Source organism: Anastrepha ludens, chromosome 4, assembly GCF_028408465.1.
Source record: "Anastrepha ludens isolate Willacy chromosome 4, idAnaLude1.1, whole genome shotgun sequence".
NCBI lineage: Eukaryota > Metazoa > Arthropoda > Insecta > Diptera > Tephritidae > Anastrepha > Anastrepha ludens.
Genome location: NC_071500.1, coordinates 128,355,813 through 128,427,901, shown reverse-complemented (window position 1 = coordinate 128,427,901; position 72,089 = coordinate 128,355,813).

Here is a 72,089-nt window from a genome sequence, read left to right as displayed (position 1 = left end):
TTGATTCAATAAAATCGATGAACTAATACAAAAGTTACAAATATTCTAGTAAATATATCCATTTAATACTTAAGTACCCTACTGGTAATATGTGTTAGTATTCGCATGTCAGTTAGTCACATGTAGATTTTGGAAGGGTTATTAGATACAAAAAATTGTTAGTGTCGTTATCTCAAACACAGATACATTTCAAGCAAGTTCATATGTTTAAGGCAGGTAGTGTTTTCTATGTATAACTAGGGAACCTTTTTGTATAGGTAGGCTTGCATTTTTAGCTGAATTATACTTACCTAGGTATAAATAATAGTACATGTGCCTCGTTCCTTCATAATTTCTGCAAGGATCGCCGGATACTGTTCACTTTATAATTACAGTTTATAATCCGTCATTTACTTAAAAATATAATATGAATAAAAGGGCGTGAGAGTTTGAGTGTAAAAATGATCCAGATATGTTCTGTTTCATCTGCGGGGAATTTATCGTTAAAAGGATGCGACGTGTGTTTTCAAATCCTTTGAAATTTGCATACCATAAGTGTTATGGAATTGAGCCTAGAAACAATGAAAAACCATGGATACCGAATACTGTGTGCACCACATGTCGAGTCGAATTGATATTTTCGGAAATCGGAACCAAAAGGTACATCGTAAAAATTAGGAGTTTTCTCTCTTTTAATGCATATCTGACTAATTTCTTAAACTATCTATTTAGGCGACATATGAAATTTATTACACCAATGGAGTGGACGGAACCAACTTGCCATTCAACGGACTGCTATATTTGTACTACAAAAGTATTTGGGGTTGGAAAGTCAAGAAAAGTAACCTATGCGAGCGTATCTACAGTGTCATTACCAGAAGCCAATACCATTACGGAAGCTACATTGCCAGAATCAAATTTAACTTTAGTTCCGGCTCCAGTTTCATTTGTCAAGGCTTTGGACAAAGAAGACGAAGCTTTTCATTATTTGAAAACAATCTTTCCACAGATTTCAGAAGCAAAAATAAAGGAAGGGATTTTTGTGGGGCCGTAAATAAGGAAAATAATGGCCAATACCCATTTCAAAGAACTATTGTCACCAGTGGAGGCAGCGGCGTGGGACTCTTTTGAAAAGGTCGTTACTTCTTTTTTAGGCAAACACAAAAGTCCTAACTTCGAGCTGATAGTGAACGATTTAATCAAAAACTATGCGGAAATGGGTAAATAAAAAACACATATAAGACCGTTTTCTCAGTTAACTTTAAAACTAAACAAAAAATTTGAAAGCAGAATATATAGCCCTTAATCTGAATTTATTGCCCTGCTCCGAACAAACAAGAACGACCAAAATTTGTTCTGAATTGGAAGATTAATCCAGCCTAAGAAAGTTATATGCTAATGTGTCACTTATGTATATTATTTATCTAATTCCCTTTTTAATTTTCTTTCAGGAGTAGATATGTCTTTAAAAATTCATTTTCTGCACTCCCATTTAAATTTTTTCCCGCAAAATCTTGGCAACGAAAGTGACAAGCATGGCGAAAGGTTTCACCAGCAAATGAAAATGATTGAAAGTCGGTATCAAGGATTCTGGGATGTCGCTATGATGGGTGACTACTGTTGGTTTCTCATAAGAGAAACCGATCCTTATATAAATAAACGTCAAAACAAGGCACATTACTTTTTCAATTATAAAATAAGATCATAGAGTTAAGACAGAATCATATGTACATATGCTATTATTTGTAGGGAACTTAAGTTTTACTATATGGATATATTTACTTGAATGCTTGTAACTTTTGTATTAGTTCATCGATTTTGTTGAATCAAAGTTTATTTTTTTTGTAATAAAACAGAGCTTAGAGTGAAAACATAAAATATACGAAAAAATAAAAAGTTTTAAAGATCCTTTCTCTCAAAGAACAAATTTTTTTATATTTTTACAAAAAAAATTTAAAAAATCCGTTATGATAGTTCGTTATCTTTGAATCTGCAAGGCCTAGCAAAAAGTGTTTTACACACAGTTTATAGCAAATTTTATTACCTTTTAAAAGCTTTAAACGGCTTTGGAATCCCTCAATTCGTTTTCGAGATATATATGATTAAGTGGGCCGAATTTTTTTTTTTTTTAAATAACGGTAATTCGTAAATATCTCGAAAACGTTACCATAGAATAAAAAATAACCTTGATTTTCGGAATCAGACGGTGATTTTACATAGGAATTTCATAACGGCGTCTCTGGTGCATTTTGGCTGTAAACCAGTGTTTTTAAATGAGCATTCGCTGGTATTGTTCGTTTTTATATAGGACTTTTTATATGCAATTCATGAAATATTTTCTTGTTTCTTGCCTAAACATTTGTAATGCTCGTCGGACATTAAGACATGTAAGTGTATAATATGTGTGTATGCATTTTTAAAGGCATGCCCAAATGAATGTAGTATGAATATGTTAAGTCCTATATGTATCATACTTATAGAGAAATTTATGTGAGAATTGGTGATGGCGTTAGTGCGATTATGATTTGTGGTGGATGATGAGGTTATTAAGAGATGAAAATCATGGGGATGTGTGCTATTTTATGTAAATGTAAATGAGCATACACTTTTCATAAAAACGAATTACGCCGGGATGAGATTATATGCTGGACTGGGAATTAAGTCTCATGAACAAAACAAACACGGGAAAGTATGAAATGTCTCAAATGAAATGAAATTGAATCCACTCGTTGACTGATTTTCTCAGATCAAAAATCCATGGACGATCATTCATCAGATGCCGCTTAAGGCCAAATGACAATAGCCCATTGCGTAAATAATACAAAGGTACAGCCAACATCAGACCATTAACAAGCTCTCAGCGATTTTGAAGCAATCAACTGATTTGCTGCCGTAGCGTATGACCAGGGTTGGTACCACTAAATTGCACTACCACTGACTATTCACTGATAGTTAAAATGTAAAATCCATTATCACTGAAAATTTAGTAAATAGTGAAAAAAATTAACTATCAATAAACTTTTAGTGATAGTGAAAAAAAAATTGCATTTTCACTAAACCTTTAGTGATAGTTAATGTTTTTTTTTCAATCACTAAATTTTCAGGGAAACATGATCTTTACTAAATACATTTAAATTTATATTTTATGTCCGATAATAGTTATCATCTAGTTTGTTGACAAAAAATGCTTCATGATATATAGGCGGTGTAATTAAACGCCGTTTAAGTCAATCTGCGAAAATAAATCATTTATAACCATTTATTTGGCACTCTCGAAATTATAGTAGTCAAAAACTGGAAAGGTTTGAAAAATATTTTCGTTTGCAATCATGACTCATATAGTATGACAGGGGTTTGTTTATGAAAATTGTTAAGACTATGTTGGTGATGTACGAAAAAAATCAACTCAGCCATTGACTTCGTTGCCATCTGATTGGACGGCAGTGTGGATGCATGTGAAATGAGCAGGCACTGTTCTGCTACCGATACCCATGTTACTTGGTAGCCGAAGTTATTCTAACAGTTTTTATTCGGTTTACTAAACTTTTCAATTTATCCTTGCAATTGATATCTAAATGGTTCGAATTTAGAACAGTTCTTGTTGTTCAAGAGATACTTCATCGTTCTTCTTTTTCTTGATTAGCGTGATAATCGCTTACGCGTTTTTACCGAGGTTAATAAAGCGCACCAGTGGTTTCTTTCTCATGTTAATCAGTGCCAGTTAGACACACCACATGAAGCCAATTTCTTCCTCACCTGGTGTTTCCAACGCAGAGGAGGCTTTCCTCTTCCTCTGCTACCACCAGCTAATACCGCATCGAATACTTTCAGAGCCGGAGCGTTTGTATCCATTCGATCGACATGACCCAGTCAACGAAGCCGCTGGAACTTTATTCGCTACGTTATCGTAAATATCGCCATCTCCAGGTCCGAAAATCTTCCCCAGAATCTTTCTCTTAAACACTCCAAAGGATACCTCATTGGATATTGTCATCGTCCAAGCTTCTGCGCCATATGTTAGGACGGGCATGATGAGAGCTTGGTGGAGTGTTAGTTTTGTTTGATACTTCAACGTAAATGAGAGATTTTCCAAATTCGATCGTTCGAGCTCACATCCGATTGTAACATTAGAATGATGAGGTAAATTCAACTTCTATTAGCACTTGATTATACTTACTATGTGAGTTATTTCTGTCGCGATAACAAAATCGTGCCTCCCGACTTCAAAGTTTGGGTGGAAGAGGATTCCAAACAAATTCAGAAATGAAATCAATCCCACCAAGGTAGCCATCTTTCCAGTGCTTGGAATGTGTATATGGTTCCAGGACCTAATATTGACTTGAACAACAATATTTATTCAACTAGATCACCATCCATATGCCTTTGTGTGGCAAAGAATTCGCATAAAATTAAACAAGAATAGCAGCGTTTGGAAAAAAATACAATTGCAAGCATTTTTGCCATACCATTCTCAGCCCTACAATAATTCTACATATTATATTTATATGCATCGTTAGACAATGCCACCCCATACCATCTGACAAGAAAAGAAAAGTTTGCCGTATGCAACTTCGAAAAAAAAAAAACTTTTTTTTGACGTGATAACGTCTTATAATTCGATGTAGCCGGCTGCACGCACCAAAAAATGCGTAATTCTCTTGCTCATGCGTCGTTACCTTGCTTGAACTGCAAGCGAAAGCGCGGATCGAACGACGACGAGGCACATTCGGCCCGCGCGTTCGGCAACGTTCGACATCTGACTCTCTCCTACTTGAGTGAGCATATATATCTACATATGTAAATGCGCATTTGTATATAAATTCACATATTTGTGTTTGCATATGCCTTCTTCCTGTGTGCATGGTAATGTACCATTTCTCTGTTGAGAATAGGACGATGATAGGAAAAGTAGGAAATGAAAGGGAGTGTTTCGAGTGTAATGTGTCTTGAAAAAGTCAAATCGATGATGGTACCTCTTAATGTTGTTGACTTATTAACGTCTGATGCACAATCGAAATTGAACATATCTTTTATGAATTTGATAAATGTTTCGTAATTTTTCACGTTTGTGTAAATGAAACTTGATCAATTCCATTACGATTCCATTTACCTCCTTCCCTATATCCATACAAAATATCTATCAAACAAATAAAATTAAAATTTTGTTTTGAGAAATGCAACCATTCCATCAGTATTTTCTTATGACGTTGTCACGTTAAACTATCGTCAGTAAACCGACTTTGCAGACAATCTCTTTTTTTGGCTGAACGTACATATCGTCTTTTTCATTTCTCATCATATCTTCGGCATTTACACTCGGATATTAAAGTGTGATGTATGCATGCGTTTTTGTATCAAGGAGGTAATTTTGTTTACTACAAAGTCCGTTGACCACAAGTAATTCGTAGTAGTACTTACTCACCAGATCTCAGTTCCTACCACCCTAACGTACAATCCTATTTCTTCTCGATTGGCGACTTTGACCAAGTTCAAAAAAGTGCACCCGTCGTTTTTTTCATGCTAACCCACACAAGTGAAGCCAAGTCCTTCTCCCCCTGATCTTTCCAGTGCAAATGAGGCTTTATTCTTCGTTCCAGATTTGGAGCATTTGTTCCCATTCGAACGACATGACCATCGTAGCCGCAGGATCTTATTCGCTACACTCTGAAATCAAAGCTCGCCAAAAAACCTTAAACTTTTGCTTAGGAAGCTTTCGACTCGAAGGCAATTTTAATGGCAAATTTTGCCGACCATAGCTGTTCTCTTTTTACATTTTCCCTTGTATCGTGCGCATTTCCAGTTGAATTTTAATGTGTGCAATTTTGATGTTTTTGTCTCAAGGAGAAAATTGTTTTCCTTCGTTGTATATTGTTTAGATCTCCAATAAACGGCTCTGTCAAATGTCTCAGAAAATGGAAGGAAGAGCTCTCTCTATGAAGATAAAATTTATAGAACTAAGTTCAGAGGTCTTTGTTAAACAAAATATTCCTGCATTTAGAGTATTCGTACCGTCGTCAAATTCGTCAAAGCTTTCCGATGTCGTTTTTTCAGTGACTAGTTCGTGGCATACATTTTTAACTTTTCGCTTCATTTACTTTGCGCTTATTCTCGCCTTTGGCTTTTGTGTTTCATTTTCACATTAGACACACTTGTTATAACGTTTATATAAAAAATCAGAAATAAGCATAGTAATGGCGCCGGGACCTCCAGATGGAACAAAGAATCGCTTTTCTTCATTAGCAGACTTTCTGGATAACCCCACAAGAAGAAAAAGAAACCTAACCCAAAACATTTTTCCCGAACTCCCTAAAAAGTGCCCCACAGCTCTAAAATTTAAATTTAGTATATTGATATCTTTCTATCTAAAAATAGTTTACCTCTTTCTTAACGGCTAAGCTCTTATGCTATTGCCACAAAAATCTCTCACCCACAGATAATATCGCTTCAGTAAATATAAATAATAAAAAACACACTTAAACATTTTTTTCCCACAAATTCTTCTACATCGTTAATACAAATTAATCCTACCGAAAAACAAAACTTTACTAATCAAAGCGTAATACCCACTTCTAGAAGCGATTCTAACGCTGCTCCTACTATATATGTATATACATAATTGGCGCGTACACCCTTTTTGGGTGTTTGGCCGAGATCCTCCTCCTATTTGTGGTGTGCGTCTTGATGTTCTTCCACAAATGGAGGGACCTACAGTTTCAAGTCGACCCCGAACGGCAAATATTTTTTTTATGAGGAGCTTTTTCATGAGAGAAATACACCCGGAGGTTTGCCATTGCCTGCCGAGGGGCGACCGCTATTAAAAAAATGTTTTTTTCTCTACTACTCCTACTAAAAATTTTTCCTCCCCACAACAAAGTTCAACTTCAGATACCAACACTTTGGCATTCCAATCATCAATATCCATTTTTACTCAAAACTTACTAAAAAATAACGACTACTATTTAAAAAAAAAGGCGCCAGTACTAGAAAAGATTTTTCAACAGATAATTGCTTCGAAGAATTATAAATCTTTCAACATTTTTCGTTTCTATAAAGGCACCTTTATAAAAGACTGAGAATTTTCCTTTTTTTTCATGAACCTGAATATTCTACAATGGAAAAGAAGAGGTTTTTATAACAATTTCTCCGAACTGTAATTCCACCCAAGCATTACTTCTATCCAAGAAACCCATTGCTGCCACAATGCTACCCCAGCCTACCTAAACAATTACTCCTCCTACTTCGTAAATGGTGGATGGTGTAAAACAAAATCGTTTATTTTAATTTGTAAACAAGTAATTTAAAAAAACAAAATTGATGATTAATATTGTGCCACCTTGTACAATATCAAGGGACCTACATATGCTTCTCTGCCGCTTCCGAACAACAAACGGGTTTTTGTGAGACACATTTTCATGGCAGAAATACATTCAGGAAAAACTTTTTGAAGTGCTACTGCCTTTTGAAAGTATCCTCCCTAGGTTGGTGTTTCATAGCCAAATTGGGTATCGAAACTACGCCGTATCGAAGGGTAGTCACGCACAGATCCATTTGGCTGTGGCGGCCGCCAAAAATTTATATTGGTTACTCGCGCATATTACATACTGAAATGTTAACTGTTTGCTAAAGATCACTAGGCACTTTTAATAAAGAGGCTTATTTAGCTATACAGATACTAAAAACTGTTTCTTCAAATCACGGCAACCTTAAGAGTGTTGAACTACTTACTGATCTTCAAATAGATCTTCAAGATATTGAAATAAAAAGCAAAACTCGCCCAGCTAAAATGTCTGACTTTTTAAGTCATTTTGAATATCTTGTATACAAAATTTAAATTTTTAATTCTTTAAAAAAAATTTGAGGAAAATCCTGACTTTGTCTAATATGTATGTATAAACAATATTTTTTACAAATTTTCATTAACTCTTTTTCTACTTTTTTCATAAGCGGACAAATTTGTCAGTCCCTTAGGTGTCCGCTTAGTATATATGTATGTATGTAGAGCAAGTTCGATTCGAAGTATGATAAGTTTAAAGCAAAACCCACTTCGAGGGAAAATTTATTTTCCACCAATCGCCTTGACAGGCTTATACCATTTACACCATTGCAAGTATTTTACCTTTTCAAAGTAAAATAAATGGCTTGAGGGCTGGAGATTTGAATCGAATGAAAGGTAATCGCTGAAAAAACGACCATTTTAATAGTAATTTTTGGAGGGAAATGCTTTAATGGGAAACATCGAAGTATATCTTCATTTCGTATACATAAATGGACACTATATCGAAAAGTAAAACATCTTTTTCTTGATCAGAGTGCTTCTTATATAAATTTTCACTTACGCTATATACCTTACCCTTAACAAAGCGGGCGCCCGGATTCCAGTATTGAGTGGAGTCGACGTAGTATATTTAGATGAAGAGAAAGTTAAAACAAGTAAAATAGTAAAACTGCAACTTTTTATTTATCACCTTCGTAAGCTTAACTGTGCACATACATATATTTATTCAATCTTTAAAGGTAAGTGGACATTAATAGGAAACTCAATTCTATTGTAATTTTTATTGTAAGAGATAAAAGCAAAAATGTATTGAATTTCAACATCAGAAATTTGCTTTAACACAGCCACTATTTTACTTAATCTGCCATTAAGGACTATAACGATTTTTACCTAATCAAGCAAACAATTATTGTGAAAGTTTGAAAGTGAAACAAAACGTCAAACGAATCTAGTAGTACGTGTATTGAAGCCCTTTGGTGTGGAATATTTCAACTGAAGCTGCTTACGCAAAAATGTATTGTATAACCAATAAATTGGAAATAATTGTCGTGTTTTTTGTATTTTTGTTATTAATGAAAATGATGGGAGGCAATTATGAACACAAAATGAATTATCATTGCTGCAAGTGAGGACTGAAATTTGCTGCGAAAGCAAGTATGTATATACGAGAGTGTTCAAAAAGTATCACGAAATTAAGTGCGCGGATGCATTCCGAATGCTGACTGTATCATACGGAGAAGCTACTTCGTACCAAAGTAACGTTTGTCGGTGGCACAAAATGTTCTCAGAAGGCCGAGAAGATGCGAACGACGAAAAGCGTGCCGGACGCCCGAGCACTTCAACAACAGACGAAAAAATTGATGAAGTGAAGAAAATGGTATTGGCCAATCGTACCCAAACTGCTCAATTTCAACCAAAAGCAGCATCGCATGAACATTGCTAATGAGATGTTGAACTCTGTCCGCGACGACCCAAATTTGCTCCAAAGGGTCATAACTGGAAGCTGCCGCACGAACCAAGACCGAAAAAAGCGCGCCAAGTTCGGTCGAATGTAAAAGTTTTGCGTACCGTTTTCTTCGACTGCAGGGGCGCTGTGCATCATGAATTCTTGCCACACGGTAATTTGCGCGATTGCGCGCAGCAATCCGCCAGAAACGCCCGGATGTGTGGAAGAACAAAAATTGGCTCTTGCATCACGATAACGCCCCTGCTCACACATCGTTGCTTGTGCGCGACTTTTTGGCCAAAAACAACATACTTATGATGCCACAGCCACCGTATTCCCCAGATCTGGCCCCCCTGTGACTTTTTCTTGTTCCCGAAACTGAAGAGGCCCATGAAAGGACGACGTTACGCTACGATTGACGATAGAAAAATACGGCGTTGTTGTTGTTTTAGCAGTAATAGAAGCCCCGTCTGGGGTATATCACCGGTCGTCTTCGTTTGGCTCATCGAAAGGTAGGCCCAGGAAACATAGTGTTTCGTCGGATTGGGTCCAGAGGGAGAGGGGTGTTAGATGAGTAGGTTTTAGAGGGCATGTGAAAAGGTGGTTAGTGTCGTTCGGGGAATCTTCACATGCCGGACATATATTTGGTATATCGGGGTCAATTCTGGATAAGTAGGAGTTTAACCTGCTACAGTATCCAGAACGTAGTTATGCCAGTGTTACGAGTGCCTCACGGGGAAGCTGGAGCTCTTCGTTTGCGATGGGTGGTGATTGGTCTCCGATTACGGCATTCGCTGGACGGGAGCTTAAAAAGGTGGTCACGGTCTCCCAGTGAATGTCGTTTATTGACTGTCTAAATACTGTCGGGTCCAGTAGATTTATGTCAGTTTTGTCCTGGATCTCGTCGGCATAGTTTAAAAGGTGTCTCCTGATGTGCCTAGGAGGCGGATCTGGCTCAAGCAGGTGTCTGCTAGGGTGAAACCTACGATAGCACCCCAGCACGAGCTGCTTGCTGAGCAGTTTATTGTGCTCCATTACAGGGAGGTGTTGAATATGGGACATCAGGAGGCAACCGGTCGCTGTCCGAATGGCAGTATTTTGGCATGTCTGTAGTTTTATCCACTGCGTGTCACTAGTTCCAGGCGACCAGACAGGCGCAGCATAGTCGATAGCAACAGTTCTTTGACTTTGCCCCAAGTGCTGCCGGCAAGCGACTTGAGGACCTTGTTGCGATTTCGGACCTTAGTGGCAATTGCGGTTGTATGCGCTGAGCAAACTGTCAAAGGTCACATCTAAAATTTTGAGATTTTTTACCGTCGTTTCGTCACAATGAAAAAGCGAGAAAGGTCGGTGAGGTAGCTGTTCACTTTGGAGCACAGACCCCCTTGCGGTACACCTTGCTTAAACTTCCTCTGCTTTGACATTTGGTCTCGAAAAATCACTGACGAGTGACGACCGCTCAGGTAGTTTGCGGACACCTCTTCAGCCCTGGCGGGAGTGTCGACTGATAAATATCATCTAGTAACGTGTAATGGCTGACTGTGTCGAAAGCTTTCTTCAGGTTCAACGCTACTAGCAGTCCTCTCGCAGGGGCGGTTTTGGTTAAGCCTGCGGTTTATCCGGGCGTTTATGGCGGTGAGTGCAGTGGTGGTGAAGAGTGGGAGTAGGAGGGCTTCAAGTGTCTTCACTACTGGGGAAAGGAGAGTTATCGGACAATAAGATTCCCTTTGTTTGGCGGGTTCCCGGTTTCAGTAGTGGGACCACTCTCCCTGCTTTGCACTTGTCAGGGATGATGAGAGTGGCAAAGGGCAAATTGAAAACCTTTGTGAGAAATTCTACTCACAATGGTCGCAGGTGCTTCAACAACAGCGCGTTCAACCTGTCAGGGCCAATGGCTTTTGAGGATTTTGATTTATTGATGCCCCCCTGAACCTCATCACAGGAGAAAGCAAGTGGCGCACTGTCGTTCGCTAGTTTGTGCAGCCTTCTGGAGGCACGACGCTTAGTCCTGTCGACCGGAGGATGCAGTATAAAGAGTCGGCTGAAATAGCTCGCGCATCTCTTCGGGTCCGAGTTGTGAGGTTGCAGGTCTTCAGGTGCTCAACCCATTTAGTCCTCTTATGTTGATCTACCAGTTGCCGGATCTTCAAATTGAGATCCCTTATACGGGGATCCCCGGGATCGACCTGGCGTAGGTGGTTACTTCGCCAAGCTGGCTGCTTCGGCTGGGAAATTAGGACGAATGTCTTTGAGCCTTCCAGCAGAGATGAAACGCAGCAGCTGTGAGCATCTTGCGGAATGCGCGTTCGCCTGCGCGCACATCGTGCGAGATGTGAAGAGCGGCGAAGGTATCTTCAGTGTAATACACGAAGCCAGCTCAATTAGCTTTTTTAAAGTTAAAATAGGACCGGTGATTCGCGGAAACGAAGTCGGCAGGTCTCTCAATCGAGACGATAATGGGGAAGTTGTCTGATGCAAGCGATATCATAGGTCGTCACGTTATGCTATTTATCATCGCATTGAAGGAGGAGCTGAACAAAAAAATGATTTTTTGAAGTGCTTCGAAGATTGTAAAAAAACTTTGGCACAAGTGCATAATATCTCATGGGGATTAATTTGAAGGGGCAAAATATATAGTAATGAATAAATAAATAATTTTTGAAAAAACATAAAATCCGCGATACTTTTTGAACACACTTCGTACATATCCATGTTCAAGCAAAGGCGCCTCAATTGGAAATTAAAAAATTCACACAACCATATCTAGAAATTTGTTCATATATGTATATGTGTCTTCAAAACCACTAATTTTTATGTAAAGCACGTTTGGTGAATAAAAAATTATTCAAATATCCCCTATAATTTGTACTATTGTACAGCGAAACCTACTGCGTGCATCGTTAACTGCCACAGAGCAATTGAGTCAGCAAAAATTTGCGTCATTTATTTCCACAGTTTTTTTATGGCTGTTATCACTTTAAGCTGCAAAATGCACAGACGCTGGTCAGACGCGTTGCTGCACTTCATCATTGATATAGGGTCTTAGCTGTGGACGTGGGGTATAGAAGCTAGCGGTGAATACAATTCTACTTCAAACAATTTAAATTGCAGAAAAAGTATCGAAAACGATTATCCATTTGATGTTAGCTATAATTGAACGGACATACATACAGACATCCATAGATATTTATGCACTGTCGGAAGCAGATTTTTTATATAGAGGATTTGTTTTTGATTTTGAGTATTTTTTCCAGTTAATAAAAAAAATTATTTTTACGCAAGTAAAGTTTTAAAGTTGATTCCAATTACATTGAGCAACAGCTTTTTTGGGGCCGCAATAATTGCAACTCTGTATGACAGACCTAGACCCCTATAGTATAACTGAAAATCGTTTGCTCCCTTTTTAGGAAGTCCTAATAAAATAGCATATTGAAGGTCGCTAGTGGGTTAAGATGTTCTAGAAAATGTTTTGCCATAACTCATACAAAATCTTTGCACAAATAATATTTAAGTTCACAGGAAATAAAAATATGCAACAACTTTCCTTTTTCTCACTTTTTGATACATTTTTACGACAACAAAAGGTGTTAATGTCTGAATTGCACGCTTATATTTTACTTTTTCAACAAAATGAGTCTGATCCATACTATACAAAGATTACACAGGCCGACAAAATTTAACCAACATTCAGACCCAGAAACCAGACTATATATTTCCGAAGGTTTATGATGCGCTGAATCCAAATCTGGCCTCAGAACTGCTCTATCAGCTCTGGTTTTCGAGATATCCTAACCTAAAAGTGCAAAAAACCCCATTTTTGCCCATATTTGAGGTTATGTAGCCTTGCAGATGTTTTCTTTCACCAAAATTAAAGGATGGAATCTTTAAATACAATCCTTCTTTTTTCAAATGGCGTTTTGTTTGCTCAAATATCATTTTTTTTCGCAGAGATATCGCATTTTGAAATTTTCATGTTTCGAAATTTTCCTACACCTGAAAATCGATTAAGATAACATAGACATGATATATTCGATTACTAATTTTCTTGAATTGAGTCTTATTTTTCTTAAAATTTTGTCTCACACCATAAGTGTGCTGACTCACCACATCCCTACACTATCTAACCTTTGGGTACCGAGTCACACACAGCCCTAACCCCTAGAAACCACCCCTATCATACCGCGAGCAGGCTAACCCACATAACCGCAAGCAGGCTTTCCCACAAACTCCAAATTTACATACTATTAATCCATATATTTCAGGCCCTCAAACCCAAGAAAATTAGTAAGCGACTATATCATGTCTATGTTATCTTAATCGATTTTCAGGTGTAGGAAAATTTCGAAACATGAAAATTTCAAAATGCGATATCTCTGCGAAAAAAAATGATATTTGAGCAAACAAAACGCCATTTGAAAAAAGAAGGATTGTACTTAAAGATGCCATCCTTTAATTTTGGTGAAAGAAAACATCTGCAAGGCTACATAACCTCAAATATGGGCAAAAATGGTGTTTTTTGCACTTTTAGGTTAGGATATCTCGAAAACCAGAGCTGAAAGAGCAGTTCTGAGGCCAGATTTGGATTCAGCGCATCATAAACCTTCGGAAATATATAGTCTGGTTTCTGGGTCTGAATGTTGGTTAAATTTTGTCGGCCTAGTTCCATTAAACACGAAAGATACGATTATCGTAAAAACTCAAACTAATAAATTAATTTTAGTTATCAATCCGAATTTTGCATGGACAGAGAAGCAGATATTAGTTTAAATTATTTCGGATAGTTTTCCTTGTAGACTAGTGTTATTTACACTTCGGTTACTTACACAATTGGAGCTACATACATAAATACATATATATATGAACAATATAGCTGTATGAAATAAAGCATAATATTTTGTTTTTGCATATTTCAACGGGATATGTTCTTTTAATTTCTAAGGACTTACAAATTCTTTATACAAAGATTTTATCATATGCACCTTAACAATATATTCCAATATGTATTTTAATTCTTTTTTTCATTTATTCTAGAAACACTCAAGCAAAATATTGCAAATTTAAAATGGCCATAGAAAAGAAATTTCACTAAAGAATTCAAAGTGATTTTGAGGTTAGAATCAGCCAGAGTTTACAATAATATTACGAGTATAATAATTTTATAAAATGTCTGTAAATATTCTCCGAAAGCTCAGTAACAATTTTTCTACTGCTTTTTCTCTCAATTATAAGCGAAGCGGCACTTTCCGAACAACTTTTCCATATGTAATTCTTCATGTAAATTGAGAAATATGAATCCTTTCGAGAAGTCTACATGTTTTTTTCACGCTAAGTCAATCTTGAATCATCAGAAACAATATTGGAGGTCCTTTACCGGGTTCATATTGAACGCTGGCACAGCCCCTTTTAAACTGCAAAGCTCATCGATACACAGTTGGAAATGAAGGACCAGTTCCTTAAGCCATTTTTTTTTAATTTCTGTTGCTGATAAACCTTCCATAACAAAGAATTTTATTACTGTACGTTATTCGGGTTTCATCAATATAAGCAAAAAATGCACTGACGAGTTAAGGGTGGTTAAATTTCAAGGGCCGATGTTGAATGTGAACCACACCTAAACGTCAACGACGCCGTTGGACTTCTTTCTTTGGGGTTATTTGAAAGAAAAGGTGTACGTCGATAAGCCAGCAACAATTCAACAGCTGAAGGATGAGAAAATTTGGCACATTAACGGCCTAGAACCTCAATTATGTCTCAGCGTCATCGAAAATTTGGCCCATCCGGCCCTTGAAACTTAAAGACCCTATTCAAATGGCTTGAATGCTTGAAAGAACGAATTTACACATAAACATATGGCAACCTCCGCTTAAATTCATTCGCGTCTGCAAGTAAGCAGCAGGGTAAATAGTTGGGAGAAGACTCAAAGAATTGCCCATAGGGGAATCACACAGTAACTCCGTTAAGGGGTTACATGGGTTTCGTGGGTTCAAAAAATCGATTTTTTTTGGCTTATTCATTTCTACAACATCGCAAGAATATTATCCTAAATTTTGAAGTCGATCCGAATAATAGTTTCGGATATACAGCCTTCATAATGTGTGCGCTCCAAGTCACTTTTATTGTTACTCAAAACTTTAAACCCGTTTTTCTCGGAATCGTGTTTTCAAAGTCGGTAGTCAAATGTTCTCGAAAACTACTCAACCGATCTTGATGAAATTTTACACAGGTGTTCAAGATACAACTTACTCGTGCTTGAACGAAGGATTTTGTTTTTTTTTTTTTTCAATTACAACTATTTAAAAAAAACAAAATGTCAAGCAAATTTGACCGAAATTTTAATTTTTTTGGAAAAATGTCTGCCAAAATTCCAATTTTTATTTTCTTTTTCTTTCCTTCGTTCAAGCACGAGTTTATGGTCTTAACTAAAGAACTTATTTTTGTTTTTTCATTTTTAATGATCCCGTCAGGAGTTATGCTGACAACGCGGACGCACCTTTTTTTCGAGGGGTCACCGGAAATGACGTCACAATGGAGGAGTTTTAAGTTTTTTTTTTGAAAATTTCAGAAATTATTCTTTAAATATGTATCTATAAGACAGAAGAAAGTTTGAATTAAATAAATAATTTTTTACATAGAAAAATAAATATTGAAAATAGGCGGTTTTTTACCCGACGAAACCCATGTAACCCCTAAAGCCAAGTTAAGACCTTTTACCTACAATAGTGAAAATTGCATAACATGTGTAAAGTCATCAATGTATCAAGAATTAGTAGGATTTATGGCAGGTCACTATAACTTAAATTACTATCTCTCAAAAATTCAGATTGGGAATTAAACAGAGTGTAGAGGATGATGAAACCATAGAGCATATCTTGCGCAACTGTATTGCCTTGGCAATGACAAGATTGCACATCTTTCAACGAGATTAAATGGATCCGAATGAAATCAAGAATGTTCCTATTACAGATAGCCTAAAACTTGTGCGGAAGGCGGAAAGTTCACTAAAAGAATTTTCGAAACAAAGTTTTGTGTGCGTTTATAAAAAAGATAAGGTAATAAAATGGTGTATAAATTTCAATTTCTCTACTGATACCTTAAACGGTCTGTAGGATTCTATGTCGGCCTTATGTAATCAGTGCATTGTCTGATGGTAGAGGATAAAAGATAGATAATGTTGGCATGCCCTTTGTCTTTTCCTTCCATAAGCCCATCTCTGCATCATGGTGAGAAGATTCAGAAAATGTGTCCAACATCAGACCATTAACCTCAGCTCTCAGCGATTTTGAGGAAATCAACTGATTTGTTTACGCAACCGGAATTATGATAGCGTTTTACTTTCGACAAAACTGAGTATGTGTTGGTGATTTAAAAAAGGCATCAATACATCCATCTGAGCAACGAAGTTAAAGATTGTATACTTAAGTTTTAAAAAATTTATATATATGTCTTTATTTAGAACAACTTAACAACTACTTTACACGAAGACTGTAAAAAGAATCAGAATAGAATGAATTAAGACTAATGTTACATTATTATTTATAGCCTAATTTTGTCTACATATGTTGCATATTAGCACGGTTAATAATTCTTTGGAATTGTTTACCGTTTATTTGGCAAGTGCCGGAAATGCAAATTCGGCAAAAAGATAAATTTATGTTCAATAAAAAATATAAATTGCAATATTGCACTTTGAATTAGGCAAATCTTTGGAATTGCTTAATTCCAGACGGCACGTGGCGGAAATGAATAAGAGATTATGTATGTATTAAGGGGTTTAACTATGGCACAACGACACTTTGGAAGAGCTTAACAATACTTGTGAAATGAGCAGGTACAATTCTGCAACCGAATCCCCGAAGTGACAGCTGAAGTGACTATCACAATTTTTCTTCGAATGCCTAGGTCTTGCCATCCTTGGGTTTTACTGGACCATTTCAATTAATAACACATTTAAGTAGGTTTAGAACTAATTGTTTTTCACATGCAAGGGTTTATAAGTGGTATACTATATGTGATTTGAAAACCGTCGTGAACACCTACTTCAGATATTAGCAAAACAATTTGGCAGTATTGTAGCGGTAAAGCATGTAATAATATAATATTATAGACATTTTGAAATTATTAGAAGATGAAGAGATAGGAGAAATAATTACAGAGACTTTTAAATGATTTATATATGGAAACCGAGCCGCAGCCTGGAACCTCTAAAAAAGCAGAACATTGATAATCTCAAAGTCAGCAGTTAGTGAATTAGGCTTATGGAGGACATCACATAAAAAGCCGCTGAAGACTCAACTTACAAGTTGTGTGGAAAGGAGTATAATAAAATTTTATAATCGTATAAATAAAGAAAAAATATATGAAAAAAATAATTTAATTTATTGTTCTTTTGCTTTCGGGTTCAGAAAAACACCTCAAGTTATAATAAAAACTCTGCATATGAATAATACAAAATTGTTGTTAAAAATCGTTATAAGAGATCTCTAAAGACATTTTTTATCAAATCCATAAAGAATAGAGTTATTGCGTTTTAGAGTAGAGTATTTGCGTTTATTTTCAAAATGGTGATTTGTTTTATGGTATTAAAAAAATAAATAAAATTGCATCCGATAAAATTGCTACAGATAGTGGAAATTTCTGAACATATATCGGGATTTTCTTAAGAGCTTAAGAACTTAAAATGTTAATACAAAATAGAAATATTGGTGGAAAGATTTTTTTATTATAATCTGGAAGAAAATTTCATGGCATTTGTTGTTTGAATATGTTATCCGTCATGCCCTCCGCGGCTGCAAGTTACATGGTCCATTCAATTATTTTAACTTTTGACTACTTTTTCCAACAACGCAACGCAAAAGACAATTCTTGCACAAGCTGTATTTTAAAGGTACAAAAGTCAAGATGTTTACGAAAAATGTTCCACGTAGTCATAGAACGAAGGCCAAGAAGTTGAAAACGACGACAGATTGACATTTCGCCGTCTTCTTCGAATAAATTTTTTTAAAATAAATTTCCACAATTTGGAATGTTCTTCTGGTGTTAAACGATTCATGATGACGTGCTAAATCTTATTAAACAGAAATGTCAACGCACTTTGCCATTCTCAGCTGCACATAGGGTTGCCAGATATATATTGGCCTGAGCCTGGACATATGAACAATATATCTGGACAAAGTTAATTGAAATCGCTTGATTTATCTGCACAAAAATTTTCATTTATTCTGCTTTAAATATATTGCGTACAACAGTTAGTTTCTTTTTTGATACGACTTTTTTCTGTAACATATAAAGCAAAAGAGAGATACATACATACGTTCGGTAAGGTACGACAAATAAAAAATAAATAAAAACATACAAGCATTTCAAAGCTTTAGTAAACCATTTTTAAAAATATTTTTCCAGTTCTCGATTTTTTAAAATAAGTGGTTTTTATATTTATTTTAAATATACAGGATTTTCAAAAGTTCCTTGTGTTTCTGCTTTCAGCTTCTCTCACAAATTAAACATTAACAGAAGTTTAAATAATTTCAAATAAGCCCGTCTAAGAAACGGATAAAGTTTTTTCGACCTTCTTAAAGGATAAGACATTTGAAGAATTAAATATTAATTATACCAAGAGTAGATGAGAGTACCAAGCTTACTATAATTCCGCATATCTTTGATATTGTTACTGACAGCTTGCACCATGTTTTTACCACTTGGGGTATTTAATAAATCAATAAACGAGCTACAGTCGTTATCAAAATTAAGCCTTAATACAAGTTCTGCTTTTATGAGATCTAAATGCATACGATTTCTTTCCTTCGTATAAAGGCTATTGAATAAGCTAAATACCTTCTCGCAATAAGCATTACTTACTGATATCGAAAAGACAAAAGACACTACTTTTTTTAAATTTTTCATCTCGCCGTTTGATATTTTGAAAAAAAATTACAATATTTTGTCATTTGATAGGGTTTTTGGTAATTGATCATACACTGTACGCAAGCAACGAAATTCTGAATAGATATCATCCATGTTGATATTGTCATTATAATCATAGTGTGATTCCAAATATTTCACAGCACTCTTTAAAAAATTTTAAACTTCGGCTTTAAAATCTTTATGGCAATCTTGTTCTGGAAGATTTTTTAAAATAGATCTAGCTCTGTTTCTACTTTTCAAACTGTCTAATAATTTTCGCATTACACGGTCAACGTCAACTATAGTGCATTAATCACTTTCCAACATTAATACTGCTGTCTGAAACGCTTGGATTCCATTGTGAACAAAAAATAAATAAGCCTCTGAAATGCTATCTACAAAACATTCTTCATTTTCTTGGATTATGTCATCCACCACTTGTCCGCTGGTAACAAAATCCCATAATTCCTTTCGAGTGTTTTGTTCTCCTTTTAATAAAAAATACCTTTTTACCGGCCAGTTATAAATTAACCGTTCTAAAGCGGTGACAATGAAAACCAACGAGTGGGCACATGGCGTAATAGGCTTTTATATTCAAGGTTCGCGAACTCGAAACAAGTTTATTGGAAGTAATAGCTGAGGAACTAAATTCATTAGAAATCTTTATTACTATGTTTTCAATATCGACAGATAAAGAATTAATAGCGTGCTTTAAACAATTATTAATTACATGACAGTTGCAGTTTGCTTTTAAAACATTATTATTGAGCTGTAACGGTTTTGATAAACGGAATTGTGCACACCGTAATTGACTGCCGCGTTATCTGCACTAAACGACGAAACCTGTCTCAGATGCTGATTATTGGATTCTTTGATCCGTTTAATATTTCCAAAAATATCTTTAGATGAACCATTAAAATCTTCATAGAAATATAGTAGTATTTTACGAGTCCCAACGTTAGGATTAAAGTACTGAACTCTGTATGCATAAACCTTTTGGTTTCCAATGCTGGCTAAATCATTACCGATCGAAAAGTAATAACTGTTTTGGATATCGGCCACTATTTGAGCGTATGGGGCTAAAGCGTTTCGTGCAATTGCCTCAGCTTTTGTGTGACCACATGAAATATTCCCTGCTATTCTACTATAAAAAAAAAATACTTTGGCAAAGTTTAAAAAGACAATCCATGCTATTATAACTTAAACCAAGAATAACGCTGTGAAATACCGATATGAGTTCAGCTTGTGATGTTGATACTGTGTCTGTACTTTCTTTGCCCTTCACAATATATTTATCCAGGCAGCCAGCCTTCTTTTGAGATATCTGAATTAGCTGATAGAATTTAACGCCGGAAAATATCACTTGTTAATTCACTGGCAAATTTTTATAAAGTTTTTTGCCTCAATGTGCATACACAGCAAAAACAAAAAGGTCTACTTTATATTTTCTAATTTTTTTCCTTAGAAAAAGGTGCAAATTTGTATGATTTTTCATGTCAAAAACAAGTTCCAAAAATGTTAAATTTAATTTTTTTGACGAAAAAAGATGTGTTGCTAGCATTTTAAAACCAAATACATATTTTTTGTTTTTTCTGTATATTGATTTCGTCTGGACATGATTTAAAAAATCTGGAATCTGGACATGAAGGGAAATATCTGGACAATCTGGACAATCCAGCCAAGTCCAGATCATCTGCAACCCTAGCTGCACAACTATAGTTATTGGTATCAATATTTCTCATGTAGCTAAAAAACAGTCGATATATTGTAAATATTGAGAATAGATTTACATATATGTTATGACAGGAATTTAGAAAATAATCTCGAGCTAGAAAATATTTTTATTGTACCGCATTTGGTCAAAATGGTCCGCGTCCCCCAAAACAATCTCCCTCTTCTCATAGGTGATGCGCCCTTGTATGCAAGTACTCATATAAACGTATATATTTATAGCAGCAACAATGCACTAAAGTAGCTGTAAATTGCAACTTGAAAGCTATTGCGGCGAAAAGTGTGGCAGCTGGGCAGATCCGCTTTGATCCGATGTAATGCGATGGAATGCAATGGACTGTTGGCCTGTGGCAATATGGTGCATTGAACTTTATACTCGACCACAACCAACACATACACCTACGTATGTACATAAATACATACCCACCTAAAGGTAATGACAAATAAGAGTGTTGCAAGCTTATTTCGTATGAAGAAAATTACAGTACATGCCACTTGGGCTTGGAATTTTGCTGACACCAATAACAAAAAGAAATCTGCAACATCAATTTCTACTGCAGATTCACACTAACACACATTTGCACATTTACAATAAATGTGTATATTATCTAGCCGTCCATAATGCGATTATACGTCTGCAGAGCAACAAATAAATATTTCAATGGAAATGGCGTCGAAATGGCATATCCACCCAGTACAGCGCCAACTTAGCCCAACGGATGGATATTTCATTTATGAGCCAACAACAAGAAGAACGGAAATGTATCAGCACTCGATATTGCAGCCGCTAATCTCTTTTGCTTGTGTGTGAATGTGTATGAGATTTCGATTTGTGGCAAGGCTTTGCAGCTGCGCAGCGATTGAAGAGATTCAGCTGGCAGCAACAAACAGACTACAAAACAAAAACATCCGTAAAAAAAAGAGACAAATGTGGCCTATAGTTGCATTAGCAAAGTCAAAGTGCCTTTTTACTATTCAAATATAAATATACGTCGTACAATGTGAAAATATTCGCCCACATCTATTTCCCACGACAAATAAAAAAACGCAATAAAAGTGTAATAAAAATTAAAGTAATTTACATATTCACTCGTACATACAAGTATGGGCATATAAATAATAACTCCTTCAGCTGACAGCAGATATTGGAATGTTTGAATGCTGAACCCTTAACGCTGCAGTCTGTAAAACTTGAATGAACCTTTTCACTTATAAATTAAATATAAGAAATAGAACTATGCAAAGATGTTGTGTACACAAAAGTTCCCTTTCCTTTTAAAAAATGTAACTTAACTATCTAAGTGATTTTGGTAGATTTTAAAAATATAGACCAAGTAGTTTTTTTTCTAAATAATTTATTTTTGCTCGGGTGTACTGACCCCCTTCTGGCCTCCTACCATGCTATTCACACTTTGCCATGGTCGAGTAATTCCTGGCCATTCCTATATTTGTATATTTACAGGGCATTTCTTAATTATTGCACAGATTCTCTACGTAATGAATGATCGAAATTTTGTATTGTGGAGGAAAACTCCCTACACCAAATAAAAAATTTAACTTAATATTTAAAATAATTATACCAAACTTAATTATTTATATCAAAAATCAATGGGTTATAAAACTGCATACTCGATTTTTTTTTTAATTCTGATTAAAAAGTATGAAATTGTGATGAAAATGTGTTGAATTTTTTTTTTAAATTTTTAGTTAGTATAAAGTTAGCCAACAGTCTTTCAGGCTTCCTAACCACTGCAGCATATTTCAAGCTGTTATCTATGCTGCAACCAAAGCAGCTGAATTAGTGTTGGAATTTGCTCCCCGCGATACTCTCACAAACATCTTCATCGATAGTCAAGCTGATGTTAAAGCGAGGAACTAACTCTGTAAGCACAGTCTATAGGCACTTTACACTTTTTATTTAAAATTAATGAAAATGTAGTTCCAACTCGTTTCACACCCCCTCTATTATCCAGACTTGGCTCCCCTCCCTCTTTTATAAATAAAGAAACAACAAAATTTGTCGAGATGATTTTTTTTATTTCATCATATTTTTTAGTCAATGGGATTTATGCATGAAACACAATATCCATTAAGGACCACCCACGACTCATTTGACAATACGGAATGTGCGTATTAAAATTTTCCAAGACTTTTGGCAAATTTCAATCATAATTTTGTTTTTCAGCACTGAACTCGTTTCAGGTTTATTGGCATTACCCATATTTCTGACTTGACCCGAGAGAAAGAATCCCAATGGTGTCGAAATGCAAGACCTCAGCGGCAATTTGGCCTCGTGCTTCATGAGATAATTCATCCTCGGAGCCTTATTCGCACAAGGGTGCCGAGAATTCCAACAGCAAAAAAAAGATGCTTATTCTATTTAAAAATTGTCAAAAAAATCTTTGCATAACTGATGAAAACAACAAAAAATTTGGGTTTTTTGGCAAATGGTATGGAATGTGAAAGGGGTAAGAAATTATTTAGCTGATTTAATTAGTTTCGGAATATCATATTCCAATGGAATTTTTCCCCACTCTTCTCTAATGAATCTTATTAATTCAGTTTTACTAGTTGGCGATCTTTTTCCTACTTTTATTTTTAAATGAACCCACAAATTTTCGATTGGGTTAATGTCGGTACTGTCGGCGGGAGTATCAATAACTTTGGTGTAGTTGTAGAGTACCTAACCAGGACCTGCATTAATAAGATTTATGTTTGGGATCATTATCTTGATAGTATTTGTATTTCAATTTGTTCGAGCTTTCCGGGTCAACAAAGCCGAATTTATAATACTGGAAGTCAATTCGTTTTTTAAAATATCAAGATATACTTAATTGGTCATTATTTCGTCCAAAATTTTGATTTCATCCACTCCCGTTGTTGATATACAACCCCAAACCACTACTAACAGTTTTCCAATCATTACGGTAGGAATAATATTTTTGTTTTGTAGTGCTGTGAGAGGGTTAGGCCTAACTCTCTGGGGTCCATCAAGGTAGTAGAGCATCATTTTCGTCTCATCTGAGAAAATAACGTCATCCCAGTACTCTGTGGGAAGTGATATGTTCTCGGTGGCAAATCGCAATCTTTTATCAACGTTTTGTGCTGATAACAGGGGTTTTTTCCTAGCCACTCTTGAAGAATTTTTGTGTGTTTTGCAACACTTTTCGAACAATTTCATGAGGAACTCTTAATCCGTATCTTTTTCCGCTTGACGAGCTAATCCTCTTGCACTGCTTTGCGGGCTATTATAAATAGTTTTAATAATTTTACGTTAAATTCGCGCCACTTTTTTTGGTCTGCCTGTAGACCCTTTCAACTCGAGTCTTTCTTCATTTTCAGCACGGTTTTTTATATTATATACAGTTCTAATTTCGAGGGAAAACCTGTCGGCGCTTTCTTTGCAGTGATTGAAATACACTAATTGAATAATATTTTTTGGAACTCGTTTTCCTGGCATTTTTTTTTATTCAAATCTGAGATCACTTGAAGCACTGAAGACAATCACTTTATAACTAAATAATTTCTTACCCCTTTCACATTCCATATATATATATATATATATATATGGCTCAAAATCACCAAGGTGCAGAATTGGCTTTGCTAGCAATTTAATGTCTTAAATCTTGACTTATTTGAGAAAAAAAATTAATAAATTACTTCAACTAACCTGTTTTGTGTGTACATCAAACAATATAACTAATTAATAAAGCAAATTTTAAATAAAATCAATATACATGCATGGATAATCATTTCGGGAACGCGTCCTAATGTACAATCTTCAGCAACAAGTCCAAAATTTAATATAAAAATTTGAGGTAAGTTACCCATTTCATTACTTAATACATCGTATTTTTTATACAAAATTTAGTTTTAGAAAGGATACTAAAAGATTATTTATTTTTAACTATAAAAATGTCCAATATAGTTTGTCCGATACCGCACAAGTCATTTCAGTGAACGTATCGATAATAGATCAAAAATAATTTTAAGTGAATGCAGCCATTCGGTGTCTAACGTCAGTCGAGGAAGAAAACAAAAACAAAGCGGGCTGTCAGAGTATTTATCGTGAAATAAAATAAATCTAAATGGTAAGTACCTTTCAATTCATTATTCGTAGAGCGCACATCAATAGTCCGTCAATTCGTGAACGAAATTATTACATTTAATTATTGATGAAATTCTTTTTTACGACACGAAATAACAAAGTAAACTCACATATTTTCCTATTGGCAAACCCAGATCGCATTTAAGATGGCCGCCGTCTAATCAAAGCGCGCGCTTATTTGAAATCGTCATTTCGTGAACGGTCATTTCGGGAACGTTCCCGGACATGATGACACGTTCCCGAAATGACTGTTGCGTTCTCGGAATGATGATTATTATTTCTAAGGGCGAATAATTTTCAATTTTTTAATAAATTTATTTTAAATTTTTTTTTCTTTATAATAACAGCATAATGGAAACTCCTGATAAAGAAAAAAATAAAAAAAAAATCTCAAAAAGGCTTAAAAAGGATAGTGCAGCGCAAGTAACTAAAGATAAAAAGTGAATGCTAGAAGAAGAAAGTTTTTGGATAAGATGACTGAAGAGCAGAAAGAAATTAAACGGTCTAAGGAGAGAGAATATTATAGAAAAAAAGGCGAGGCTGGTCATGGTAAAGGCCCAATGGATGGTGTAGGAGGATACCTAAAAAGAACAGCTGACAGACATGTCTTGATGGGTAATGATGTTAGAACAGCCTCAGAATTCGCCGATTTGTTCAAAAATGCTGCTATCGAAGTAAAAGTAATCCCAGAAGACAACGTGATTGAGGAGAAAAACCGCGTTCCAAAGTCTCTGGATGGTATTCCAGGTATAATGGATATCACAAAAGTGTACTGGCAAAAACGACTAGACGTTTTAATACAATTATATCGATACGAACATTTTCATAAAGAGCTAAAACTATCGAAGCTTTCTAGCCTTTGTAATATGAGTGCAGTTGAACCTGAAGAATTTTTATGCCTGCAATTGATTTCATTATTGCTTATTCAATATAGATACGTAATATACCCATGTTTTTAAACAAAGCTCAAATTCTGCGCTTTGTTTGGTTTTTGCGGATTTTATGAAACTTAGGAAAACGTTCCCGAAATGATGGTTTTCTACAAGATATTTACTACTAAGCAATATTACTAAAAAAATAAAGAATTCTGTGCGCTGCCCTGTAAAGGTTTAAAAATATACAAATTAAGCAACAGTATAAACTAATAGTCATCATTACAGCTTGCAATTTTTTTTGTCATAAAACCGGTTTTGAAATTCGCAACTTTGGTGATTTTGAGGCATATATAATTAGCGCGTACACCCTTTTTGGGTGCTTGGCCGAGCTCCTCCTTCTCCTATTTGTGGTGTGCGTCTTGATGTTGTACCACAAATGGAGGGCAAAACGGCAGATATTTTTATGAGGAGCTTTTTCATGACAGAAATACCCTCGGAGATTTGCCATTGCCGACCGAGGGGCGACCGCTATTAGAAAAATGGTTTTCTTAATTTTGGTGTTTCACCGAGATTCGAACCTACGTTCTCTCTGTGAATTCCGAATGGTAGTCACGCACCAACCCATTCGGCTACCGCGGCCGCCACATTCACATTCCATACCATTTGCAAAAAAACCCAAATGAATGAAATTCGCAGAAAATAACTGCATTTATTGTTGTTTCCATCAGTTATGCAACGATTTTTTTGACACCTTGGAAATAGAGTAAACATGTTTTTTGTTGTTGTTTTAGTAATGTGTGTGTTTATTTTATAACTGTTGGCGCCTAATAGTCGTAGCCAAGTACAGTAATGGAATGTGTGTATACATTTTTTGTTTGATTTTTTATTTGTTGTTGGAATTCCCGATCAAAGCTAAAATTTTATATTTTTCTTCACTATGCAAATATATTCTTGACAAACTGTATGTAGTTTTTTCTTGAATGGCCAGTGCATTTAAAGTATCCCAAACGCTCTAAATGTTGACTCATCTGCTCGGTTATATGGACCGAAAAAATCACGCAATGCGCGAAAATCCTTTCTAGCAAAATAACATTTTATAAAACGTTTAGATCAGTTTTTCGCGTGTTCAACTAAGCATCGTTCCATGATTAAATTTGCCAAAGCCTATAGTAAGAATTCTCTGAAAAAAGTTAATATATCACAAATTATTGCTATGAAATATATGCATCCCCTTGCCGAAGTAAAGTTATGCTTGGATGTCCCTGACCTTTTATTCACATTGAAGAGATAACTCTGAGACGATCAACTATGTTGGTGCTTAGTGTATTCAATTTATATACAAGTAGATCATGTAATTCGTAAATATAATACATTTATGCCAGCGCTTTTCCAATCCTAGAAGCACTTTACATATCCGCGATACGGTCTACTCTACTCTCTATCCTTGCACGGTTATTTTCGGTTTTGGGAAAAAGAAAAGTCGTAGTGAATAAAGTCCGGTAAATATGTTGGCTGAGGTTTGTTTTGTGGCCCAAAAAGTTGATCCATTCTATTATAGCAAAAAAATCGCCACGGAAAATAAAAATAAAGATGCAAGGCAACTGATAATGTCAACATGGAAAGTCTGTTATAAAAGCTTCCGGATTGGTGCAAAATTAAGAAACTATTATATGAATTTTGTCAAAGTCAGAATTGAGAAGGACCTCTCCGAGCCGTTTGATACCAAACGAGGTTTCAGACAGGGTGACTTGCTGTCGTGTGACTTCTTTAACCTGATGTTGGAGAGGATCGTACGAGCCGCAGAACTTAATCGCTCAGGCACAATTTTTTATAAGAGCGTACAATTATTGGCGTATGCCGATGATATTGACACCATCGCCCTTAACAACCGCGCTGTTTGTTCTGCCTTCTCCAATCTGGATAAAGAGGCAAAGCGAATGGGTCTGGTGGTGAACGAGAATAAAACGAAGTACCTCCTGTCTTCAAACAAACAGTCGGCGCACTCGCGTATCGGCACCCACGTCACTGTTGACAGTTAGAATTTCGAAGTTGTTAAAGACTTCGTGTATTTAGGAACCAGCATTAACACCTATAATAATGTCAGCCTGGAAATCCAACGTAGAAAGATCCAGCGGCTACGCTGGCTGGGTCATGTCGCTCGAATGAATACAAGCGGTCCGGCTCTGAAAGTATTTGATGCGGAAGGCCTCCTTTGCGTTGGCGATATCAGGGGAGAAGAACTTGACTTCACTTGGTGTGTCCAACTGGCGCCGGTTAGCCCGAGAAAGAAACGACTGGCGCGCTTTGTTAAACTCGGCCAAAATCGCGTAAGCGGTTATCGCGCCAATTAAGAAGAAGAAAAAGATATACGAACATAACAAACAAATTTGAGAGTCAAATAAAGTCAAAATCTTCCGCAGAGTCCTTATCTCAAACTCCCTTCATCATACAACGGAACGAGCGCGATGAAAACTTATTAATTGTCTTCATTGCCTTCTTAGACCACTTGATGGCAAAGTCATTCTGCGTTTGATTTCAAATCTAGTGTTAATGCTAGTTCTCGCGAGCATCGTAGATGAATTTAAGCACTATTATGCGGTTAGTCCAGGTTACCCACGGCAGGCAATAATGCACCTCCGATGGAATTTCGGTCAGCTTTCATAAAAATCATCTGCCAGTAGAAGGCGGCATACGTCTTATGCGCTTAACGCATCACCAAAGTGACTCATTTTTATGTAAAAACTCCCTGGTCAGTCCGTTCTAATCTGGTTTCAGGCGTAACAAAATATTCTTTACGTTTCAGAAGATGGTCGAATAAGAGTCCAACTTTCTCTCCATATCGAGAGGAGTCCCTCAAGGGTCGATTCTTGGTCCCCTACTGTTTTTTGTTTGTATATTAACGCTGAAGCACAATTAAGTTAAGATATACGCTGATGACGTCCCTTAAGCTCAGAATTATTAAAGATACATTGCACTTTAAAATAACATTACTTAAATACTATACAGAGTAACGGATAATTTGTACTATTTAATCATTTGTCTCTACTCTACTTCATTAAATGTTTTATATTACCATTTCTTTTTCTTCAAATCTTAATGTAATTTAATTTTAATTTAATAAGTTTTAGATGCTAAGTTCTAAGTTCTGTATCAATTTTTAATGCTTTATGCATTACTTGAAATAACATTAGGATTATTTCACTGAAATATAACGTGTGGTTGTTGTGTTAGACTAAATAAATGAATAAATAAATATTACTGTTTATTCCAGGTAGGTGGATCGAAAATGGGTTAAATTGGCAATAACCACACCCAGTCCCGTATAAAGTTGATTTTCAAAAAATAAAAATAAACCAAGCAAGATTGCGGAAATTTGGTAGAAACGATGAACCCTAGTAAGATTTAAAAAAATGGGTTGGATCACGCCCTCTTTTGGGTAAAACCGTGTGCCTGGATAGCGACTTAATAAAACTCCCTTTAACTTGATACAAGTATTGCTTTTTCCCTCAAATTTTTGTATGCTGAGACTAAATTTTCGCCCGTTCGTCTCATGTAATAAACTACAGCTCTCATTTCCCATGAGTTTGCTTGATTCCAAAAATTAGCAGCCAGCCCAATCTAAATTTGACGTAAATATGGGCAGGTTCAGACCGAGTTCAGCACTTCCTCACTTGTTTTATTTAATTTTTTTTTTCTATATATTCATATCAAATCTTTCAAATGGTTTCGAATTGCACACTCGTGTTAATTAAGTTGTTTTATTAACACGCATACCTGCTTATGAATTCGTATCCAGCCATCCAAGAACAAATACTTATCACATTGACAACAGAATGCTATTAACTTATCATTTCGTTGTATTACGTAGTTACAAGTAGAAAACACATGTGCCCCAAATTAGCAATGCCCTACTGTGCAGCATCAAGAGAAACCAGAATTGCGGTCGCACTTTTGCGGTTAGGTATCCGGTTGCAAGAGCGAGTAATAAATAAGTAGATAATAAAATAGTTTATTAAATAAAATCACAAGAAATCAACTATGGAATTAAAGCCAGGCACATAGCCAAACAGCGGCAACAGATGGGCAGCACAGATGCATACATATCTATGCATCGAGGAAAATGCGCACTAATCACAACTCACAAAGCGGGTAGTCTCCAAGCCGCAACCACCAAGAAGCAGGCTGTCATGCGACAGCGCGTGGCTTAGCTAGTGAACTATAACCACTAACCGATGCAAAGCGTTGAGTGAAACGAGTTACAAACATATGTGAACATACATACGATGCAATCACTTGAGTTAAGGTACTATCAGATGCGGCAAGAAAAGTGCTTTCAGCAAGCGTGAAAGACTGAGAATTTTCCGAAAATAATTGTATGAGCAACCAAACTAAGCACTGTAAACGTTTGGAAGTCAACCACATTGATTTTTTATTAACATTGGTGGCCAAGATATTTTAATTTGGACCTAATTTATATATACAATATAATGGAAACTTTATTGGATGTTTGGCCGAGCTTCTGCCCGTTGTGGTGTGCGTCTTGATGTTTTTCCACAAATGGAAGGTCCTACAGTTTGATTGTCACCTCCCACCGGCAGATAGTTTTTTATGAGGGACTTTTTCATGGCAAAAGTACAGTCGAAGGTTTTCCATTGCCTGCGGGGTGGCAACCGTTATTAGAAAAAAAGTTTTCTATCATTTGTACCCGAGTCACGAATCGACCCATTGGGCTCCGGCGGTCGCATTAATTCGATTGATGTCACTTTACTTAGTTGTAAGAAATTAGTAAATACTCGTAATAAAACGCTTATAAAAGCATTGTACTCGTTTAGGGTATATAAAGTTAGATAAAAAATTATAAAATTGTTTAAATTGACCCATAAAAAAATCAAAAGTCACTTTGTGTAGAATTTATTTGAGAAGATGTGCACCAATCGGTTGAAAAGTGTTTGAATTATCACAACCACCGTTTGAAAAATGTGCTTTCCAGAAATCTAAGAGGTTGATATCCGAACTCTAAGGTAGTGCAGCAATTTTGGTAATACATTTTGTTTTCCAAAAACTCGTGTGATTTCTGTAAATTAACCCATTGACAACCAAAAAATTAGCGATTTCACGGCCATTAACAAACACAAACATATTTACTTTATCGCTGAGGCTTTCAAATGTTTAAAAAGTGCTTCAAATGTTTTTCCTTTGCTCGTTCTCTCAGACAAATTTTAAACAAATCGGTTTTTTTGATACCGTGGTTCCCTAAAAAACACGGTATTTCTTTCACCATGCAGCAAATCAAAATTTTAAACAAGGTGAGAATGATTTATTATTCAATATTTTATTTACTTAAAGAAAAACAATTTTTGAAAGCTTACAAGTTACAATTTCAAATCAATCAATACAATTTTACTTTTATAATTGTTATGATGATATAATAATTATAATACTAATGTAGTTAAAGACACACACACACTATCCTATTTTTTAATATTCCTTTTAATACTTTTAAATTATTATGAACAAAATTGGAAAGTCAAATGACGTTGTCTTTTTTAGGGTACTTTATATTTTGCATAAACAAGTTGCAGTTGATTTGTTTTTAATGAAATAACAAAAAACAAAATAGCAAATTTGTATTTTGAAATTTTCACTAATTAGAACTGCTAGGTAGCATAACGTGTTCAAACGAGCCCTTAGCTGAAGAAAAATAAATTTTCAAAATTTGCTTTCTGATAATTTCAATCAGACTCCGCAAAGTTTCTTTGCGAAAGTGTTTACCGCGTTTTTTTCTAACTAATAATATGTAGTAACTTTCTCTACACGAAGACTAAATATACAGCAAAATTAGTATACGTTTTACTTGCCTTGTTTGACTGCACGTTTAGCTTGAGCGAGGGCAGCGGTGCGAAGTCGAATAACACATTCATGGACGCAACAGTTGCGCACGCGCAAGTGCTGTCTTCAACTAACGGCATGCACTCTCCTTCATTGCATTCACTGCCTACATCCGTCGTGTTTGTTATTTTTTCCTAATGTAATGCGAAACTTTACCGATCTTGTGGTTTCAATTGTGTACAGCAGCCAACTTATGAAAAACGGTTGCGGCGGCAATAAAATGTGTATAATAAACGGCCACAATTATCGCTAATGTCTAATAGCGGTCGCCGAGGCAGTAAAAGCTCGTGCGCAGCACACAACAATAACAAGTAAAAAGATACTGCTTCGAATACGTACAGTTGAATGATTGGCGATATTACTTCTACCGCTGCTGCTGCTGTCACTGCATCTGTGCAATATGCATCTAGCGAACTGCAACAGCAACGGCGGCAGCAGTGGAGTTCAAAAGTCTTTAGGGCGCACGAAGCGTTACGAAAAGCAAAGAAAAGAAATCGACTTTTAAAGTAAACGCAACAATACTAAAGTTTCAAAGCAAAACAAATCGTAAAGTATAGCAAATAGCAAAAAGCAAAAGCAAAAGCAAAGAAGCAATAGCGCACAGCGATGATCGTAACTGCGCAAATTTCATTAGTTGGTCGTACATTTACAGTAAGCTGTTTGGAAATTTCAAGTTCATTAATAACAAAAATAAAAACTAAAACCAAAAACATAGAAGAAAACCAAACTGAATGGACAAATCGTCTGTTGGCAGCGGAAATTGGCAACGTGCCCATTGTCAGCATTTTTAATATCTTTATTCACGTCAAACACCAATGTCAGGGGAGTACCAGAGAGTATGTAAGAGGCGGTAGTCAACATCAGCTGCAGCAACATTTGGTTAGTATGAATGACGCAGCAATGCGTCTATGTGGCATGATTCAGCCGCGGGTGGTGGCTTCACTTCAAATCATGCATTTAATAAAAATGCATGGCTTATTTAGAGAATGTGTACAGAATATAGAGAAATTAAGATCCAATATTGTAATAGGACTATCAATAAGTTCGTGCGGTTTTTTTTCGAAATTTGAAACTTTATTGACGTAAAATGGTTACAAATTTAATATTCAAAATATTGTCCATCGCTTACTACTACTTTTTCCCATCTTTCTGGCAATTCACGGATTCCCTTTGTGAAAAATTCGGTCGGTTTTGCCGCAATCCACGAATCGATCCATTTTTTGACTTCATCGTAATTACGGAAGTGCTGGTCAGCCAGGCCATGTTGCATCGATCGGAAGAGATAGTAATCGGATGGCGCAAGGTCTGGACTATACGGCGGGTGGGGTAGGACATCCCATTTGAGCGTTTCTAAGTATGTTTTGACCACTTGTGCAACATGTGGCCGAGCATTGTCATGTTGCAAAATAACTTTGTCGTGTCTATCGGCGTATTGCGGTCGTTTTTCTCGCAGTGCTCGGCTCAAACGCATCAATTGTCGTCGGTAGACATCCCCCGTAATCGTTTCATTCGGTTTCAGTAGCTCATAATACACAACACCCAGCTGGTCCCACCAGATACACAGCATAACCTTCAGGCCATGAATATTCTGCGCCGACGTCGATGTTGAAGCATGGCCAGGGTATCCATACGTTGCCCGACGTTTTGGATTGTCGTAATGGACCCACTTTTCATCACCAGTCACAATTCGATGCAAAAAACCCTTTCTTTTGTGCCGTTGAAGCAGTTGTTCGCATGCCATAAAACGGCGTTCAACGTCTCTTGGCTTCAATTCATACGGCACCCAATGGCCTACCTTTCGGATCATTCCCATGGCTTTTAAACGTTTGGAAATGGTTGATTGATCAACTCCCAAAGTTTTTGCAACCTCTTCTTGCGTTTGAGCCGGATCTTGATCGAGCAATTCCTCCAATTCGGTATCCATGAACTTTGGCGGCGCACCCTCGCGTTCTTCGTCTTCCAAGCCAAAATCACCACTTTTAAAGCGTGCAAACCACTTCTGGCACGTTCGCTCAGATAGAGCATGCTCACCATAAACTTCCACCAAGATACGATGACTTTCGGCTGCTTTTTTCTTCATATTAAAATAATGAAGAAGAATTCCCCGCAAAAACACATTATTTGGCACGAAATTCGACATTTTCAAGTGTGGTAAAAATATTGTTGTTTACGCTTCAAATAAAAAACTTATACTGACGTTTGTGCCTTACGACAGTAGCTCTCCAATGAATGTTTGGAAATGTGGATCGATGGAATAATAATCAAGTTACGCCATCTGTTGTAAAACCGCACGAACTTATTGATAGTCCTATTAGTTGCTGTCATATGGGTGCTTTCACGGTAGTGAACGCTACACTTGGGCACATAAAACATTAAGTCACCTCTTAAGAAACTAAAAAAATGCTCATGTACTTAATAAAAAAAAGCAGAAGATAATACTAGGAAGATCTACTGTGGTTTATGGCATTCAAAATCAATGAAAGGTAGCTTTAACATACATATGTAAACTTATTTAAAGATTTTATGGAATCAAATAAGAATAATTTTAGAACCCTCACAGGAATTCTAACAGGTATTGTAGATTGGACTAAATATGGACTAAATATGCATTAGCGGCAGAAACACCTGAGTAAACATATTTTACCTGACGCGGAAATAATACTCAATAAAATGGGACAAATAATACAATTTATTGAGGAAGCTGGCCTCAGAGAAATAGAAGACATCCATAAAGGGAACACAAAAGATATTTCAGGTCGCAACCCTGGACCAAAAGTATTTTACTGCTGCATCTGCCACAATTGGCTCCACCCGAACTCCACCTCGGTTAGGTGTAATAAATGCAACGGGTGGTGCCATCTTAAGACCTGCTCAGACCTCAAGACTCATAGGGAGTGGTCCACAAGGTATGTGGCCACGTGTTGCTCCCGCCCTCAGGCGGCCCCTGCCTCAACGCCGATACCGCCCTCAGTGCCGGCACGTCAAACTGCCGCCATCAACAATACCTCAACGGTAAGGAGCCCCACGAGCAACACAACTCGCTCGTTGACCCACAACCCTCCTACTCCTATCCCAGTGCGGGGATAAACCAGCAGCTCTTGGTCCCCCGCATAGTCTGCTCCGTGTGTCAGACCGTATTTCCTCGGAACTTGACAACAGTCCAATACAATTCTTGCAGTGGCAAGTGGCACTTTCGGAGGTGCTCCGGCCTGCACACCACCCGAGCTCTGCACCCGCAACCGCCCTCAGTGGCGCGGCCGCCCGCCAACGTCAGGCTACAACAACTTTTGCGGAACGCATAGCAGGACCAACATAGACAACACCACGCGTCCTTCACCCCCTGAGTTACGATTACACTCCCGCGAAGTTTCAAGCTATTACAACTGAACTGCAACGGGCTCACGAGCATGATTGACGAAATAGTCGACTTCATGAGCCGGTATGGTATCAAGATAGCTGCGGTCCAAGAGACAAAACTGCACGCTAGCTCCCCCCTGATTACTAGGGACGGCTACAACGTGCATAGAAAGGACCGCGAGCGAGACAACGGTGGTTGCCTAGCGTTCATAGTCTACCATACAGTGCAGTATCGTCTCATCGATGAAGGCATCGACCGCAGGGACAGCGCCTTAGAATGTCAAGGTGTAGCTGTCCGGTCAGGCGATGCGGAGCTCGAAATTTATAATATCTATATACCCCCGTTCACCTGCTGCCCGGCAGGATATCTCTCTGATGTTGGTGCGCTCATCAGGGGTGAAAACCGATTGGTAGTAGGTGACTTTAATGCGCATCTCGATCTTTGGCATTCAAGCCTGCCAAATGATCGTAGGTGACAGCTATTGGCAGAGCAGATAGACGATTCGACATTCAGCACTGTAAACGACGACGGCCCCACTAGGGTAGTAGGCAATTGCAACAGCTCGCCTGACATCACAATTGCTAGCGCAGGTCTGATAAACAGCATAACCTGGCGACCTATGCTATCGCTTGCATTCCCACCGATGTGCGCGCAGGTGAACGCGCATTCCGCAAGGTGATCACAGCCGCCGCAGCTCGCTTCATACCCGCTGGACGGCTCCGGGACATACGCCCCAATTTCCCAGGTGAAGCAGCTGTTCTGGCGAACGAGCGTGATCGCCTACGCCAGGCCGATCCCGGGGATCCTCGAATAAAGAATCTCAATTCGGAGATCCGGCAACTGGTAACCCGATATAAGCGGACCAAATGGGAAGAGCATCTGAAGTCCTGCCACTTCACCTCAGGTGTCGAACCCGACGAAGCACAACGACAAGGTGGATATTCTTGCAGGACATCTTTATACAAAGAAAAAGTTCAAGTCTCCCCTATTGTATGTTCCACATACTTGTTAAAATACCGTTTTAAGTGTACTTATAATTATAAATGCATCATTTACAGGTTAGCCTAACTTTCAAAAATGATCCTCCGAATCCCATTGAAAATTTCCCTGACGAAATTATTACTACTGAAGATAATGAACAAGAAGATCCTAATTCCACTTGTGCGGCTGTTGATAACGAAATAAAAATTGATGATATCAATAATTTACAAGAAAAATTTGGCGTGAGCCCGGTAAAAATTCGGCAAGTCCCTTGTCCAACAAACAAAGAAAAAATAAAATTAGCTGCGAGCGTTGATGAGTTCAAAAAAGGGACTGACAGTAGTGCGCGTGTTTCTAGAAATTCTGAAATCGGAGGATTTGACAAAAACCTTGAAGAATTGCTGGTATTGCTTAATAGTAAAAACAATCGTACAGATAAAATATATGTACTCACTTTCATCCCAGACTCATGGGCGATTACACAAATTCGTAAATTTTTTCATGTGTCTCGACGAATGGCCACTGCAGCTAAAACACTTCGGAAATCGAAAGGCATTGGATCGCAACCAGAGAGAAAAAAAGGTCGCCCAATAGATCCAAATATAATGGAAGCTGTTCAGAATTTTTATCGGTCTGATGAAGTAAGTCGCATAACTGCAGGTGTTAAACAATATAAAACAGTAACAAATATAGGAGCTGGCCATAGTGAACATAGTAGATTATTATCAGATAAAATCGAAAACATCCATAAAGAATTCCAAGAGAAATTTCCAGGAATTCAAATATCACTTTCAAATTTAAAAAATTGCGCCCCCAAGAGTGTATTTTTGTTGCTGCAAAACACACGCACGATTCACCAAAATATTCGTCTCAAATTTGTTGGACTGAATAAATTTATCAATAGCACAGAAAATCCACTGCACAGTCGGGATTATTTTAGCCGCATAGTATGTGAAAGTCCAAGTGACTGCCCTGGTACAGAAAAAAAAAACAATTCCAATGAAATTCAATGCAAATAAAACAATTTAGTTTGTACCTACATGCACTTAAATATTAATTGACTTCTAAATTTTTTGTTTACCTGTATACAGTATAAATATGATATAACATTAATGATAAATTAATTAATTAATTAATCACACATTTTGTTTATATGTACAAGTAAAAAACGAACCCTGCTTGCTGTTTTAAAACATGATTTTCTCGCGAAATCATAAGCACAGTATCTCGTCGATATTAAAAAGAAAGTGATTGAAAAAGGATACGTCGTTTGCCTTGATTTCTCCGAAAATTACGCATGTCGTGTTTAAAATTCTGTGCAATCAGAATACTGGAACACAACGCAGGCAACAATACATCCTTACGTTGTGCATTACAAAGAAAACGGTGTAGAACAGCATGAGAATTTTGTGATCATTTCTGAAGCATTGGAACAAGACAGTTCCGCAGTCAATTTGTTCAATTCTAAATTGATTCAATATTTGATTAAACAGTTTGGTAAACGAAATGTGAAGAAAATCTTTTATTTTTCCGACGTGGCGGCCTCACAGTACAAAAACAAGTACAATTTTACAAATTTACTATTTCACAAAAAGGATTTTGGCATCGATGCCGAGTGGCACTTTTTTGCCTCTGCACATGAGAAAGGTGCCTGCGATGGTATCGGTGGTGCTATAAAGAGATATGCGTACCATGCAAGCTTGGGAGCTAAAATCCCGGTGAAAATTACGGGACCGAAACAGTTGTATGATTGGGCAAAAGTCAATTCTAGGAAAATTAATTTTGATTACTGTAACAAACAAGAACATGAAAATCATTCTAGTAAGTTGAAAAAGCGCTATTCCAAAACGCAAACTTTGAAAAATACGAGGCAGTTCCATTCTTTTATTGCAAAAGATAAAAATTCTATCGAGTGCAAAATATTTTCAGCCCACGATCAATCTAAAATTATATCCATTATGTAAAAAAAAACTACATTAAAAGTGTAAAAAGCGTGAATGATTTTAAATTTTTCTCGAAATAACAAATGAATATGCGATATCTGTATAACTTTCTATATCTGTTTCACTTTTTGTGTCCATCCGTGAATTGTTGTTGTTTTTCAGAGAGAAATTCTAAGGGCATTTGCTGACTGAACTTACAACTTATAGATCTGATATGTAAACATAAACGTTAGTAATAAAAAAGTATATATGAAACCTTGCCATGACAGCTTATACATTCCTTTGAATACATTTGATTTAATTATCATTATGCATTTCCGCGTCAGTCAAAGCGCAAATTCTGTCATACGTAAATTATCTATATAGTCAATCTTCCGGAAGCATATCGCGTTGAGACGTGTCCAAAACACGGTTTTTCGTAAGCCGCCCGCGAGTCGCCGTTTGCGTGTTCAAAAATTACACAAAAAATTAATTATTATTAATTAAAATTAAAAAAAAATTAATTGTAATCAATCCTTTTCGAATTGCACGCATTTTCTTCCATACATAAATGCACAAATGTTTATTACGTAAATATCCTTAAAAAAATTTCATCCCAGAGGCGCTGAAATTAGTTAAATTTTTAATTGTTTATTAAAAAAAATTATTTATATTACAAAAACAAAACATTAAGTTTCGGAACAAAAGTAACGTATTTGGAAAATATCATCCTTTATTAATCTGCAGTTGAAAAATCGTTGTAATCGGATACTTACTTTACGAGAAATGTGATAATTATTCAATCGCTGCAAAAAACTTCGATAGTTAATAAAAAATCAACTATTTAGAATTTTACATGATAGAACTCAGTCCTGGCTTTCATCGCAAAATATTCGCTTTGGCAATTTTATGGCCCACTTGAGAAAGCCTTACCCATATCATAAAATATATGTAAATAAATATATTATTTCTTAATTCTATTGCATGTTTTTTGAAAAATTATTCTTACTTTTTTTTTTATTATTTTTTTATTATTCCAAAGTCTAATTCAAACTCGAACGTCAATTATAAGATCTGAATCAAATAAACATAATTATGTAAATATACTTAGTCAGACATATATATACATATAATTGGCGCGTACACCCTTTTTGGGTGTGTGGCCGAGCTCCTCCTCTTATTTGTGGTGTGCGTCTTGATGTTGTTCCACAAATGGGGGGACCACAGTTTTAAGCCGACTCCGAACGGCAGATATTTTTATGAGGAGCTTTTTCATGGCAGAAATACACTTGGAGGTTTGCCATTGTCTGCCGAGGGGCGACCGCTATTAGAATAATGATTTTCTTAATTTTGGTGTTTCCACCGAGATTCGAACCGACGTTCTCTCTGTGAATTCCGAATGGTAGTCGCGCACCAACCCATTCGGCTACGGCGGCCGACTTAGGCAGACATATTTGAAATTAATCAAAATCTTTTTGCACTAAGAAGGCCCTCATTGAATTATGCCGCCGTGGGCCTCTGACTAGGTTAGTCCGCCACTGGTTCCTCGAGCTACAGCATACCTGCACACATACAAGAAAAAATCAATATAAAAACCGCTTATGTATGTTAACGCTGGCAAATAACAAGGCAGCCACTTGACAAAAGCAAGCTGAACGCAGCCACAAGGGAAATCAAGCAAATGCTATTCGACCATAAAAATATGAAACTTAACAGACGCATCGAAAATCTTGGACCCGGTAGAACGAGAAACTATTCACTATGGAAAGCTACAAACAAAATGGAAAATAAAATTGTATACAAACCACCTATCAGAAAATTTGATGGTAGCTTGACTTGAACCGACAACACACCTAATGTAAACCCTTCCCCGACCCACGCAAAAGAAGATCCATGCAAATCATAAAATGTTATATTAAAAAAAAATAAAACAATGCATATGTAAGAGAACTGATCCTAAGAAGTCGCCAGGATACGACATTATAACTGGAAAAATTTTAAGAGAAGGGGCTTATCTATATAAGGAACTTGTTCAATCAAATCTTGAACTTGAAATATTTCCCAAAAGTATGGAAAATTGCTCAAATTATTGCAATGCCAAAACCATGCAAAGATCCTACGCAAGTAACTTCGTACAGACCTATAAGTCTACTGCCAGTATTCCAACAAATTCACAGAGTTATAAACAAAATTTTTGAAGAAATCGGTAGAAAACGAGAGTGTGAAGTAGTATATCTCGACGTAGCCAAAACGTTTGACACAGTATGGCACGCAGGACTTCTACAAAAACTCTTAACTTATTTACCAATAGACTACTACAAATTAATGAAAAGTTATATAACTGGAAGACAATTTTATGTAAAATTCGAAGATAAGTATTCTGATATACTACCAATGGAAGCAGGTGTACCGCAAGGTAGTGGGCCGCTTCTTTACCTTCTTTATACAGCTGTATCCCTACACCGGCAACTAAGAACTCTCTAATAGCAACATTTGCAGACGACACTGTCTTGCTAGCATCAGACAAAGATCCAAGAATGGCTGCTTATAAACTTCAGGAATTACTTGACAACACCATTCAATTGTTCGAGAAATTGGGAATTAAAATAAACGAAGATAAAACCGCCCACGTCACATACACTAAAAAGAAAAAAACAATACAATCCAATTCATAAAGAATAAACAAATCCAAAATACTTGGGTATGATTATAGACAATAAACTTTACAGGAAGTTACACATTGGACAAAAACGACGCGAAATCAAGACTAGGTTTAAAAAACTTCATTGGCTTTTGGGAAAAAAATTCAACGCTCTCACTAGAAAATAAGATACTAATATACAAAATAAACCAATATGGAAATATGGCTCATTGAGGAACTGCGAGCAGTACAAATATAAAAGTTATACAACAACGCAAAATAAGGTACTTCATATAATATAATATCAAAATACCTTAAAGTAAAAACAGTCCATGAAGAAATACGCAACAACAGATTAAGAGACACAAATCGACCACTAGAACATTCTAACAGGGAAATTCGGCAACTGTTGAAACCCAAAAAGAAAGAAAAATTGTAAATATTTTCAGTTGAAATAGAAACAATAATAAAGGGTTAAAAAAATTTAAATTTTGTAATTACATTAATAAGAACTTGTTAAAACACACGAATAAGTCCTTCGAGTATTTGGCTTATGACTTATCGCGTGGAGAGGACGTCGTGAACCTTCAAACAGTGGACCGATGTTTGCTCCGGTATGTGGACAGTCCTTTCCATTTGGCTGCAGGGGAGTTCCTACAATTTTTTCGATTAACTCCAGTCTTGACTTAAGGCCTAATTTCTCAACTTGACATTAATTTTAGGGGTCCCAGTTATAACAACGATTTCAACTGAAAAACAGGTATATCTTGAACCCTTCAAGTTAATTCAATTCTAAATTCTGTATTTTATTTACTAGGCTCTAGCTGCACTGCGATTGCATTATTCGACCATTTTTACATTTAATTTGACAAAGATGCCACTTTCTGACAGTTTGAATAAAAAGAAAAAGACAGCTGTTTACTGTTAGATAACACAAGTTTGTGAATCGCACAGTCGTTAGTGCAATCAACAAATACTGTAGACAAAAATAACATTGTCAAATCGTTAAAAGTTAATGAATCGCACTACAGATGGATACTGACCTCTACTATGATTTAAAGTAGACATCACGAAGGATGTCAATGCTTGTAGCAAATGTAAGCAGCGCAGGAGGATCTATTTTTGAGATATCCTCCCGACTCTCAAACTAGGGGGCTCCCTGGCCTCCTTTTTAATACAGAAATTTTATTTGAAATTGTTGTATATGTCAATAATTTTTTCAATAAACTCTTCGCGCTTTCGTCCAAAATTTTAAAACTTTAACCCTCCGTAGAAAAATACTCAGACCATCTGGTCTAGTACTGTCTTCGACATAATTTCATAATTACTAGCATTTATTCGTGGGGAGAGAAATTTTTTGGAATTTGTTGGAATGTGCATTCACACCGATGGTCAGTCGACATCTCACAACCACTCGATAACCTGAAGAATATTCATGCAGTGTTGCACAAGACTTAACAATATACAAACATATTAAGAGTTTCAGGGCATTGCTATACATAAATACTGGAATTTAGTACATGTAAAGGGTTTTCCAATACCAGGTGTTATTTTGAATAACCCCTATTTCGGTAGATATCACATTTGGAGCTGTCATTTTTTGATATATGACAAGTAGAAACTACGCCATTAAAAAGACTTGAACGATACACGCTTAAACAACGCATTGAAATTATTACAACTCACGGGTCGTAAAACTCGAACATTTTTTGGGTCATCGTGAAGCATCTTGTCGGGCCGCAATACAGAAATTGTTGAAAAAATTCGAGCTGTTGGGAAAAGTTAGTGATGTGAAGAATAAAACCCGTGCACGTCGCTCAAGAACAGCCGAAAATATTGCTGTTGTAGCCGAAAGTGTTGAAGAAAACCTCCATTCCAGTTAACACAAGAACTCAAGGCGGCCGATCATCAACAACGTCGTGTCTTTGCTGATTGGGTCGTTGAAATGCATGAAAATGATCCGGAATTCCATCGAAAAATCATCTTGAGTGATGAAAAGTCCATTTCCACCTCAGTGGCTTCATCAGCAAGCAAAATTGTCGGATCTGGGGCTCAGAAAATCCAAGAGTTATTGTTGAAAAAGGTGCGGTTTATGGTCCGGCGGAGTCACCTTACTTTTTCGAAAATGAAGCTGGAGCAACTGTTACGGTAATTTGATTGCGCTATCAAGAGATGATTAACGACTTTTTATGGCCGAAATTGGATGATATTGATCTGGACAACGTTTATTTTCAACAAGGCGGCGCTACGTGCCACACAATATCAAAATAACACCTTTTATTGGAAAATCCTTTACTTCATATTTGTACACATATAGGGCGTAGGACGTATGTGTTGGGCGTTATTGATGTGCTATGCCTCGTTGAACTCCGACTATTCGTAATCCGATCTCGTGAATATATGTAGGTAATACAGTAAGTAAAGTAACAAGATTATTAACGACGCCTTCGTGGGTGGCGAAGCAAAAATAATTCACTTCCATAGTCATCAGCAGCCATCATACGTACACCACCACGAACTTCCTTAATTGACTTTATGCGCCTTTCGACAAAACGTTCTACATCTTATACTATAATATTATGTAGTTAAAACTTGTACTCGCCCTCCAGTCCTATGGTTTAAAATATCCATAACTTCTGACAAATAATTGCTAGTTCTGAAAGGATGTTTCTGCTTGAGCGCATAGCCTAGGCAAATTTCTCTAATTTTAGTAGCAGAGACAAACGAAGCTACTGGCGTCGTAGTGTGCCAACGTCCAGTGTAGGTTTTGATGATATATGAATGAGTTTAAATTTAAATTTCATGCTTCAATTAGTATTTATATTAATTGGATAAGAGCGCAGGGCAATGAAACGAGTAATGAGTTTACGAGTGTAAATATTTATAACTATTAATTATTATCACATCAATTTACATACATACAGTGTCAACAAAAAAAAAACATATCGAGAAGAGGGCTTTGGACAACGTTTATTTTCAACAAGGCGGCGCTACGTGCCACACAAGCAACCAAATATCACCTCCAATATCAAAATAACACCTTTTATTGGAAAATCCTTTACTTCATATTTGTACACATATAGGGCGTAGGACGTATGTGTTGGGCGTTATTGATGTGCTATGCCTCGTTGAACTCCGACTATTCGTAATCCGATCTCGTGAATATATGTAGGTAATACAGTAAGTAAAGTAACAAGATTATTAACGACGCCTTCGTGGGTGGCGAAGCAAAAATAATTCACTTCCATAGTCATCAGCAGCCATCATACGTACACCACCACGAACTTCCTTAATTGACTTTATGCGCCTTTCGACAAAACGTTCTACATCTTATACTATAATATTATGTAGTTAAAACTTGTACTCGCCCTCCAGTCCTATGGTTTAAAATATCCATAACTTCTGACAAATAATTGCTAGTTCTGAAAGGATGTTTCTGCTTGAGCGCATAGCCTAGGCAAATTTCTCTAATTTTAGTAGCAGAGACAAACGAAGCTACTGGCGTCGTAGTGTGCCAACGTCCAGTGTAGGTTTTGATGATATATGAATGAGTTTAAATTTAAATTTCATGCTTCAATTAGTATTTATATTAATTGGATAAGAGCGCAGGGCAATGAAACGAGTAATGAGTTTACGAGTGTAAATATTTATAACTATTAATTATTATCACATCAATTTACATACATACAGTGTCAACAAAAAAAAAACATATCGAGAAGAGGGCTTTAAGAAGTAGTGCTCGAAAATTTGAAAATTATTGCAGCGGCCGGGTGCCCAACATTTATATACATAAACCTATACCTATGAACTTATATACGGTATAAACACCTGTGGCCAACGAGGGCTAGTAAAACCATTGTTACAACCATAATTATAATAGTCTACAGCATCACTGGCTGAGGGTCTTATTTCAATATATGATAGCACCCATTTGAAGTTAATTAAACTTATTTGAAATTTTTTCTTAACACAGTTTTCACTTTTCTGTTGGGTAAGAAATCTGCTGGGCAAATACTTAGAAGCAAGCTTATCCCAGACCGCTGAACAAAACTCCTGTGAAATACATATATTATACGCTTCCTTTCGATAATCTGTATTCAGCTGAAGAAGCATGCGCATATATGTACATAAAGCAATCGCGATACGTTTGTCTAAAGGCATGCATTTTTCCTATACATTGTATCAGTTTTTGGAATGGACATGACTAGCTCCCAGAACTTGCTGTGCCTCTCCTACAACGCACGGACAAGCGTTGATTATTATATACGTATATTCACTAATAAAACGTAATATATTTAGAATTTCGCATGCGTATTGCTGCCATAGTTGCCAATTGTGCATTTATATAAGCTATTCTTCCTTATTGTCTTTACTTCATATCGTTAATAATAATTAAACAAACCAAAAATCAAAATATAATTATATGATTTTAATGATAATTACAAGAAGCTTTTTTATTTATTTATTTATTTATTTACAAGAAATACAATTATAAATGCTTATATTACACAATTAAGGCAACTAACAGCAGCAAATCGTTTATATATGTAATATATGTGAATACGCCAAACTGAAATGACGGGTGTTCCAAAAGTGTCGCCTAGATGTCAATAGTGAATAATTTCGAGGCGGTCTCTTTTTTTATGTTATATTGGACATTTGTCAAGTAGGCAGATGTACAATTTTACACTGAAGAAAAACGTGTTAAAATCATTGAAACTTATCATGAAATTGGTCGATTTATAAGATGTTGTTCCTCGTGAAATTCCTCTTTTTTTGGGGGAAATAGTCATTCGAATGAGTCGACAATTCAATGGTTAGTGAAAAAATTTCAAGAAACTGATTCCATCGAGGATAGAAAAAGGGCTGGTAGTCCAAAAATGGTGCGTTCTGTTGAGAATATTGGTGCTGTAGCGCCCAATCAGTCGTTATTCAAACGCCAACAAAACATAAGTATGTGGGAAGGCTGTGTTGATTGTTTTCGTATACCACCAACATAATCTCACCTTTTTCGTAAACAAACCACTGTCGTGACTCCGGTTACATCAGTTGATTGTTTCAAATTCGCTAAGAGCCGGTTAAAACTGAAACCTGAAAGAATCTAAGCCTTCGAGCTTAATATTACATGATGGACATGATGGGCATGATTGTATAAGTACATGGTAAAATAAATTCTCAAATATATATATAAATATATATATAATTGGCGCGTTCACCCGTTTTGGGTGTTTGGCTGAGCTCCTTCTCCTACTTGGGGCGTGCTTGATGTTGTTCCACAAATTTATTTATTTATTAACTTAGATAGTGACACCTAAAACTTATTTTCAGACGTTAAAATTTTCGATGTTGAAAATCTCTATTTTGTGCTTAGAACAAACTAAGAAGTGTCCTGACGAAGTGTATACATGCATCGATGCCTTTGTTCTATACGGTATATTTTATAATGTTTCTCAGCAAAGGTGAGAGAAAATAAATTATTTCAAAAAACTTCGTATGCGCTCAATGCAATTTTTTCTATTAAGATTAGCCCCTCGATCTACAGTGGTCACACAATTTATTCGTACACCCGGCGTAGCACGTAAAAAAACTTTAGATTTGCGCAAAATATTTCTTTTCGATCACTGTAAGAATGTTACATTACTAATGAAATGCCGGAAACAAATCTTCCTTTATTTCCAAGGAAAACAGGTAGACGTAGCGAAATGCTGCAAAACATTTATTCGTACACTTTCAGATCATGATATTGTTGCTGCAAAAGTAACTGTAAAAATCGTTTGAAGTCGCGCAAAATCCTAAAATAACATCTCCTTAATATGCCAAAATATTCAAGAGTCTTTGCATAAAAAAGTAAGCTCATAAACAGTCCGTAACTATCTGAATAACGCTGGTTATCATAGTAGAGTGGCACGCTCTCAGCCCTACATTTCAAATACAATATTAACAGAAAGAAGAGATTGGAGTTAGCCAAACGCCATATAAAAATTAGCCAGATTCTATTTGGGAAAACGTCATATTCAGTGATGAGTAGAAATATGTTTTCGAATCAGATGAAAAAAAAACAAAAACCTTCCAAAAGTTTGGCGAAAAGAAAATATATAACTGAATGAAAATATCCTATTCCTACCGTAAAGCATGAAGAATCAAATGCAGTAGTTGAGGGTGCATTGTTGCATTTAGAGTAGGAAAAATGGTTTTTATTGATGATAAAATGGATAAACATCTGTCCAGAAATGAATTTGGAAGTTTTTGTTCCTTAAATATTAAATAAATATGATATTATTTAGGAATATATCCAAATTTTGTTCTTATACAAAAGAATATCGTGCTAAGTATCAGGTGTATTTGTTTATAATAAATTGTGTGACCACTCTAGGCTGAGTGAGGCTGCGCTTCCCATTTCGCTATCCAAGTATCAGGTTTCAATGAAGACTGCTTTATATCATTTAAATATATTTAAAATTTAAGCCAGGGGTTCGAGTGGATATTTGTGAGATAATACTTTCTTTACTTTTTAGAATACTTTCTTTATTTTCCGAAAATTGTGAAGTCTAATCAACCTCTTGAAGTTTTGAGCTAAGAGTTTAGTTCATGTTCACATGTGATGGTGAATATCAATTTGGAAACCAAGCAATAAACAATTGACAGGAAATATAGACACAAATTCAGATGTTGTTGATAGAATTAATGAAGTAATTGGGTGAAAGAAAAACCAGACCTTAAGTGGTGCACGAAAGAAACGCGTGCCACCAAATACATATGTATGTATATAAAATAAATAACAAAAGCACTTTAAAGGAATTAGAAGAAGAAAATCAAGCATTTGGAACTAAATACATATTTACACTGTTTATTTGTGCTAAAGAAAATTTCTGGTATAAATAAAAAATAAAAGAATTAATTCATTAAGAAACAGCGAGTATCAACAAAGAGCTACAGTAAAACTGCGCTAAGTTTGGTTTCAAGTGAGTGGAAAAGTCATTCAAATGTCTGGGTGGCGCTCGTTAGAAAATTAAACAAACCTGAAGGCATTGAAACGAAAAAGCAATAGACATCCAACGCATTGTAAGAAAATAAATAAACAAAGAGGGTAGTTGCCTAATAGCACTTGCCACGTTGCAAGAAAGACGCGGTGTAAGAGGTGAATGTTTGGTAGTATAATGTTCGTATAAGGGACCAGCATACATTCAATATTGCATAAACATTCGGTCGTCAAGAAGATATATTCTCGTTGGACACTGCATAATTTGACAATTGCCCAAAATGGACACCTTCGATTGGTTTAAGAAATGTGGGCGAAATTCCGTCGCAGTGGACTAAATCACGTCTATGACATCGTAATAGATGACAAATCTTAGGACTATGCATATCCGGAAACAAAACAGCAAACAACAGTAAGACAGTAATCTAACAAAAGTTGTTCTCGGAAGAAGCATCTCAGAGCAAATGGTCCCCTATCGCTCGTTTTTTCGCAAAATCTAGTCATGTCAAAATTGTACCACTAGACTTACCAAGGAAAACAAACCACCGAAGACGAATCATTCACCAAGACAATGCGACCTTTCTCGTATCGGTTTACACGAGTGTTTTTGAGCACTCAAGGGATCAGATCAACGGGTCATCCGCCTTATAGCTCTGATTTGAAAATAAAATGAGAGGTGAACGTTTTTTGTATCATTTTGTATTATGATATTTTCTGTGTTTTGAATATTGGGAGTAAAATATTAAAAGTGCTACCCCTCGTACCTTGTTGAGCAGCAACCGAAGCACTTGAAATCGCATCTGAACGTTTGTTTATTTTCTCATACTTACATGCATATATATTCATATATTGGTGATATTTGTACATTTATGCATGTTATTATGAACAGACCCTGCTGGAAATATTGAAAATTATTCAAAGCGAAATAATCCAAATTTGTATGTCATTTTAGTATTTCATTTTTGAAAAATTTTATTTTGATCTCTCAATACATTTTCTTTGTTTATAAACCATTTAAATTCGATGTATCGTGTTATTATTCAATGGGAAGAACCAAGGCGAATATATACAAGGCTATATCGGTTCTAAAAATACTCTCAACTTTCAAATACTCTCACTTTAACAATCAGTCACCTATTAGCTGATGAAAAACACCAATCCGTATAGATTCGCTTTGGAAAGATTTGAATTTAGTGCAGTGATAAAAAATCTTTATATGGAAAAGTTATTCAGCAACAGAAACTTATAAAAAATGATGAAAGTGTCAAGGAAATTTCCTACATTATTTCGATTGAAAATGTCATACCAATGAATTGGGCTCGAAATCTTCAAAATCAGAATACTCAACACAAAATGTCCAAACATTTAATGCAGAAATTTAAATCGAAATTCTTTTAAATACATTACACTTAAAATTGCCGCGATGTTATTTTTTAAATTAATCCAAATATATTTCTTAGAAAATTGAGTATTTGAATATAGTAAATATAGATCTCAATACTTAAAGGAAAGTTTAAGTATCTTAACCCTTAGCGGTCCGATGTCGAGTGTGACTCGGCATCGCTTTTTCTTCTGAGTGATACTCGGCATTGCTTTTCGTTCTAGCATGTCCGTCGCGTGTGACTCGACATAGTTTTGTGTTCTGATGGTGCATTATAAACTGCAAACAATAAAAAAATATATTTATATAAATCTCTCCGTGCGTTCGTGCTTAAGTTTTATAATTTTATTTTATATACCCGCACTTACGAATCCAGCTCGGTCCTGATGGAACGAAACGGTAAAGAGCGTTCGGTCCGCAAAAAGTTAAACTTCATACGATTATTAACAACTTTTCAAATTATACGAAAACGGGTGTGGTGTACGTCTAGCTGTTTTCCACAAATGGAGAGACCTATAATTTTATGAGCAGATGGTTTCTTATGAGGAATTATCTATAAATTTTCTAGGGTTTCAATCCTGTGAACTTCCGAATGGTAGTCACGCCTCAACTCATTCAGCTACGGTAGCGGAATAAATGAGATCGTTTTCTCAAAGTTATTCTTTCCGGTTGGAAATGAATATTTTCCGTCACAGCTAAGAAAAGAAGTTGGTGATAAAATTCTGAATGAGTCTGATTAGACTTTTTGCTTATGATACAAAGTAAGAGATAAAAAAAATACCATTGATTAGGGCTTGGCAAACAGTTTGCGGAAAATTGTTGGAGCAACATGAAAAGTTTCGCCAATTCGTTTGCTATGCAGTTACCTGGTATATCTCGTTGACCTAATACTCACAATATTTGCATGGTGTCAATTGAAGCTTAATAAGGTTTACAACAGTCGAGGTGATTTAATGGTAGCCCAAATATCGGTTAGGTTAATGAGAAATAAATTGATCAATCAGCGGGAAGTTTCTTTTATTAATGTAGGCTCAGCTTGAGAAACGTTGCAGTGGGCCGGCCTTTGAAACCTCATGAGGGTGCCTCAGTTAGTCTGCGTGAAGCACGACATTTCAATAGATTTTCGAATCATTTGCTTTTCCTTTTTATATAACTACATATGTGCAATACTGCATCTCATTTCTCACGGTAATCGGCGTCTTTGGCCATTATTTCCCTATTTTATCAGGGAGGCTTTGATTTTATATCAGGCTCAGGCATGAGATCTCCTTAAGCTAATTCTACATATAGCTATTTTAAGATACCCACACTAAGGGTTGGGAATATAAAACTTTTTCCAATAACAATGCATATGGACTTACCTTTAAGATTTCTAAAGGTAAGTTAAAATCTCAATAAACTCTAAAACGAGTACAATTTTAGAAGAAGGAACTTGAACTTGAAAGCCGAGAAGTGCAAAGCGGAAGCCCATCCTTCGACGCATTACCTCATTCAATTTTGCACCTGTCGTTCGGTTACATCTAATTTTCCGACATCAGATGCATTTCCACATACTTATAGGCATGCCTTGCTTTATGCACCGTTTCTTGATATGAGATTTCCAATTGGGTGCAGAATTTTTTTTGTTTTGTGGACACAGCAGCGACTTAATTTGTGTTGATTCGTTGTCTACTGCCAGCGCAATTACAATGCATTTGGCAAGTTAGCAATACTTTTTTTCAATTTATATTTGCTTTATTGTCATTTGACTGGCGGGTTGGCAATGCTTCAGTGCGCATGCGCGTCGATGCGGTTAAAAATAAAATACTATAGCCGCTATTTTTCGATTCTTGTTTGTTTTTGTCTTTTTTTTGAGAAGAGAAATTGCCGACATTTCCTTTACTGCCGCGTCAAAAAGCGCTCCGTTGCGGATCAGTGGCTGCTGCAGTAAATTTTAGTTCCGACAAATGGCACACCCTGTAGCAAAGTTGGCTCTATGCCTTGCCAACAATCATGTAAATCATTTCAAGTTCATGGCACAATCCGATCGTTATATCATCAACCTGCCACCGCCGCCAAAAACAGTGTTTGCGCAAAAAACCAATGCAACAATAATTTTTAATGCGTGCTACTCGTACAACATGGCGTGCTGTCCTATAAAAATATACCACATGTCTGCTAAATACAACGAAGTACATCGCCAGCTACGTGCAACAGGGCATTGAGACAGATCGTCAGTTCGAGTATATATAGGGTTTTCCAGTAAGAGCGCTTCAACTTTTGAACTTTTTTGAATAACTTTTGACTTTTTTAACTAATTTTTTTTTTATTATCGAGTTTGAACATATACATTTAAGTATGAAATTCGATTTCTTTTGCATGACCACCGCGTGCACGTTTTACGAAGTCCAATCGTTGAACCCAATTTTCGACCACTCTTTTGCATAAATCGGCCGAAATTCCAGCAATTTCGCGTTCAATATTGGCTCTGAGCTCACAAATCGTCGCCGGCTAGTTACTGTAGACCAATGACTTCACATAACCCCAAAACGGGACGGCTTGTTAAATGGACCGTAAAATGGCCGTAATGCTCTTAAAGTAGCAGCAACAGAACGATTATTTTCATAAAAAATTTGCACGATTTGCAATCGTTGCTGAAGTGTGTAGCGTTCCATGATGAAATGTATACTAATGAAGTTTACAAATGACAAGCGAAAAATAAAAAATATTGCGTCGTTCGCCCTCCCTATCGGAAAAAAGTTGAAGCGCACCTATTGAACAACCCATTACATATGTAAATGTGTGAAGTGCTGTTGATTAGAGTTGAAGGCTCATCGGCATTACTGCGCATTATTGGGAGCGAAACTGGGTGCTTGTCCCGACGGTGAATATGTACATTGTTGCATATGAAACAAGTGTGCTTGTGGGTGTTTGTGTTTGTGGGTTTGTGATGTGTTGCGCTTTAGTTGGCGAGCAGCAAACTATGTGGAAGGATGCCTGTCACTTGAATGCCCCCATAAAAGGGCTGAGGAACAAGGTAGCGACTGTGACAGTCAGCGAAGAGTGAGTGAATGTGCGAGTCAAATAGTTAACAAGAACAAACAAAATAACAACATATACGCAATGGAATGAAAAATCGCACCAAAGGTGGTAAATTTAAAAATCATGCTTACGAAAAAACTATGTACATATATACATATCCATACATACTTACAAATAAACGTAGATTTATAAAATTTCGTAAGGTAACATGCTGCAGTACGGAAAGTAGCGTTCACTGCATTTTCATAGCTGAAATCATATGTGAATTATCAGGTCATAAATTCGGACATGAATGGTACGCGGAAGGGATGTCGAATATGAGATAGTAAAGTAGAGGAAGATTGGAACATAGCACTCTTTATTTATCTTTCCCTGGAAGTACAACATAAAAAGTCTCAAGCACAGAAAAAAGCAAAAAACTAATGCCACTAGCTAAACAGCGAGGCTTTGTAAGGTCCTTCATTTAGAACTCTTAGTAAGGCTGGATTCCATTCGAAAACCTGATGGTTCATGCACCATTTCCAAATCGGAAACGTTTAATGCTCTACTCGAAACCCATTTTCCGGGTAGTAGAACTCTCTCTGAAGTAGAGAGTGGCATGAACAATAACGGTAGCAACGGTGGAACCTCTAGTTACAGCTGGTATATTGCTAGTCGGATAGTGACAAAGGAATCGATAAGGTTTTCCTTGTCTTCCTTTGAGAACTTTAAGTCCCATGGACCTGACGGAATATGTCCAGCAATTCTTAAAAAAGGTTGATTGAGGCCCTGAAAAGGATCTTCACAGCCTGTCTTGCATTTGGTTATATACCATCCCAATGGCGACGCGAAAGAGTAGTTTTTATTCCGAAACCAGGAAAAGATGACTATTCCCTGGCAACAAGTTTTAGACCAATCAGTTTGACATCGTTCATGTTGAAAAGTCTGGAACGAGTGGTGGAGAAACATATTCGAGTGGGGGTATTGCCGAGAAGTCCACTTAGTAGAAATCAAACCATAAACCGCACCAAACTGTGACCTTTTCTGGATACATTGGTAGCTCTTGCAATTCTTCCGGCTGATCTTCACTCCAAAATCGACAATTCTGCTTATTTACGTACCCATTGATCCCAAACTGAAGATGTTTGACAGTGAAACAAAACACGAAACGTGCGTCAACTGTTTAAAAAGATAATAGCTAAAAAATCACCCTTTACATATTTCCACTGTTTATTTGTGCTAAAAAAATGTCTGGTATAAATAAAAAATAAAAGAATTAATTCATTAAGAACAGCGAGAATCAACAAAGAGCTACAGTAAAACTGCGCTAAGTTTGGTTTCAAGTGAGTGGAAAAATCATTCAAATGTCTGGGTGGCGGTCGTTAGAAAATTAAACAAACCTGAAGGCATTGAAACGCCAAAGCAATAGACATCCAATGCATTGTAAGAAAATAAATAAACGAAGAGGGTAGTTGCCTAATAGCACTTGCCACGTTGCAAGAAAGACGCGGTGTAAGAGGTGAATGTTTGGTAGTATAATGTTCGTATAAGGGACCAGCATACATTCAATATTGCATAAAAATTCGGTCGTCAAGAAGATATATTCTCGTTGGACACCGCATCATTTGACAATTGCCCAAAATGGGCACCTTCGATTGGTTTAAGAAATGTGGACGAAATTCCGTCGCAGAGTGGAAAATCATGTGAATCAGCCTTACACGATCTTCTTAGCAAGATTGAAGCCGGACTGGAAGCTGACGAATACACAATGGGCGTGTTCATGGACATTGAGGGGGCTTTTGATAATGCCATTTTCGGCTCGATATGTTCTTCTGCCGAACGACACGGAGTTAATCAAGGATGTCCCCAAGAGAGTGTTCTTCTCTATTAGCGGAGATGCAGGAACTCGGTTTTCATGTCTAAGCATATGCGGACGATGTCTGTGCGCTAACATCAGATAAATTCCTAAGAAGACTTTGCACGAAAGTGCAGAGGATTTTGGACAAAATCGATGACTGGTGCATGAGACAAGGTCTTTGCGTTAATCTGAACAAAACAACCATAGTCTTGTTTATGAGAAAACGGAAATTGGATGGACTCAGTCTTCCAACACTGAAAGGTGTGACACTTGGTCTTTCCGATGAAGTTAAGATCTAGGAGTAATTTTGGAGAAGAAGCTGGCTTGGGAGACACACGTTTCACTGAAGGTGAATCTCGCATTAAGGATTTTTCAGCAGTGCCGTAGAGCATTTGGTAAAACCTGGGGTCTGAAACCTGCTGTGGTCCTATGGATATGAACAATATCTGGTATTGATATGATGACCAAGTATATTAAACCACCAATATTTGATTGATAAGTTTTGGTATCATATATTACTGAACAATTTTCACGAGTACATTTTTCTAATTCAGTTCCACTTGAAAATGAAGTTTCTCTCGGTTTACATGAAACCATATTCCATGTATTGAGGAGTTCGACTGTATACTTCTTCTGATGAACGGTAATTGCTCCTCTAAGGCCATATCTCTTTCTTTCGATTCCAAGGTAAAATGAAATCGGACCATTATCCAAAACACCTACCTAACTTTTAAATGACTTTATAATTCCGTCCAGTGTGGACTGATTTCAACAAACTAGCATCATGTTATCAACATGTATACAATGCAACAATTACAATTCAGTATTAGGTTAGGTTGACTTGGCTGGCTGAAAGCCATCACATATACCTATTGATCCTTAGTGTTACCAGATGGAGCTAGACCCTTACGTTTCTTTGTAGTAGACATCTTGTAATACGTCTGCGTCTTTTGCGAATCTAAGTAAACTTTGGAACTTTCTCATATTGTTAAGCTCCTAAGCATTTTAATCTGGTTCTAGCTAATGCAGGACAGGAACATAGAAAGTGTTCTAGCGTTTCCCTTTCTTCTAGTTTATTGCAAAATCTGCAGCTATCGTTGTTTGTGATTCCTATCTTGTATACGTGCGCCGCTACCAAATTGTGACCTGTCAGCATACCTACGATAGTTCTGCTTTCTTTTCTAGACAGAGCTAGTACGAATCGGACGTATTTATCTGCATTCTATGTACACATGATTTTCGCGGTTCTGCAAGTGGCTAGATTATTCCACCTCCTATCTATCCGCATTTTTATGTCCGCAGCGATGTCTTTGTATGTCGTTTTCTTGTTCGATTTGTCTGTAAACAGCGCTTTTGGCAATCTTTTTTTAATTTAGAAATTTTAGAACATTTTTGGATGAAATTTCATATGAGTTTATTGCCTTTATCGCAGCTTGGCTGTCAACGTATATATTTATTTTGGAGTTGCTTGATGTCTTTGCGATTGCTATTTCTGTAGCCTTTCCTACAGCAAAGACTTCTGCTTGAAAGATACTACAGTAGTTAGGAAGCTTAAATGGCTGCCTGATGCCTAGCTCTGCGCAATAGATCCCTGCCCCTAATCCGTCTACCATTTTCGAGCCATCGGTAAATATATTAAGAGTATTTGGGTTTCTTGGGAATCAAAAAATCAAAACTGCGTGCCCTTGAGTTCAACCGAAGCTGAATATGTGGCGATGTGCGAGGGAGCTAAAGAGATAATCTTCTATCCTCCACTATTGCAAAAGCTGCAACAAAGTAACAGTCATTAACTGCGATAACCGGGGAGCAGAATTCCTCGTGCGTAATCCAGTTACTAAGAAGCGAAGCAATCATATTGTAATTAAATATCCTTATTTAAGAGAGAAATATGAATAGAAAGATTTAGATGTTAAGAATGTTACTTCAGCCGATAATGTTGCCGACTTGTTGACAAAATGTTTACCGTTGTTGTTGTAAATTACTTAACTTGAATTTGTAACTTGCAATATTAATATTTCTGTTTATGATTATGATTAGGAGGTCTTCCTCTTCCTCTGCTACCACCAGCTGATACCGCATCGAATACTTTCAAAGCCGGAGCGTTTGTATCCATTCGGACGACATGACCCAGCCAACGTAGCCGCTGGATCTTTATTCGCTGCGCTATGTCTATGTCGACGTAAAGCTCATACAGCTCATCGTTCCATCGTCTGCGATATTCGCCGTTGCCAACGTGCAAAGGTCCAAAAATCTTACGCAGAATTTTTCTCTCGAACACTCCAAGCGTCGCTTCATCGAATGTTGTCATCGTCCAAGCTTCTGCGCTATACGTTAGGACGGGCATGATGAGAGCCTTGTAAATTGTTAGTTTTGTTCTTCGAGAGAGGACTTTACTGCTCAGTTGCCTACTTAGTCCAAAGTAGCACTTGTTGGCAAGAGAGATTCTACGTTGGATTTCAAGGCTGCCATTGTTATCGGTGTTAATGCTGATTCCTAAATAAACGAAGTCTTTAACAACCTCGAGATTATAACTGTCAACAGTGACGTGGGTGCCGATATGCGAGTGCGCCGACTGTTTGTTTGAAGACAGGAGGTACTTCGTTTTATCCTTGTTCACCACCAGACCCATTCGCTTTGCCTCTTTGTCCAGTTTGGAGAAGGCAGAACTAACAGCACGGTTGTTAAGGCCGATGATGTCAATATCATAGTAGTTAATTTGCTGTTATATTGTTGTACAATTGAAGTTATGGAAAGTGAAACTTGTACTGAATATTATTTAATTGTATGGTCATTAAGCGATGCATGTAAATCCTGGCCAAATTGTTAAACAACATACTTAATGTTAATGGATAGATGTATAAAATAAAGGGGAAAGGCAAAAAAAAAATAATATTTATCTTAAAGTGATAAAGTATATTTCTACTTACAGCTGTACCTATATATTCCACCTAAATACATATATCAGATCAGATCGATGCATCAAAGAGGAAGGTGAAATTTTTTATAATATAACTTTTCAAATTTTTATTTACTTCTATATCTAATTCATAACCTACAAAGTACTTCCTTCCCTGATTCATTAGATTTCTTCCAACGGCTTTCCCAATGTTCGAAACCATTGTTGAAGTCGATTTCTGGAATGGCTGTGGTAGCTGGTGTCTTTAACTTATTTTGTCAACGAAGTAAATATCACTTTTTGCAGGCACAAAACATTTTTCAAAATAGTCTCTAATTGATAATGGCTGATTTTTTAGCACCAAATAGTAGATTTTCTTGACATTTATTCATCAATTGATGTCGATGGTTTTGTACCTTTTCCAACATTTACAATGTTTCTACAGCAGAAATTTTATTCCTTGCTAATACTGACATACAATTTAATATTGTATTAGGTTCTTGGCCGAGCTTCTCCTCCCATTTGTCGTGTATGTATTGATGTTGTTCAACAAATGGAGTTATCTACGGTTTTATGCTGTCCCCAATGGCGGGTTTTATGTACAATATAAGAAGCCTTTTCATGGCAAAAATGCTTTAGATGGTTTGACCTTGCCCACCGATAGGTGACTGTTATTAGAAATAACGTTATCTGTAATTTGATACTTCATGCCCACTCTGAACCTCGAACTCTGACCAACCGAATAGTAGCAGCATGCAAGTCCACTCGGCTACGGTGGTCACTAACCAAAAAACAAAAAAAATTGTTTCCCGAATTCATAAGCCCCAGTACATAGTTAAAATGTCAAATTTTTTGAGCACCTCTACAATTCTACATATGTATATTACTCGTATATTAAAAACCACTGTTCTAGTTTAAACGACCAGCTTCGTCACGAGAGTTCGTATCTGAAGGTTGTAAACAGAAGAAAAAAATGTTTTCCTCAAATGTTTTCCAGTTCAGTGCGTTTTTTAAGCAAAGTGAAGTTCAATGAATTTGTAATACATACAAGAAGTTGTAAGTATGTATTAAGTCACAAAATTAATGAATGTTTCTCTATTTTATGCATTCAATTGGGTGCACGCGCTTGAAGTATTCTCGATTAGTTCGGATCTAGATGGTAGTTTGGTTAGTATATTACATATGCTTTAAAAATAAAAACCAGAATTACATCCCATGTTAAACAACCAGATGTAGCTGTTGGTAATATTTGGAGCAGTCATCCGAGGTTTGTTCTATTTTTCTTTGGAAAGTTGCTTTATAATTTTACAAACGGCCTCAATCCTAGCGTACATTTCCGCTCTCTAACAATCTGACACTAAAAAATGAAAGGAGCAGCTTAGGCGATCACAACAACAGCCTCATCTAACGGTAGGCCTAGGAAACATGCTATTTGACGGGTTGGTTCTAGAAGGCGAAGGGTGCTAGGTGAGTGGGTTTAAGAGGGCATGTAACTAGTTGATTAGTATCGTGAAGGATCCCTTCACATGCCGAACATATATTGAGTATGTCGGAGTCGATTCTGGAAAAGTAAAGGATTAATCTGCTACAATATCCAACACCATATCTGAAACCTTCATGGTGATTGGTCTCCTATAACGGAATTCGGCATTAGGAGGGTGGTAAGAGGCTTCCGATGAATTTCGTTTAATGTCTGTATGGATACTATCCGAGTAGTTGCATCGGTGTCTAGTCCTGGATCTCGTCATTATAGTCGAAGAGATCACTCCTGACTCACCACAGGAGTGATTCCTGGTTCGGGGAGATTCTTCGTTGTGAAGATGTTGCAGCACAAATCTGATCACATGTTATCATACATATTGCTGAAAAAAGCCCCTAGAAAGTCTTTGGTCGAGTTCATCGGGGTAAGTCTATTGGTTGGGATTGAAAGTGGTAAGAATTTCCATTTCAAGGACAGTCAAAAATTTTCTTCAGTTTTATGGATTTGTATATGTACACGAAAACACCAACGAAGTGGTATCAACTAGCTACGTATTTATTATTACTATTATTATTATTATTATTATTAGAGGTTTGCCATTGCCTTCCTTCGATATTTTTTTAGTGTTACTCTTTGGATCTACTTTGTACATTGAATTAAATTTTTTTAATTTAGATTTAATTTCGCCTCATAAGTGTTGTGTTCCAGGGGGCTCATATTAGGTGACTGTTTATATATTTTCCTTTACAATGTGATCTTGTCTGCTTTAGATCGTTGTCTTGTTTGAACTAAAACTCAGCGAGAAGTTCAATATTCGCTGAGCTTTTGAAAATCAGGTGTTTCCCTAATTGTTTTGACTAACTGCATATACTCTTCAGAGAAATTCGGCTATCCTTTTTTATTTAAATTTAACAGGTAAGATTAATGGGTGCTTTTTTATTCAAAAATATATGTATGTTAGACAAACAAACATTGTAGGAAGCGCCAACACCTTTGTCACTTTAGAATCACTTTGGGTTAATAGTTTTTGTCTTTAATTCTCGCCACATGTGGGAGAAACCAAAGATGATAGATTAGAGGATTTGGGCATGTGAAGAAAATTGTGAGAGTAATTTCGGCTGCCACGTTGTTGTTATTGCCGAAACCAGAACTGGCCTATTGATCGGCGTGATAGAAATTAATCACAATCATCTTCACTAACACAATCTCAGTTTTGTCGTAAACAAACCGCCTTCACATCCCAGGTGACGTCAGCAAATTAGCTCACTCCTTCAAATTTGCTGAGAGCCTGTTAACGGTCTGATATTGGCCCTCTGAATTCTGTTCACCATAAGAAACACTGCGATCTGAAGGTTTAAGTACAACATATTGCTGTTTTGTGAGGCAACTTCGCAATCTGCACCACACATTGGAACTAAATCTTAGCCTAAACACCTTTCATGGTTGTAAGCACTAGTCTATTATGACAAGAAAAAATGTATATCTTAATTAAATGCATCAATGTGTATATATATTATATATGTATGTGTTTGAGTTGGCCTTTTCTCATTTAGAATATATGTAAATATGTACACCTACAAATGTATACTCCAAAGCAGCCAAGCTCAAATGTTTGGGCGTTTCACGAAATCACTGTTTGCTTGGTTGTTATCATTAAAGTTTTGAGACATGTAAATATCGTTTAAATGTTACTGACTGAGCACGACTCAGCGACGCTAAACGATAGGCACAAGCCCTAAGCGTCAATGGCAAAATTGCAAAAAAAGAAAACTCATGTAAATAATAACAGCTTTCGACAGCAATGGTGGACCGCAAACATATAATATAACCGCCGGTAGACTCCTACGATGTTTGACTATTTACAGCGCCGCACATTTGATATTGTCGCCATTGCCAGCAGCGTCAAATTTAATGTGAGTGTACTTCTCTTTTCTTTGGCTAGGCTTCAATTACTCTGCAGTAACGAAGGAGTTGAGGCAGTTAATTGGACTAGAAGGAAAATAGTAGGTGAAGGAGCTTGAGTAGGAGAATTATAGAAGGGAGAGCATAAACTTTCAACATTGTATATAGCGGCGTATGTATGTTTATATGTATGTATTGCCATGCATAGGCGACACAGTGACTACTCACTCAGGCCAATTTTATGCTTTTTATGCCATTATGGCGAATGTATATATAATATGATTAAGCACGGATATGGTGTATCTGCCGCATTTGATATATGAATATAGATGCGGTAAATAAGCTCGACCAAGTACTAAATCGTGTCGGGATGAAATAATTAGAATTTTATTTATTTATAACAAATTTAATTCTCTCCCCTACTGATAATTTCTATTACTTTCGATAATACGGATTCACAACGAAGCTGGAAATGGTAATGGTTCACACTATTGAGAAAGTCTCCTTTCACCTGTTGCAGATGATACCATGCAGTGGAAAAATTTTATAATTCTTCAAAAGTGCGTTTAGTAAGGCTTGACTTTCTTTCCTGCCGTCTGGGTTTAGATAAAATCATTTGGTTTAATGAAGAACAAATTATGTGCACGGATTGTTAATATCAGGATTTGATGATATCCAAGATAGGTTAGGTTAGATTAAGAGACCACCCGGACGAAAAATTATATTCGTCTTTTTTGATACCATACAGAACAAAAACAGACGGCAAAGAACAGAACAGAGAAGAAAAATGGAGGAGGGATTTGGGTAAGAGCTGGATGATGACCGAACGATAGCTAATTACATTTGCGTTAATCGCTCCAAGCTTCATCAGGTATGAAATATCTAAACCCACTACATATATTCACAAGTGTAGTAAAAAAGTGAGAGCCAAGATGTCTGGAACTCAGTCCGATAGGTGATAAGATGATTCCCCCCTTATCCTCAAGACAACTGCTGCAGAAAAGTCTTGAAACAATACCAATGCCATTTGGGTTGGTGAATGCTCCAATGGTATTCCAAGAAACAATTGTCAATACAATTAAACGACTTCGAAACCGAAACAAGATTATTAACTACGTAGACGATATTATTATCGCTACAAAAGAGGAGCTGGAAGGATGCGATGTACTTCAAGAGTTCCTGGCGGCCATAAAACCAGCAAATTTAACACTCCGACCATCAAAGTGTACATTTTTGTCGAAAGTCGTCAACTTTTTGGGGCATACTATTGAGTTGCGATGTAAGTTTGTGCCCAAGTATAGTGAGATTGCTCTCCCTCTGTCAGCATTGTTAAAGAAGAACGCAACATTCGTATGGGAAACTCCGCAGGCATTGGTATTTCAGCGATTGAAGGAAATGGTAATCACAAAGCCAGTACTAACGTTGTTCGATCCTGGGAAGAATCATAAAGTTCACACCGATGAAAGCTCAATGGGTCTGGCTGGTGTGATGTCACAGGACGAGCCAGATGGGTTAAAACCAGTATTTTACTTTAGCCGAAAATGCAGCGAAGCCGAACAAAAATATGCTAGCCATGAATTGGAAATGCTGGCAATCGTGGAGGCATTGCAAAGATTTCGTACTTATTTGTTGCGTCGAGCATTCAAGGTTGTCACCGACTGCAATGCTGTTGCAACAACGAAGGCTATAACACCATTGCCACCACGTATCTCCCGATGGTGGTTGAAGCTGCAGGAGTTCGATTTTACAACTCATCATCGAGCAGGAACAAAGATGGCACATGTAGACGGAATGAGTCGAGCAGCAGTACTTCACCCAGGTAAAGTTAATACAGTCGCAGATCTTGTCTTGCAGGTATTCGAAAAGGGCGACGACTGGTTGGGTTCGATGCAGTGGCAAGATGAACGACTCAAACAAATCATCTGCAGCTTACGTGATGAGGATAAGGTGAAGCGCGACGAGTATAAAGACGCCACGCTACAAAAAGGGCGATTGTACCGAGGCGTAGATGGGCGAAAGCAGTTGGTGGTACCAAGGGTAGTAAGATGGCGCATAACCAAATCCTACCATGACGAAGCAGGACACATCGCGCTAGAAAAGATGATAAAACGAATTCAAGAACAATTCTGGTTTCCACGTTTACGACGCTATGTAAAATCTTATATCGATGCTTGCCCTGAGTGTTGCCTCAACAAAGCCAAAGGAGGTAAACCAGAGGGTCAACTACACGTATCAGACGAGGTGATGCCGATTCCATTCAGATCTTTGCACTTGGACCATCTAGGGCCATTCCCCAAAAGCAAGAAGGGAAATATGCATATACTTGTGGTTGTGTGTGCATTAAGCAAGTGCTACATCTTGAAAGCCGTACGAAACACGAAGACAACACCTGTGGTCAACGCACTTCGAGACATTTTCCGAACATATGTGTATGGGCAGCCAAGAAGAGTGACAACAGACAGAGGTACAACTTTCACGTCTGCTGAGTTTACACGTTTTATTTCAGAAGAAGGCATTCAGCAAGTGAAAGTGGCGGTTCGAGCTCCACGTGCAAATGGGCAGGCGGAACGTGTCAATAAAACAGTTCTTGCCTCTGAAATGTACAACAACGAATGACCGCGAGTGGGACATAGCATTACCTACTCTGCAGTGGAACATAAATTCGCAAAACAACGCAACCACCGGGTTCAGTCCAAAACAGTTGGTCTTCAACTTTAGTCCACGTGAGGTATCCACCAATAGATTGATCCAAGCCATCGAAGATGAGAACAGCAGTACCAGTGATGTAGAGTACCGGCGACAAGAGGCGCATAAAGCGATGCAGCATGAAAAGAGCGGTATGATAAGCGACACCAATCTCCAAGGCACTATGAAGTAGGAGATCTAGTGGTTACAGAATATGTACCAACGGCAAATAGAACGTCACATAAACTTGATCCGTTGTTCAAAGGACCTTACATTATTACCAAGGTGCTGCCACACAACAGATATTACCCGAAGTATCTAAAACTCAACGACGTTATTGTGGTGTGTTGGCAAGCGATGGATTGAAACCATGGTGTGATCTTGGTCCAGAACACGATGACAGCGAGGACGAATAGTCACCCGGTGACGATAAGTCAGGAGAGGCCGAGCTGTAAAGCAATGGCACGACAGTGAGTGTTTGAACGCGAAGCTGAGCGGATGAGAGTGACAGGCTCTCGTTAAATCGAATTGCATACGAATGATTTTTATATAATTACTTTGTTTAATGAAATATTTCTGTTTAAATAAATCAAACGTTTTATTATCATCAATATTAATCGGTCGACTAACAATATAGAAAAACCAAAAATTCTAATTCCGTAATTTTTTTGTTTTCTGGCAGTTGAACCAACATATGTAACCTTCAATCTATATCAAACCCTGTATTCAGTTGCGGAGTTTACTTGCACGTTTTGGTTGAACATATTTCCCTATTTGACTAAAAGTGCATTTTTGTAAGCACATTAATAATGCCACTTTTGATATTATAAAAAAAGTTTATACATAAGTAAAAACACATACTTCATTGACATAGAAAAGATCATCTTTCATCATAGTTTTTTCTTTTGGAGTAAGAAATAATAAATCAATTGCCAATTTTAAATCTTAGCTTTATATAAAAATAATAATAAAAAAATGTATCCTATAAGTTTGTAACATATGATGGCCCTAAGTATGTTTTCCCTGCATTCAAAGTTAGTCGAACCTTTCGCTTGCACTTTTTTTTACGTGTTCATTCATTATATCGGGTGTTTTTAAGAGCTTGAGAACTTGAAATGATATTACAAAGAAATAATAATACAAAAAATAAATTGTGTTGGAAATAATTTGTTTTATTATAATCCGGTAGATAATTTCATGGCATTTATTTTTGGTATTATCATTTATTTGTACAATTACAGCTCGGGGTGAGACAGTACTTCCTTCCGCTTCATACGACTCGGTTCATTGCATCGCTTCTCCTAGCATTAATAAGCCATATATTTGCATGAACATCGTCTGTCAATGGGATACGAGTGTATTTCTGCAATGAAACAATCATAAAAAACAATTTGCCGTTCGGAGTCGGCTTAAAAGGGTATGCCCTACCATTTAAGGAACAACACCAAGGCGCACGCCAAAAATAGGAGGAGGAGCTCGGCCAAACACTTAACAGACGTGTACGCGGAAATTATTTATTTATTTTTAATACTAGTTGAAGGTATTTTTCGTAATTCTGCTGTCGTCCCTCCCGAGTAGGTGTCCAAACCATCTCAGCCGCTGAACTGCTGTTCGATCTCATCATCTCACTGGTCCAAATATCCTGCTTGGGATTTTACGCTCAAATCGGAGAAGGTAGTGTTAATGTTTAGCACGCAAAATACAATGTGGCACAAAAAGGTGGCCAAAGATCTATAATTTTCGCAAATTGCGTCAATTATACACTTTTAAACTGCACAGCTGCATTACAAACAGACGAGCAAAGTAAAGATTTCCATCATTCAAAACCATTTTTTTTTGTTTAGTAAAAAAGATATTCAAAAACAAAATTGTATGCAAACGCGGTACACGTTGTTAGATCCGTAGAAAAGGCTTTCGATGGTTGGTTCAACGGTCGATTTGGAAGAAACAGCTATTGAAAGCCAAACATGATTTCTTTTATTTGATGTCACGAAACTGTATTTATTTTATTGCTGAATAATAGTAGCTTCTGTGTAGGGAGTTATTGCTTTGGCTATGTATACCATGAAAGCCTCAATTTTTTTTAGAAAATTCGAGGATCAGTAAAAGCCAACCCACAAACATTGCATTTGGCAGCGGGTTATTAACCGTTCCCTACATACATATGTATATAAGTATGTACATACAGTATTTGATTAATCGTAATAAAGCCGGCATAATGACTAAAAGAAAACATAATTTGTTCCGCTCGAGCGTGCACAAAAACAAAACAAAAAAAAAAAACACGAAACACGAAACGAAAACCACTATAAAATATACATCAGTAATAAAATAACGGTGCAACTGGTAAGATGATGATGGTGAAATTGAAACTGCATGAAAATGTTACAGCAAACAATTTGAATCAAAAATACAGCCAAATAAATAAAGAAGCAACGCCAATGTAATAAATTTATTAGTAGCGTGTCGAATTCGTTCATCAGATAGGCCAGAGCTACCGATGCATTAACTGTTGCTGTAAAAGCCAAATCTCAAAAGCAAAGCCAATGTCACTGCTACGGTTCACGCTCAATAGCGCCAATGTGATTAGAAGAGAGTTATTTACTACCTTTTACTTCAAGCTAATCAAAAACTTCAATGCATTTTTTTATTGATTATTAAATTAAATTTTTTATACAATCAAATTACTTATGCACATACATATATGTTCTTACATATATGTATGAAGATTTTTTTATACTGCTTCTTCGGCAGGCGGTCAACATTGAAAAGGAAAAAGTTTAAAAGTAGTCATTGTACCGCATTCGTTTATTCGTTGTGCTAATCTAATTGAACCGTGATTAGTTCAGAGATGGACCGGAAACAAGCGGTTGACCACCGGATCTCCTTTCTATTTATACTCTACAATTCCATATTTTTCTAGAAATATACTTTTCTCAATATTAGCATTCAACTTATGAGGTGATATTTTTTTACCGTATGTACGTATCATACAGGGTTTGATTGAAAAGTAATGAGCCTTACTTTTTTTAAGCAGTTTTATTAAACCTTTTGGCTTATACAACTAATATTCTTCAAAATGGGACCCTTGCGCGTCAAAACACCGCTGGTAGCGGTCCTTCCACTGCAGGAAGCATTTTTTAAACTCATCCGCCGGAATCGCGTTCGATTCGGCTGTCACAGTTTCTTGGATCGCCTCGATGGAGTCGAAACGCATCCCCTTCAGCTTTCTTTTCAGGCGCGGGAACAAAAAGAAGTTCGGAGGGGACAGGCCTGGGCTGTAGGGAGGGTGGGGAAGCACCGGAACCTCCATCTTGGCCAATGCAGAGGTGCAGATGAAGGCGCTGTGCGCCGGCGCATTGGCACACACTTTGCGCATTTCAAGTTTTCCGGTCACGATTTCCCGCACATTGTAATAAGTTAAATTTAACTCTTCACTGATCTCACGTAGACTAGCACGACGGTCAATGTTCAAAAATTCACGAACCCGGTTCATATCTTCATCTGTTTGCGTCGTCGAAGGCTTTCCAGATCGCTGTTTGTCTTCGACGTCCTCCTGGCCTTCCTTGAACGACTTGTGCTAACGTTTCACCTGAGCACTGGACAGAGATTGGTCCCCGTAAGCCTCCTTAGGTAGCCCAAATGGTTTCGGTACTCGTTTTGTTTAGCTTTACGCAAAATTTGATCGAGTAACGTTGCTCCAACGATCACTGCATTTTCGCCACTGCAATATCCTAACACACTTTTAAAACAGCTTTAACGCGCGGAGCGATGTTGACTGCACCGATGTTGCCAGCGAACTGGGACCGGTTTCTAGTGGAAGGGGAAGGTCCAACGATCATTTTTCCGCACCAGCCGATTCGGTTGATCGTTTGGCAGACGCTCCGCGCGGGAAGGCTCATTACTTTTCAATCAAACCCTGTACATTTAGAGGTTTTACCCATTTTTTTTCTCTTAATTAAATAGACTCTTTGCATTGTAATGGTTAGATTTTTGAATAAACGAACACCAATTACAGTACTCAGAAGAATTCGTACTTTATTTCAACAGATATGGAGAACAACAAGAGAGTAGGAAAAGTAAGTTCAGGGATTGGCACACTTAGACCCAAACATACCTTGAAGGAGCTAAGCATGGTTGTTGAAGAGATTATGAAGCAGCGACAAGCGTAGTCTATCGTTCGGTAGTTCTCGGGTTCGAAACCCGGTGTAGGCGTGAAATACGAATGTAAAAGAAATGATTTTCCTCAAATCTAATTGAACCGTGATTAGTTCATCGCTACCATCGGCAAGCAATGAAAATCTGCCGTATGTATTTTTGCTAGGAAAAATCTCCTCACCAAAAAACAAAGCCGTCCGCCCTTTGACGGCAGCATAAAACTGTAGGTCCCCCCATTTAGGGAAAAATCGAAGACATCAAACATCAAATTGGAGGAGGAGTTCAGACAAACATCCAACAAAAGATGTGCGCGCCAATTATATATACAAGGTGGTGCAAAATGAATCACCCTAACGGAAGATTTTTAGGGTGTAGGCAGACCGTCTCCGCGCGGTGCTCCCAGGGTAACGCCAAATGATCTGCGGCCTTTCCTATTCCGAACGATGACCCTGTGAGTCACTTTTTAATTTTATCCGAAGACTTGGTTATTTGTAATAGAGGCAAGGATCCCACTTTCGTTACTGCAGCCAGGGAGGAGGTGCTTGTCTTCACCCTAGTCTCTTCTTCTCTAATGTATCGAATATACGATATGCTTAACGCTCAATCCTTTTCCGATCATAGGTACATTCAGTTTTGTCTAAATGAAACAGAAATCTACAGAAACCTTAGGAGTACGCCTGGGACTTATACTGCAGAAATCTGCAGGATCTTCTTCCGGAAACACCGCAAGAAAATGTAGATCTGTCGGAAGAATCGATTTTCGGAGAATGGACATTCAGCTCTGCGCGTAATAGGGCCCTCGAGAGCGCTTGTCCACTAAGAGCACCCTAAAAAAAAAAAGACGTCTTGGCGAACAACTGAACTCTCTAAAATTATGGCTTCGTATAGCTCGGCTCTTTAATAGAGCCAGAAGAATTAAGTCTCCCTCGGGATGGGAACTGTACAAAGTAGGATTAGGAATCTACAAGTCTGAAATTAGAAAGAGACTCATGGAGGAGATTCTGCGAAGGTGTCGAAGGCTGAGTCCGCGAGGTTCAAACGTATCCTCTCAAGGGGTTCCACACCCATGGGAAACCTGAGGGATGGAATAGGGCGCTGGACTATGAGCAGCGAGAAGTCGCTCAAGTTGCTTGCCGACGAGCATTTTCAGGCAAACCCAAAATCGAGCAATATCAGTCGGGACAGTGGGCAAAACATTTTCCACACCCATATCTGTTTGCTGAATAAGCGGCGCCTGGCTTGGGCGATTGAATCTTTCAAGCCCTTTAAGTTACCTTGGCCTGATGGCATTATACCTGCTCAGGTGCAGAAATCTGCGGAGGCATCTTGTTGCTAGTTTCTCCCTATCTACGCGACCTGCATAGATAGGAGCTATATACCCAGATCTTGGAGGGATGAGTTACTTTCATACCCAAGACAGGTAAAATCTCGCATGTATCCCCTAAGAATTTCAGAACAATCAGCTCCATTGGTGCTCTCTGACAAGGTGAAGTACTTGGGACTCATCCTTGACAGTCACGCCTAAAGTCACTTTTTGGCTTTATAACACGATTATAAAACCATTCTTGCTATACGGAGTCCTTGTCTGGTGGAACTCGCTAGAAAGGATGGTATCAGTTAAGAAGCTGGAGAAGGTACAAAGGTCTGCCCTCATTGGAATCAGTGGAGCGCTCCGTACCACACCTACTCTAGCGCTTAACGCTATGCTGAATGTGGCACCCGTGGACATTGTAGGAAAAACTACCGCTGCAACTACCGACGGCAAGTCATGGCAAACATGTTCACGGATGGCTTAAAGTTGGACGGAAGGGTTGGTGGGGGAGTATTCTGTAAGGAGCCCCCATCAAACTTAAATTTAGGCTCCCGGACCACTGTAGTGTTTTCCAAGCGGAGGTATCCGCAATTAAGGAAGCGATGGACTGGTTGCTTACTTCGGTAACTACCGTTAAGGAAGTAAATATTTACTCCGATAGCCACTCGGCAATTAGGGCCTTGGTCTCGCTGTTTGTGCGTTCGAGATTGATCGGGGAATGTCTGGCTTCTCTCTCGATTGCATCCGAATACTTCGTCATCAGGCTCATTTGGGTTCCCGGTCACAGCGGCATAGAGGGAGACTGCTGGGCTGATGAGCTGTCTAAACATGGAACTTTGGAGACGGTTTCGTCGCGAAATGAGAGAATTGGGGTTCCCCTTAGAACCTGTGGTCTGCTCCTGGAAAGATGGGCCTCGAGTCAACTCAGAGAGCGCTGGGCTAGTGCGGAAATGTGCAAGGTCGCGAGATCCTTCTGGCCACGGGTAGATCGGGGACGCTCGAGGAAACTCCTAAGGCGAAGAAAGCCTCAGCTCTCGAATTTGGTGGGTATCCTTACCGGACATTGTTCGTTAGGTGTTCATGCCGTGAGACTTTGGATTGCCTCAAGTCCGTTCTGCAGAAGCTGTCTGGAGGACTGTCTGGAGGAATCATCTCAACACCTTCTTCTCAGCTGCCCTGCTCTCGTCTGGCAAAGACTTATACATCTGGGCTCTCACTTTTTCGCTACGCCTGCGGATATAGCCGGTGTAAATATCATAAATTTGGTGAAGTTCATCAGTAGCTTGTTGCGGCTAACTACGAACGCAAATCAGCCACCGTCGGCGTCGTCGTAAAATGTATGGTCATCATCGTCTCTAATCCCAAGGCTCCTTTCCTTCTCCTTTCTCCTCTCCCATGTATGGCACCACAACGGACGAATTTCAATACTAGTCCAAGTGTGCCCTTAGCTGGGCAGCCATTTAACCTAACCAGGTCACGGTGTAAAACCTCACTGCTTACAAACTAAGGCGTATTGCACACATGCACAGCATCTTAAACTGACATATAATATCTTTCAGTTCAAGTTCGATTTTGAAGCTGATCCCCATACTTGAATTTCGAAGGCCCATATTGGTTTGAGTATTGCTTGGTATATAAGCACTTTATTGTCTAGTGGCTACACCGATTTTTACCCAAGTAACCAATGCAATGAGCGTAGTTTAAATCCGAGTTCCTTCCTGTGAGATTACCATGGAAGACTCCTGTCTTGCAGAATACCTAAGTATTTAGCATTATCTGTTTGGTTAATTTGCGTGTGGTTTAAATTTACAGAAGAGCAAGATCCATTGCGAAAGGGGAAAGTTATTGGCTTTTATACGTCATTTTTTCCACCAGGCGCAGACATTGTCGAGGTAGTTTAAAAGAAATAGCTGATTTAGCCAATACAATAGTATCATCTGCATATGTAGCGGTGTATGTGTTCGTCGATAAGGGAGGATCGCCTGTAAATAGGGTGTATAAAACAGGCCCTAGGCCTTGTTGATCCGCCGTTTTTTGAAATTATGCTCCCAAGGTAGCAAAATTCATCTACATCTTCAAACGGTGTGTCGGCAATTTGAAGGGCTTGCCTTTCGGTGGTGTTAATCCGCACTATTTTAGTTTGAACTTCGATACTATCATTTAGAGCATTTTCGTATTTCACGCCGCGTGAAGCGCCCGAGCACTCGGGCGAAGTCGTGGGAGTACTTTACGAATAATGTGAGTGCATAACCCCGCTACTCGAATAGATCGAAGAATAATTGTCTGTTTCAAGCAAAGAAGTGACCGGTAGTAGCACATAAGAGCCGTTATCTAGTGGTCAAAAATGCATCTATAAGCTTTTGTACATATGGACTTGTGTACTATACAGTTGCACAAAGCCTAATCAGTTTGTCTACTGTGAGCACTTAAAATATTAGCTCTTACGCTGTTTAATTCATTTATCACTGATTGCGAGACTCATCATTTTTTTATGGGATAACAAACATTTATGGGATTCAAGACACCTATGAGCAGGCAAACACTAATAAATGTTCCCTGATAGGCACATAACAATTGAGACGTTCTGTAGATCATTCGATCAGCCCAATTTTTAACTACTTATTCCAATAAATTTAGCCGCCAATGGGAGGATTCAATGTAGCCATTTCTGTCGTGAGCACGATAGCTCGACGAGGTTGGTACTGAAAATGGACTAAGCGGTCAACAACCACGCCCATCTCCCATATAAAATATAAATATAAGTATAAAAGAAAACTGTTATAAAGAGCGAAATTATTGAAACTTGGTACGAATGATGAAACCAAATAAAATTCTGAAAAATGGATCCGACATGAATATTATTAAGATATAAATCTCATTGTCTATCCCACAGCTAGCCCAGTCCGGACCAAATTTAGCACTTCTTTACTTATTATTTATTCATTATGCTTATTATATATATGTATATAATTGGCGCGTACACCCCTTTTGGGTGTTTGGTCCAGCTCCTCCTCCTACTTGTGGTGTGCGTCTTGATGTTGTTCCACAAATGGAGGGCCTACAGTTTTAAGCGGACTCCGAACGGCAGATATTTTTATGAGGAGCTTTTTCATGGCAGAAATACACTCGGAGGTTTGCCATTGCCTGCCGAGGGGCGACCGCTACTAGAAAAATGATTTTCTTAATTTTGGTGTTTCACCGAGATTCGAACCGACGTTCTCTCTGTGAATTGCGAATGGTAGTCACGCACCAACCCATTCGGCTACGGCGGCCTATGGTAAAATAATAAATCCACTCTCCAGCGTGAGTTGAATAACTTATATAAACCACATTTCTTCTAAGTGTTACACTTTATTCGTCGAAATAGTTCTTCGTTTTCTGATCCCTATAGCCTGAAACTGTTGTACTCGTCCTTAGTTCGGTCCAGGTTAGAATACGCGGTATTCGTTTGCAGGGCGTTTCATATAAATATTTTAGAGTCTGTTCAAAGAGCTTTTGTGAACCTCGCTTTGCGCTCTCGTTGCTTAGTAATAATTCTAATGTCCTCAAAGTCTAGCCGGGTTCTTTTGTCGATGTTTTTTGTCTTTGATATTTGTGCGAACTCAATAGATTGTCCGTACCTCCTCAATAAAATTAATATTAATGTTCCCTCACGTATTTTCCGTTGTAATTAATTGTTATTTGTGGGTATTGCTAAAACTTTATTGCTAATTAAATGCCTATTTTTCTTCCCTAGACTTTGATTTTTCTTACTCTAAGTTTCCTTTTAAGACCTTTTACTTATCAGACTCTTCTCATAAATTACTTGTTGGTATCAATCTATCTAATAGTTT